This window comes from Cryptomeria japonica, chromosome 2, assembly GCF_030272615.1.
Source record: "Cryptomeria japonica chromosome 2, Sugi_1.0, whole genome shotgun sequence".
Lineage (NCBI taxonomy): Eukaryota > Viridiplantae > Streptophyta > Pinopsida > Cupressales > Cupressaceae > Cryptomeria > Cryptomeria japonica.
This window is the reverse complement of record NC_081406.1, coordinates 502,867,793-502,939,881: the sequence shown is the minus strand read 5'-3', so window position 1 is coordinate 502,939,881 and position 72,089 is coordinate 502,867,793. Positions and strand designations below refer to the sequence as shown.

The window sequence follows — 72,089 nt, the reverse complement described above, 5'->3', positions numbered from 1 at the left end:
AACCAGTCTTTTAAGTTTCAGCTTATGTGGCTCAGGGATGAGTCTCTTCATGACTTAGTTCTTGGATGGTGGAGTTTTGGGAAGCCGACTCATGGGACTGCTATGTACTCCTTCTCGAAGCAACTCCACTTTGTGAAGTATAAGTTGAAGCGTTGGAATAGGCAGCACTTTGGTAATCTCTTCCAAGAAAAGAAAAATGCTCAGTCTCAGTTGGATTCAATTACCTGGCAGATTCGGGACCAAGGTTTCATGGAGGAGCTTGGTGTGCTTGAAGCGGCTGCGGTGAAGGTTGTGGAAGAATGGAACTTAAGGGAGGAGATCTTTTGGAAACAGAAATCTAGAACTGAGTGGCTCCAAGCTGGAGACAGGAATACTTCCTTCTTCCACAACTCTGTGAAGGACAAAAAGCAAGGTAATGTTATCTCCTCTTTAGTGTCGGAGAATGGTGAGACTTTTTCGTCTTCCACTTCTATTTCTGCTGAGTCTTCCCGTTTCTTCTCTGTGTTGCTGTCTGAGGATTCCCCTCCTGCGGAGGTGGATGAAGCTTTGATCCTGGGTAGCATACCGAATTTGGTTACTAGAGAAATGAATGAATCTTTGCTTCGTCCTATCCCTTTATCTGAGCTTGAGGCAGTTGTTTTTCAGATGAAAAGAGGAAAAGCCCTAGGGCCTGACGGGTTTCCGGCTGAATTCTTCCAGGAGTTTTGGGAAGTGATTAAATTGGACCTTCTGGCGGTTGTTCAAGAATCTCTTTTGAACAAACAAATGTTGAGATCTATGAATGCTACTTTTTTGACCCTCATACCAAAGAAGGTGGGAGCTAATACTTTGGATAATTTTAGGCCCATTGCTTTGTGTAATGTGGTGTATAAAATTATCACAAAGCTGATTGTTGAGCGGCTGAAACCTTGGTTAGGTAGACTAATCTCAGAAGAACAAGGGGGTTTTGTTGCTGGTAGACAAATTTTAGATGGTGTCATTATTGCTGCCGAGACCATTCATTCTATGGTAGGCTCTAAAGAGAAAGCCATGTTCATCAAGTTGGACATGGCTAAAGCTTACGATCGTGTTAAATGGGCCTTCTTGTTCAAGCTTCTGGAAGCTTTTGGTTTTGCTGGTGATTGGATTGAGTGGGTCAGGAGTTGTGTCACTTCTTCTTCCTTCTCTGTGTTGGTTAATGGTGAACCCTTTGAGTTGTTCAAGGCTTCTAGGGGGCTTAGACAAGGAGATCCCTTGTCTCCCTTTTTGTTTATTTTGCTTGCGGAAGGCCTTGGGAGGTTTATAAGATCTCGCGTGGAGTGTGGCTTGATACAGGGGTGGAGCTGGGGAAATAACATTCCCTCTCAGTCTCATCTACAGTTTGTAGATGATACTGCTCTCATGGGCCGTGCCAAGATTGAGGAAGCTGTTAGATGGCGTAGCACTCTAGACTGTTACTTGGCTGCTTCAGGTCAACGAATCAATGAAGGGAAGTCCTTTATTTATTTCTTTAATACTCCGAAGATTATTCAAAGGAGGATCGCTGGTATTCTCCATTTCCAGATTGGTACTCTTCCTTTTGTTTATCTTGGCATCCCGCTTGCAGTTCGCTCGCTTCCTAAATTGTTTTGGAAGGGGATTTTAGACAAGTTTCGCAATCTGGTCAGTCATTGGACTTGCAGGTGGCTCTCTTCTGCTGGTAGAGTGACTCTGTTAAAGTCTGTGGTTCAAGCTCTTCCTATATACAGATGCTTTGTCCTCTCGGCACCATCTAGTTTTATCAAAGATTTTGAAAAATTGTCTAGGCAATTCCTTTGGACAGGCAACCTTCTTCATAGAAAGTGGAGCTTGGTTAAATGGGATGTCATCTGTAGACCGAAGCAGGAAGGCGGGTTGGGGCTTCGTAGGACTGACTTAAATGGGCAAGCTTTAGCTGCGAAACTTTATTGGCGGTGGTGCTCTCAGCAAAACCAGTTGTGGGCAAGAATCCTTACCTCAAAGTATCTTGGTGAGGTCGAGAGTGCTGATGTGGCCCGCTTTAGCTTAGAAGGGAAGGGTTCTATGATTTGGTGCACTCTTAAAAGGGGTGCCAAGTTGGTCAAGCAGGGGTTGTTCTGGATTTGTAATGAGGGTAAGGAAGCTCTTTTTTGGCATTATTCTTGGGATGGATATCCTCCCATTTTGGCTTCTCATCCTCATTTGCAAAATTTGTGTCAACTCTTCACTGATGCTGGTTTTTGTCACGTGGCTGATTTTAAATCTCTTCAAACATTGGGGCAGGCTACTGTTTTCAGGTGGAAGGACCCAAGGGAATGGCCTCCTGATGGCACAGTTGAGGACCGTCAAGAGCTTGCTGGGATTTTGTCTAGACGTGCTTGTAGTTCCCTTTCTGGACGTGATGTGTTGGCTTGGGACTCTGATCCAAAAGGAAGATTCTCTGTTGCTTCAGGTTATGCAGTCCTTGATAAGCAGTTGTTTGGGAGTACTGAGATCTCTTGGTGGAAGAAGGTTTGGAATAAGTTTGCATGGCCTAAGTGCAATTTCTTCTCTTGGTTAGTGGTGCAAGGAAAATGTCTTACCTGGGAGAATCTCTGTAAGCGTGGCTTCCAGGGACCTTCTATGTGTGTTATGTGTGCTGGACATGAAGAGTGTATTTCTCATCTTTTCTTTCAGTGCTCCTTTGCGAAAGCCATTTGGCACTTTTGGTGGAATCTGTGGCATATGCCGTGTAGACATGTTTTTTCTTTGAAGGAATTCTAGGAAAGTCAAGGGTCTCCTTCGGTTAGGACTTCTTTTCTTTTAATTGCTTGGGTTATTGGCCCTAGTCTGATAATTTGGCATATTTGGTTGGAACGCAATCGAAGAATCTTTTTGGATAGAAAGCTGCAGATTGGTCAGTTATGGTTGAGAATTTTGGGGGGTCTTCAGGAAACTTTGACAACTAAGTGCGATTTGTCTGTTCCTGTGGATCCTGGTGATTTTGGAGTTGCTAGTGCGTTGGGGCTATCCCTAGGGGGAAAAGGAATTGTGAGGACTATTCACCATAGGCACGGGAGGGAGAAGGTTAGTCGGGCTGGTCACTAGTGTCCCCCTGCTCTGGGAGAGTTGAAAATTAATACTGATGGCTCTTCTAGAGGAAATCCTGGGCATGCTGGTGTTGGTGGCATTGGTAGAGATGGCTCTGGAGTGGTGGTGTTTTTTTTCTCTATTTATAGAGGTTAGCATACTAATAACCTCATGGAGGCCACTGCCATTCTTCTGGCTTTGGAATGGGCTTGTGCTCTGGGATGGAGAAGGATTGTTTGTGAATCGGATTCTCAGGTTGTTATTGACCTTTTAAATAGGAGGCGGTTTGAGGAGGTGAATTGGCAGTTGGCGGTGGTGGTCAAGCAAATTGTTGCTTTGGGCACTATCTTAGAATCTGTTGTCTTTTGTCATGTCCCTCGGGAGTGGAATATGGTGGCTGATGGCTTGGCTAGGTGGGCTTCTGAGCAGATGGGGACTTGGAATGTGGCGGAGTGGGACAATCTCCCTGAAGATTTCGCTGTGGTTCTTGAAGATTTGGTTATGGAAGATATGAGGTGCTTCTTAGGTGTATCTTAATTTGGGGTTGCTTTGTTGCTTTTGTTGGGAGTTTTCTTCCCCTTTGTAATGCTTTGCTGATTCAATAAATTTTTACCGTCTTCTTATTTAAAAAAAAAATATCGATATAATAGAATTTGATAGATAAACCTTTTATTGATACAATAGTGACTAATATACTTTGATGGGAATGTATTATTCAAATATTTTAATCGTTTCGATGATTATTTCATTGATGTGATTATTAGAAAAAACTAGAGTTTTGCACTTAAATACAATCCCTATATATTAAAAACTCTCAATATTCTAAACCATACAAAAGTAGACAGCTTTTGTGAACTTTCCCTTCACAAGCCTTTAAATGGCGTACTGGGTAAAACTTCAACAGGAATTTGACTAAAAATGATATGATGTGAAAAAGAGATTGAAATTGCATAAAATGTCAAAGAAAGCGGAGGTAAGCGCAGACAGCATTTAATTTGACTGACGACCGAAAAGCAATTTGTCAAATGGACGGCCGTAAAGCGATTTGTGAGAGCATGCGCCAATTCCTTCAATTGTCTCCATCTCCTACAAATTGATTTCTAAGGACGTGCATCTTAGAAATTGTGGCAGACCTTATCTATTATGAAATTTGCATTTTTTGTATTTAATAAAATTCATTTTTTTTAAGTAGTTTTGTTTAGAATCATTCAATTTAGTCAATAAATTAAGGTGGTTTTGTATTTAATAAAATTCAATTTTTTTAGCTTCCCTCTCATCATTTAAAATAAAGAGATTCCTTCACAGTTCCAAAATAAATCCATAGCTAAATATATTTCCCCTTTATTTTAAAATAAATTCATCCCCATTTCTTCCATTCATTCTGAATAAGTTAAATTTGGAGCATTCATCTTCTCTTAAATCTAAGGAAAATGTTTTCAACTAATCTCTGTCATATATCTAATCTTTGAATATCAACCATATATTGTGCCATCTAAATAAATTATAAATTATTTTTTATTTTCCATTAAAAAATCAATACATGAATTCATAGGTATATGATGCTAGTATTTTGAAGTTCCGAGGAGTTGTTACATGGTATTATTTGCATTCGTTTGTTGAACGCATTCATTCCACCATAGAATTCATATTTGATTATGTATGGCTAAGTGTTGTTGTTTGTATAATATTATAACTTTTTTATTGATCAAAGTTGAATTACACGAAATATTAGTAGTCCAAAGAAGAAGGAATGCAAGAAGTTAAAAAAAAATATAACATTAACTACTTAAGGAAGACAAGAAGTCAACTCTCTAATTGATAAACAAGAACATAGTCTAGACAATGAAATCTAAAAAGTTACATTTGGAATTTAAAGAACTTTTGAAGCTGTTATGAACATTTGGAATTTCTTTCATGTAAGTGTAGAAGATGGTACTTGATTTCATCTAATCTCTTGTTGTACATGGCATCCTTCTTCAATTGAAAATACAAAGAGGCCATTGTAGCATAACATCATAATAAAATTGTAGCATTTCAACTTCTTAATGCATAATGTGATTAGAAGACATAGTAAAACATCTACTTTTCCAAATTTGCATAGGAATTGTTTGTCTTGTAGAATCACCAATGGCATTCTTTTGTAAACCAAACCCTAAAACAACTTCTCCCTCGAATCTCCATTTGTACGAGATTTTACAGTTGCCCACACTTATTTCAAGTGTCCCTCTATGTCACATGTTATGTACAATTACAGATTAATGAATTCAAGGGATAAAAAGAAAGTGTTATGGTAGCTAAAATTTCCTGTCAAATATGTCATACATAAGGATGTACATGCATCCAAGTGTGTGCAATGAATCTCCACCTTACACGTTTGATAATTTGAGTCATTATAGGAATCTCAACAAAGCACATCTTACGAATATCAGTATATATTAATTCTTTCATCAAGACAATCTTTCAACCTAAATTATGATAAGAAAAATAGCAAGAACTAATCAAATATAGCCCTCCATTTCATTTTAGCCCAAAAGCAGCCCCAAAAGGTATGTTTTATGTTTTCAGTATGCTAACAAAAATGACACTTAATTGATTGGACCTTAAATATTGCAATGTATCCCTAATAGATAATTTGCACTGCAAGATCGTCCATGCTAGGATTAATTTGAGGTTTCCACGAGTTTATAATAGGAAGCTATTTGCTTTACATTTCTTGTTTTATTTCACACACACACACACAGATATATATATATATATATATATATATATATATATATATATATATATATATATATATATATATATATATATATATATATATATATATAATGACAATCATGATGTGACTAACCCCCTTCAATTATTATATATTTTTTTTCACTACTATTCTTAGACCTTAGACCCTACAGGGGGATTAATGTTTTCAACTCATTTTGTTCAAATTAATAGTCACCTTGAAAACTGTGCCAAAAAAATTATATATATAAAATGACAATCATGATGTGACTAACCCCCTTCAATTATTATATATTTTTTTTCACTACTATTCTTAGACCTTAGACCCTACAGGGGGATTAATGTTTTCAATTCATTTTGTTCAAATTAATAGTCACCTTGAAAACTGTGCCAAAAAAATTAAGGATAGACTATAGTTTACAGTGATTTATTTTTTACATTTATTTTTTAATGATTTTTTGTTTTTTTCTGATTGGCTGGTGATAATTTTTGTCAAGGTTTAAAAAAAAATTAATTATTTTTATTGTTTGGCCAATCAAAAAATAATTTATATGAAATATTTCATTAGCCAATGTATAAAACAAACCTGGCGAAAAGTGAAAAAAAAAACTTGGCAAAATGTCACTTGGGATTCACGTGAACAACTGTCCTACCACATTTCTAGAAGTCTCTCACGCAAAAATAATGTCGAAGAGTTGCCTAAGATTTTTTATTACTTTTTTTCTTTTGTGTCGGATTGAGCTTAAAGATTGGGTGTATTTGTAGTTAAACAATATTAAAAAAAAGTGAGATAATTGATGTTGATATGTTTTTAATTTCAATTGTTTGATCCTAGAGTGGTTAAAATTAGTTCTTTTTTAAATTTCATTATTGAAATTGTTTGATTCTAGAATAAGTTAAAATTAGTTTTTTTTTTTAATTTCATTATTACACTTTTATTCATGATTATTTTTACTACAAACATTTTGATGCATATGATTTTTCCAATGATTTTGAATTAATAAAAATAATTAAAAATGTTATCAAATGATTGATAAATATAGATATTTTTTATTTATTTGATCAAACAATGTACATTTGCTTTTTGTAGCATTATATGTATTATTTGATTGAAATAATCTTAATTATTTACATGTGTTGACCAATTGCTAATATTTTTAAATATCTTTCATAAATAAAAATAAATTTAAATTTTAAAAAAATTGATAATATTGATTATTATATTAAAAAAGTAAAATATAAAATAGCAATCATTAATCTCCCACACATTTTTTAGCAATTCATGTAAAGAACAAATGGTGACGGGTATTTTATGCATATGGTTGTTAGTTGTTTGAGAGGTTGTTTGTGTTTTTTTTTCAATTTTTTTTTTTAACAATTTTCAAATGGATTTCTTAAATTAATATTATATCTTTAATTCTCATGAATAATTTTTATTTTTTTAAATATTTATTTAACATTTCATGTATTATTGTTTAATTTTAATTTTATTTTATAAATAATTCTAAAGGAATAAATATTTAATCTTTTTTAATTAAATTTTTTATAAAATATCTATAAATTATCTTTTAAAAACAAATAATAAATACTGTACAATTATTTAAAAAATTTAAACTATATAATATTTCTTCTCATTTTTTGTTCTACACGATTTTTTTTGTTCTATACAATTATTTTATGCTCAACCTTACAATATTTGAATTATCTTACTACTTTTATTTTTAATAAATGATAATTTAAAATAATTTAGATTATTATCTTCTTGCTATAAACTTGAAATTTAGTTTAAAAAATTAAATATTATAAATAATTGCAATTCTAAAAAATATTAATAATAGTTGTAATTCTAATCTAATGATTCTAATTTTTAATTTTGATTTAATTATGTTTAATAAGATATTTTTCATTATATTATATTATTTGTTGTCATTTTGGAAAACTTTATATTTATATGTTATGTTCAATAATATTATATTTAAAAAAAAAAATCAAATGATTTTAAAAATACTTTGCAATAAAATTTGATTAGAAAATTTATTAGACTATATTATAGTAATATGTGGATTACCCTTTTTTTTTGGATTGAAGGACTATCTTCAATCTAATCTAAATATTAAATAATACATACCAAAATTAATTAATGTGTACCATCTTTCAATTGTAGTTAAGGTTAGGATTATGGTTAGCTTAACATTGAGTTTACGAATCAGTTAAAATTAAGATTTCATTTGAAGATAAAAGCTTAGGGTAAGGTTAGGGTTAGTATTAGGGTTCAATCAAGGTTAGAGTTAGTGCCATTTAAATTTTAATTAATTATTATAATAAAAATATAAAAATATTTTCATTTAGATATGTTCTCATGAACTTCACTAAAATAAAAACAACAAAATTATTTTTCATCAAATTGTTCTAGCATCATGTTCAATTTGCTTAATGTTTAGACTTTGTGTAGAGTTTTCCATATGTATAGACTTAGAATTGTCCTTTCCTGTATCCAATAACTTATCTATCTCAATGTCACTGTGCCTTTTTTTAATTACTATTATCAACCATCGAGCCCAGAGGCACTCTTTCAGTATACCAACAGATATTAAAGTGGCTAGTGGTTTATGTGCACAAAGATTTATTCCTCATAAGATAGTGGTTACATTTTCTCATTGCTTATATAAGTGCATATTATTTAGTCTATGCCTGACATTACCTATTGTAATTTGGGTCTGCATCCCAACTAGACAATGTGAGGCTTTGTGTTAGTAAAATTGTTAGGTCATTATAGTTTGTTTTCTTGTTGCACATGGATTGGAGCTAAGCATAGATGATAAATGTCCACTTCCAATGTTGCATTTATAGTTCAATTGAGCCTGGACAACAAGCTTATTCTTTAACCTTTGCCTATATAGAAGTTGGTCCTTTGCTCCAACATTGCTACAAATCTCCAATTTCTAGCAAATGACAGGGACTCGAGTTGTATCACAACTCTTGTTCCTTGTTGTATCTTCCCATTCCCAATCTACAAAAAGTTTATTTTTAAATTTTAGGCTCAAAACCCAATATTATGAGGTTGATAATATTTTTAGATAAAAACATTAGTAAGGGTATTTTTTATTAGCAAAGATTTGATTTGTAGCATAAGTTTGAAGTGCAATTTTACTTATTTTTGGTGTACTTCTTTTAAGTTACATATTTTGTTGAATCAACAAAAGAATAAATATTAATTTTAAAGGGTTGTTATATAACAGTTAAATGAATTTTCTACAAGCATTAATAAGATATTTATATTCAAGACAAATATATTTTTTTTTCTAAAATGATACGAGTCTTCTATTTAATTAAGATTCATTATATTTTAAGTTAAAATTAAATTTGCATTCTTAAATATTTACAGTTTTTTATCGCTTACTTTCCTTTCTTTTGAAGAAATTCTAACACATTATTTAACTCTTCATCAACCATTTTTAACTCTTCTTCAATCATTTTTGAAATGGATGGATAGATATTGAGCCTACATTCTTCATCACACAGAGATCTCCCAAAACAACTCTTCCAAAAATAGAAATTTACACAATTATTCAAATAAAAAAGAAAACCATCACACACATAAAAGCTTAAAAAAATAGCATAACAAACAAAATTTTTCCTTATTTATAAATTGCAAACATTAAAAGAGATAAATATGTTTTTATTTTCTTATTTATTTTTCTTTTATGTTTTGATATAATCATATAATTGCTTAATATCTAATCACTTTCAATCTAGCTTAGAAATTCTGAGTATAAATGTAATAAAAATGATTTGTGGCCAGATCTCTAGTGTCTTTTATAAGGGCCATAATAAGTAATAGAGCCATAAATTACTTGGAGGTTCACAATTTCATCAACCAAAATACATGCCAAAGCTTGTGATCAACGTATACGAACTATTTTGAATTTACATTGATAAATCACCCCTTTCTACTTTTGTATAAACTTTGAAAGCTCATTAATTTGTATATGTCTTTATTAATTTAAAATAAATCATGAAGCTTTCAACTCAAGTTGTCATTTGGTTTTCCTCATGATACATTTTAATGTGAGAAAACATAATCATGATGATGTGATTATTAATTATTATTTAAAACTTTTAAGGGTTTTTTTAAACTTAATTTTCTATAAGTGTAACTATTAATGTGTTTGTGGAATTGATTAAATTACTATTAGTTGGTGTGTAGGTCCATTTGTCAAAGATTAAATTCTAAAATCAATGTTACTTTTTTTAATCTCAAGGGAACTTCATCGTGTTTTCATTTATTTGATTGAATCGTGTATGGTCTTCTCTTGTGACAGTGGTGATCTTGAGAACCAAAAAACGCTCAATCTCTTTCATATGTTTATGCGATTGGTGTTGAGTATTTTCTCAGATTGCACTTCATGCAACCTTGAGAACTAAAAAAATTAATCTTTTGTGTGTGCTTGCATGGTTAATTTTTTTATTCTCTACTCTTACATGCTTGTGTGATCTTGAGAATTGAAATTAGTATCATCCAAGGCATAACATTGTGTGTGTTATTTATTGTCACTTTTTGATGGAATTAAAAATTAATAGTTATTTTACTTTATTAGGGTAGAGTGACTTGTATTTCATTACCAAGCATTAGCCAAAGTTTATGTTCCGATGGGATATTTAAATTCCAAGGAGGAGCTACCATTTCAATCTAAGATAACATCCCCTTTATAATTTACCAAGTGAAAGAGGAGAATAGGTTATCCTCACTTCATGCAACCTTAAGAACTAAAAAAATAAATCTTTTGTGTGTGCTTGCATGGTTGATTTTTTTATTCTCTACTCTTGCATGCTTGTGTGATCTTCAAAATTGAAATTAGTGTCACCCAAGGCATAACATTGTGTGTGTTATTTATTGTCACTTTTTGATGGAATTGAAAATTAATAGTTATTTTACTTTATTAGGGTAGAGTGACTTGTATTTCATTACCAAGCATTAGCCAAAGTTTATGTTCCAATGGGATATTTAAATTCCAAGGAGGAGCTACCATTTCAAGATAAGCTAGCATCCCCTTTATAATTTACCAAGTGAAAGAGGAGAATAGGTCATCCTCTTCAAGCCATACCATTAGAAATTACCCATGTTTCATGAACTTAGGCCACATTTACCCTTTGGCTATATAAAGGAGTCTTTTAGTTGAACCTTATGTTAGCCTAGATTACGAAAGTCATAATTTTTGTATAACTTGTGATGCACCTATAAGTCTTTAACCCCAAGAAGTTGCTCATTGCATAATTTTTTAAGGTATGGTCCTAATTCTCCATAGTTAGCACTCCAAGATATTAAGATGATAATATTTATTACCAAGTCAAGTATATTGGTGGCCTCGCAAACCAAACACACCTACTTGATTCATATAGGTTGTCATTGTATTTTCTTTATTTCACTCATTATGTTAATCCTATGTTTAACCAAATAATCCAAAATTAAATGTCTAAAAAAGTTGAATCAAAAAATAAAAGCAAGAGTCAAAAGTCAAAAGTCCCAAAATAACAGCCAACGTATGTTTTCATGTCACCTACCATAATAAATAAACAAAATCATAACATGAAATTCCATGAAGAGAACCTTGCCATTCTATAACATGCATGAATCCAAATTCCTTACCATGTTGGAGAAATCTCTTATCAAATTTCACATGAAAACCAAATGGATAGCGATAGTAATATTGCCAATCTCTCTAATCAAAGTGATTATTCCCATGACTATTTGGATTTCTCACATATGAAACATCCAAATAGACCAATTCATACATTAAAATATGCATTGAAAAAAATATAAATTTTATGGAAATAAGAGTCAAATTACCTCCTTAGTTATAATTTGGATAACCTTAATAAAATCATAAACCAAGAACCATCCAACCAAAATCCTACCAATACTAATTAATGTTTATCAAACTAATGTTGGCCAAGACAATGTTCATCCAAAAGTACCCATTATTAATCTAAAGAAAAAATCACAATGTAACCCCAACACCAAATAAAATAAATAGCTCATCACTCAACTTTCTATGGTAAACCATCCATTATACTAATGATATTGTAATAATAAAAAAACTCAACAAAATTAAGTCGATCGATCTAATCAAAACAACCAATAAAATAATCAAAACAATAAACAAACTAGTCAAAACAATCAACACAATCCAACCAATTAAATAATTTGCAAATTCAATCCAATAAAAGTTATCATGTAATATTCAAATATGTATCACAACATTGTTTTTAAATTTATAGATTAGTAAAATATGAAGTATAGCATTATTTTAACATCTATTAATCAAATATGTATCACCTTCACTTTTTTCAAGATACAATATATGGAAAAATTCATGTTTACCAACAAAGTAGTCATGCAGAGAATATGCTTAAATTAAACTTACCCTAATCTCCATGTAGAAAAATATGAGTGGTAGATTTTCAATTAGGCCAAAATATCCACAAATAACTTTAAAATTAAACGAGTTATAAATGACAATGTCAAAGAAAAATTTGTGCAATTAATCCATGAACATAGCTAAACATAACACTCAATGTTGAAACTAGCAATTGCACCTTGATGTGCAATGGGAAGAGATGTGGAAGGTCAATTGGGGAAAAATCTGGTCTATTTTTTGCATGAATTTGTGTAGTACATGAGGTCAATTGGCAGACACTTAGAAAATGATGTCATTTGTGCAATAAAGGTTTCAACAGAGAAGTGATAGATTCAAGTAAAATATGCATCCACTTACAAGGATCTACTCATAATTGAAACAAAACCTTTAAATCAAGAAGATACTCATGTTCTATTACCAACATGATCATGCTATGTTTTAAATAGGGTGAGAGGGAGAGAGAGGTAGAGATATCAATTGAAAGAGAGAGGGGGAGGGAGGGGAGAGTGAGCGAGGGAGAGGAGTATAGAGATAGACATAGAGAAAAAGATAGAGATAGAGATGAAGAAAGTGGAGAGCACGATGGGGAGGATAGAGATATGAAGAGATAAAGATAGAAAAAGATGAGAGAGAAATAGATAGAATTGGAAGAGAAAAATAAATAGAGAGATAGAGAGATAAATTGGTAAAGATAAAGGGATAAATGTAAGAAGAAAAATGGAATATATATGTGAGAGAGAGAGAGAGAGAGATGATGGAGGCAATCAGTGAGTTGGCATGGTGATGATGTGTGGTTTGATACAATTTGTGTGGAGCAATCATGTCATGTGATGGTGGTGTCTTTTTTAAGGCCTTGAATTTTGGTTCCCTGGCGTTTTGTAGTTGCTGGTTTTTGGTGTTGGTTGTGTGTGCAGGTTTTGGTGAAGAGGCGAGACAAGATGGAGGCAAAATTTTCCTTGACAACGGACGGTTAAATGCCAACATTTTGTGGCTTGATCTCGAGCAATAGGCTGATGAATGTCTTCAGGGTGGATGGGGAGGAATTTTGGAAGGTAGTGCGGTTGATTTTTGGTGAGGAATTTTTGGTTTTTGATTGCCGGCCTCGAACTAACCTTGACATTTCGTTGCTGTTCGTTGCTCTGGCATTATCGGTGGGAAAGTCGACGGAGGAGGTGCAACGAGTGCATCTTTGGTGTTGCGACCCAAATGGGCGGGATGTTTGAATGAAGTGGTGGCTGGTGCTGCTATTGGCAAAGGGCTGAAGATGACGGAAGAGCTGTGGCAGAGGATTGGCGTAGAAATGGGGGAGCTGCAACCATTCGTAATTCGGTTGGCATCTCGACCTGTTGAAATTCAGTTTGAGAACGTAAGGAAGGGATGGAGGGAGATTGTGTAGTATGTGTGAGAGTTGGGGTTGACTGAGCGAGTGAAGATTTGTGGGAAGTTGACCCCAATTCGATCTGAAGCTCCTCTAGACGAGGATGGGAGGCCTATGATTCGCCATCAGATTCCACAGAAGCACGCGAAGGTGGTGGAGCGTGGTTCAATGCGTGGTGGCAAGTCGAGAATAGTGCTAGGTGGAGGGAGTGAGAGGCATGATGCAGGGCCCAGCCGGGGTATTCCAAACTTCTCAAGGGAAGAGCCCTTGAGATGGTTTCGATAGACAGGTCCTTTGGGACTGTCGGGTTTTTTTGGGGCATGTGTATGTATGGTTGGTTTTTTTGTTGTGGCTGGTCCTGTAGGTCTGTGTCTTTTTCAGGTTTTTTTGGGTTCTGTTGGTTTTGTAGGGGCAAGACCCCATATAGTGGCAGGCTATTTATCAGCATTTTGGATGTAAATCTTTCCTATTTAATGCAATATATTATCTTGGTTATCGATAAAAAAAAAGAATACATAAATAATTAAAATAAATTTTAAATTTAATGAAAAATTAATTCTTAAAGAAAAAGAAAAATAAAGAAAATTATTTTTTAATAATTTTGTAAACTTGAGAGAAAGATAGAAATCCTAATAAATGAAGACAATATTAAAAGACATTTTTATCAAAAGAAGATAATATTAAAAGATATATTTTTTTCTTTTATACACATTTTTTTAATTAATAATATTAAAATATGTTTTTTAAATATTTTTTTAAACTAATCTAAATGTAAGTACACGATTGAGATTAATTCTATGGTCTTGCATCCTTCTCCTCAATTCTAAACCATTGATTTCAAAAAGTAAGTTGTTAATTTCATATAAGGAATGCCTTCAACATAATTAGAGGGAAAACACAAAAAAATCCAAATGATGTGTTGTGTCATTTTTAAATGATATATTAAGAAAATAATTTTAGTGACAATTGTACCTAAATTTGGTATTCTCATTAATAAAACAAAATATTTTAAAAAGACTTAACTATCACCTTCATGATATTAATGTAGAGAAATATATGTTTAAAAAGAAAAAAAAAAAAATTTTTATATTCACTATCGTGGAATCTGGAGGTGTCCTTGCCGAAGCAAGACTAATCCCCCAGTGTGTACAACCCACTCACAAGGTAGCAACACACACAGTGTTAACATAGCCGGGGACTCGAACTCAAGACCATGGGGAGCATACCCACGCCTTAAGTTGCGATCCACGACCGGGTGAGCTAGGGCCGAAGCCCTAAAAAAAAAAAAAAAAAAAGAAAAAAGAAAAAAAATAAAAATCATCATTAATATTAATAAATTAAAGTAGTTTCAAAGTTGCTTCTTTCTTAAAAAATAATTAAATATATTTTATATTTTTGTTTTTTGCTATTCAATACGAAATCTTGAGCTTATGCTTATATCTTTTCGTCTAAGAGTCAAGCATTAATAGCTACCCATTGTACCAAATTAGTCTAAGACACGTTCTTATATCTTTTTATTCAAGAATCAAGCATTAATGACTACCCATTGTATCAAATTAGTTTGAGACATGTTCTTATATCTTTTCATCTAAGGCTTAAACATTAATGGCTACGTATTGTATCGAATTAGTCTAGGACACGTTCTTAACCTCATCCCTTATATATTTTACTTCCAATAGTTTGAATCTAGGTGGATGTCATAATTAAAAAATATATGATCATCTTTATCAATTATACTCAATCTTATGTAATCTTTTTACAATATTTCAATACAAAAAAATCATACTCGATAAATTTACTACTTTTTGATAATCTCACAAATCATAACATTCAAACAATTCTTTAAAAACTAATAAAAACATTTTAAAATAATATCAATAATCAATAAAACTAAACAACAATTAAATAATATCTTTAGTTACACCGAATAATATCATCATCATTGACAACCATTCAAAGTTGACGAGGATAAGAGAGAGAGTCGTGTAGGTTTGAGATAGCTAAAGAAAGAATGATGTAACCAGCCAAACTCGTCATCTATATTCTCATCTCTGTGACGTTATATGCCTTACGAGGGATTCCACTTATTATTATTATTATTATTATTATTATTATTATTATTATTATTATTATTATTATTTACGCCCAACTACGAGAATATATAGACCATATTTACACTTCAAATGATTTATTTGCTTTTTTAAGAAATTTCTCCCATCATAACTATTTATAAGCACTAATAATGGTTTCTTTTTATTTTACTTTATTGGAATGGGCCAAGCATGTTGCAGCATTTACTATGGAAGACAAGTTAGAATCTAATTGGTATAGATATTTTAAGATTTTTTTTTTTTTTTTGGTTGTTGGTAAAAAACAAAATTGTGTTATTTATTATTTAATTATATAAATTTTATTTTATTTAAGAAATAGTTTATTTTATTTAAAGAATTGTTCATTTGAAAAAAAAAATTATATTTAATATTTTAAAAATTGTTTTGTTCTATTTTTATTATAAAATGTATCATACATATTATATATTTATATGTTGCTTATTAAATTATATTTAATATTTTGTCCAAGGGGTTGAGTTTAACTGGCTAAAACACCGGGTTCTCATTGTGGAGACCCAAGTTCAACTCTCAATAGGGACATCTAAAGTGAAATTCTAAGTTGTGACTCTTGGTCTTCCATAGGATGGGGAAGGGTTCATAGCTCCAGTCAAAAGCTATTCAGATTTTGGCCAATTACCAATAAAAAAAATAAAAATTATATTTAATATTTTGATAATTGTTTATTTATTTTTATTTTGAAATGTATTGTAGATATTATATATTTATATGTTACTTATTAAAATTTTGATTTCATAATTTTATTTTTTAATATATGCTGATTTCTTATTTACATGCATAATTATGTAGGGACACACTTTTTTAATTCAATTAAGTTGATTAAAAAACCTAAAACTAATAAGGTAAATTATTATGGTTAAGCATGTCTCATGTATTTATCTTTATTACATCTAGAAATATATAATATTAGGATCAAACAGTAGTCTTGCAAATACCTAATTTTTTCTTATTGATATTAATATTGATGCCATTCTATTCTCACAATGATGTAATAATATATAATTGACCTTGTTCTATATTAATCTTTTCAATATCAAAAATAAAATATATGTTTGTCCTTTTATCAACACTTCAATGTCAAATTCTTATACTCTAATGATTAGTTAAAAAAAAAGTTGATTGAAAACTCAGAATAAATTTAAATTTAAAAATCTAAAGATCCAAACCTAATTAAAATCAAATTTAGATCCAAAATTGACTCAAATTAAAAATAATAATATTTAAATTTAAAGTCTTAAAATGGATGAAATTGAATTCAGTAAGACTCGTCATTTACAAATTTTCACAACAATAATACGGCAGTTAAACTAGTTACTGCAACCAAGAGTTCAAAGCAAAGTGAAGAAGTGCTAATCTAGCCATGTAATTTCCGTGTTACATAGGGGAAAGGATCTAGTAGTTGAGCATGTACCAATTGTTGTGAGGGTTGTTGATACCTTTTGTTCCAAAAATTGAACAAATAAAACTTATTGTTTGAAACAAAAAATATCAATTTTTGTTAGTAAATGCACCAACATTTGTTAGGAAATGTACCAATAGTTGTTAAGAAATGTACTAATATTGTAAAAAGTAACCAATTAGGTGATGCCATGTCAGCGACACAACTATTGGGGTCTCTTTTGCATGCCTATTGGTCTCACTTTTTTTTGGGGCTATTTTGGACACCTTGACAAAAAGCATGCTGATGTGGCATCATATTTGATGATGTGGCCCTGAAACCTTAGTTATATTGGATTTTGAGAAGTGCGAAGTTAGGGTGTACAACTACTGAGTCCTTTCCCCTAGTTATTATCAATCAATTATGAGATCAAGAAATTAACTTTTCGTAGCTATGAAGGTTTACTATTATTAAATGATCAATTGCTAGGAGAAAACTTAGAGAATCGTGTTACTCAGTCATTGTTTTGAGAGTGAGACAGACAAATTGTAAAAGTTCACACTATTTAATCCAGTTTCTATTCTCAAGGTAGTGGCTGCTCTGAGAATTTCCAAGAGGAAAATATCTTTCCCGGGGCTTCGGCCAAGGAAAATGAGATATTTTTCATAAAAAGATAACATACTTGTGAGACAGGGCAGCTGGGGCTTTTGAGGAAAGTTTGAAAGGTGAGTGCCTGAGAAAACGTGAAGGTTTAGATGATTAAAATCAGAATTTGCTGTGTTTGGTAGGTTAGAATTCTGATCAGAAGATTGCTGGCATACAGGAATTAGGCATACGATTGTAAAATTGTGAAAAATGACGGATTCGGTAGAGTTGCCGGCCAAATTGGCGATTCTGCCATTCCGGAACAGGGTTCTCCTGCCCGGCGCCATTGTTAGAATCCGCTGCACTTCACCTGCGAGGTAATTTAAATGATAAAAGTTTTATACTTAGCTTTGTTGCCGTGAAATTATAAGCCTAATGGTTTTGCATTCTGCTAATAAATTAAGTTGGTTGTTTTTTTAAAATTTTAGGCACATGAACTCAAAAATTGAACCTTATGGGTTTCTAATGCCGTTTTAGTGACGGTATTTCAATGTGATTGATTAGGGTTTGATATGTTTTCAACTCAATTCTGCTTGTGTTTATGTCTTGATTATGTTTTTAATCTCAGTGTGAAGTTAGTGGAGCAAGAATTGTGGCAAAAGGAGGAGAAAGGTTTGATTGGGGTTCTTCCTGTTAGAGATACACAGGTTGCAGAGGGTATCCCAGCTTTGCCTGCCTTATCACCAGGTAAATACTTTATTTTTATGTACTAGTACGAGTAGGTACGGTATTGAGTTTTCTACTTTTGTTGTTGATAATGTTGACAATTGTACCATGGTAAGGTCACATTACAGATATGGGGGAGAGAAATGGGAAAGGATATTTGAGTACTTCGTCTGATGGTATCAAGTCTCCACAAGACCATCTCCAGTGGCATAAGAGGTTTGTTTCACATTCTTTATTGAAGAAAGAAATGAATCATATTGGTGTCTGCAAATCATAAAAACAGTTAAATGGGACTTAACAAGTAAGATGAATTAGAATAGTTATGTGGTTTAGTTAACGAGTCTAGGCTTATGGTCAATTATTGTCTAATTTAACAGTGCTCTATAAATGACGGAGGAAAAGGGCCTTTATTAAAATGTGATTGATTTGACGCAATGAACATTTTGTAAGAGACGAATAAATAGGGAATGCAAACACACTGCTTTGGTACAGAAACCGAAGTTTGTAGGCAGCATGGAGTGTGCATGCTACCGATCCATGTAGTCTTTATGTAGATAAGTAACTGTTCAATACATTTATTTTCAGACTTCTCAGTTTTACTTTGTGAAGTGAATATGACATTCTTATTTATCTCAAGCAAAATGAACAACCTTGCCTCCTAAGGGAAATTAGTCAATTGGAGGGATGTGTACAATTAACAGGTTCTTGAAACGTGCATAAGTCAAACCTCTGTGGTACCTTTGATCTTTTGCAACACAGGGCAAGAAACAATGTTTTGAAACCTCTTTCAAGACAGCTATATTTGATCATAATGATGCACAATGCGTACCTTAAAATGACTCCATGAAAAGAAATGAAGTGGTACTATGTTGGTATGTTTGCTGTTGCGCCAAAAGCTTGAGCTGTCATCAAACGTCACAAACACGAGATTTACCCAGATCCACGGGAGGCGGTTAAGCCATGTCGTGAACCCCGAAGGAGGTGCTGACCACCAAGTAAACAATCTCCCCCTCAGCACTGATTGAGGGTTCCGCACCGATGGAATGAAGGAGACATCCCGGGATTCGAACCCGTGACCCAAGGCTCTGATACCAATTGTTGTTATGTTTGCCATTGTGCCAAAAGCTCGAGCTGTCAACGAACGTCACAAACACCAGACTTACCCAGATCCACGGGAGGTGGTTAAGCCATGTCGCAAACCCCGAAGGAGGTGCTGACCACCAAGTCAACAGTACTAGACAAGAATTAGCTATCTATTTATTGCAGCATTTTCAACGATTGAATTATTTGTCTTTTTTTTAAAGATAATATAATGAGGATCTGATAAGGGTACCCAATCCGAGAGATTAATACCAGTAAAACACCAAGAAACAAAACAACAACTGACGTTACCAACACATGCAGGGGTGTAGCAGGCAGAAGCCAAACAATCAACTAAACCAAACAAGTTCAAAAAAGCAGGAAGAGGAACAAACAGCAAAAATCAAAATATGTAGGGAGGGCTGACAGCCCCCAATAGCCAACACCAGATTCCACATTCCCCTGAACCCACATCCTGATCAGCCACCAGCAGCTAACACCACAGATTTGAGTTTAACAGATCCATTGCTTATAGCATCTTCCATTCCCTTGAACTGGTCACCATGTAAAATTTCAGATCTCATAGCTGGCCTCATCAATTTCACTCTTTTCAATCTGGGGAGTGTGAATGAGTTAGACACTTCTAATTTCCCTTTGTAATGGATGGCCAGCAGATGTTTCACAATAGTTGGAGTGTCCTGACAGAAGGTGGTTGACATAGTGACTTACCTCAACTCTAATTTTATTGCTGCCAGCTCCTCTCCATGTGATCCAGCAACCTTTTCCTCAACCTTGTTCTGATCTGAGCTGTCGGCTTGTCCACTGGCTCATCATCTACAATCGTACCCATCTCCTGCAAGAGAAGAAGCAATTCAGTGCATCCTCTGATCTAATGGGGGAGCTCACATTTAAAAACAAAAAGAGAGTATATTTTTTAAGATAATAGTAGAGGGGATTCTGTAGCACCCCCTGCTCAAGAAAAGTAGATACAGATCCTTGGCTGAAACAAACATACAAATACCTAACCAAAAGGAACATGAACAAAACTGCACAGGGGCAAACGTCAATACATCCAGATCCACACCACAACACAAAAAATACAGCCAACGCACAAACTCAAGGGCCTCTAGAAAGGACTCATTCATCAGCATCATGGGCCTCCACTGGACTACCATGACCTTTGGCCTCAAACTTGGCTCTTCCAGCCCATCATTTTGCAGCCACTGCCACCTGACATGGTGCCGTGGGAACATTGCCAACTTGAGCATCAAGAGCTGGAAACTTAATCCCATAAATAACCAGAAAAAAGAGAAAGTATATTAATGTCAACAAGCATCTGAAACAGGTCTACAATAATCAAAATACAAAGTCAAGTTATAACATTAGAAGGCTTGAGTAACTACAACCTAAGTCACAAGGTTCGAATTCGACAGCCATGAAATTCAGATGAAATTTGGCAAGGGAAAAATTTGAAAAAAAATTCGGATAAAATTCGCCTTCTATAATTTTGTTTATTTTAAAATACATGTATACTTCTAATAAATTATCAGAATAGCGACCCTTGTTGGAGAAAATCCGAGGGCGACCCAGCAGTTGCAGACACTCATGACCCAATAGATACAAAGCATATACAAAGAATATCCACGACCAGCTGAGTTGTGTTTAGAGGCGGATAGCAGTGCTTTATAGAAGAAATTCGATTAACTTTGATTTTTTTTATAGAAGTTTGAAATTCGATTAAATTCGAACCTCATCCATGAAAATCGCCGTATCCTGTGACTTAGACTACATCTGTCAAAGAGTCTGAAAGTAACAAAGGGCAACAAAATAGTTTGCAAAAAGGAAAAAATGTTTTAAGAAGAAGCCAGACATAATTTATAAAACAAAAAGAAGAAGAAACAAATCCCTGTTGCTTAGCAGGAAAACATATCATTGGGATTAATGATCATCCCATGGTCTCCAAGGACATCTCGTAGAATGTCATCTTTGTAGCAGTAATATTAATGTTAACAGTATTTTGTACATTCACCATAGAACAAATATATATATTAGATAAGCAAGGAATACATATTCTACAAATGGCTTGGAATCATTTCATTTAAGTTGTAACAACTTAAATGCTTCACCTTATTTATCACAGGGGGGTTGCTGCTAGAGCTTTACATTTGTCTCGTGGAATGGAGAAGCCGAGTGGAAGAGTCACCTATACGGTAGTGCTTGAAGGATTGTGCAGATTCAAAGTGCTTGAGTTGAATGCAAAGGGTGCTTACCATATTGCACGAGTTTCAGGACTTGATATGACAAGGACAGGTAAAATTTAAATCTTGGTATATTTCCATTTACGGTCAATACTTCTGAATGCATTGAATACTTTTGTTCATTTTTTGGAGCACATTTCTTGTAATTTACTGTTCACATTAGCAATATATCTTTAGAGAAATAAGCAAACAATTGCGTACATTTTATTTAGATGTGTTGCAGTAGATAGTGCATGATTAAACATAAATAAATTAAACACAAGAAAGTGTATAAAGCATAACTTTTGACTCACAATATGATGGTAAAATTGCATTTAAATGCATAAATTAACTCTTCACATGACTCTTACATGTTGCTCTTTTACATTTGTTTCATGTATCTTTACATTATCCACCTATGTGGATTGTCTTTTGTTACACAATTTTTTTATAATCAAAATTTAGACCTTTGATCATCACTCTCAGCACTCTCTATTAATGATTAAAGTCATAAGCAACTGACTGTGAAATTGATACCACCACTGCAGATGTCTCTTTTTACTTTGTGATCCATGTCCATGCTTAGTGCTTAAGAAATCCCAGTCAAAATTTTTAACAGTCTTCAAAACCTCCGCACTCACTGTGACAGTCAATGTTCTAGAGACGGGCCTTGTCATATGGTGTCTTGCCAAACAATCAAAAATTAAAATAGATTTTTTTCAGTTGGAGATGCCTCTAGACTTGGATCATCTGAATTACACTCGTCTTTGGATGTCTGAATTTCCTTCACCCCTTCTTTGATTCTCAATATTAAGATTATCTAGATTCAACAGTGAACAGATCAAACAGACTTGACAAGTCATTTCATAGTATATAGAGTTGTATTCCCTTGAACTAGACTTAACCATGCATGAATTTTTATTTCTATCATTTTATCAACACTTTTAAAGCATCTCTTCTTTGTCTTCATTATTTTTTTGACTGTATGAATATCTGATATGAGTTTGTCATATACAGGCTTTGATGCCATAAGCTTCAATACCACTTTTGATTCAACTTTGTTGTCCAACTTAATTCAAGACTTTGAATTTCAGCTTTTAAATACTTAAGCACTGGCAATTTAAGTTCTAAATTATGACAGATTTCTTATTTTAACCATAATGCATTCCTTTGGTCAAAGCTATAAACTTTCCTCCATAGGCTTGATTCTACTAGCTTAACTAAAAGTCTCCTTTAACACTAGCTGCTAGTGTTACACAATGCTACATTTTTGGGGGCGGAAGTGTGTGGAAAAGGGACAACTGTACAAAAATAATACATTTAAAAAATGTCAATGCAAATTAAACTTTATCTGTAACTACCAAATTTTGATTAATTATTGATTTGTAGACAAAATGTTGAAATGGAAATAGATTTATATAAATTACTACCTTGCAAATTTAAAAAAAAAAAATATATGCCAAGATAGACTCAAATGGGTTTTTCTCTGCACTCTGACTCTAGATGATCCAACAAGTCATTGGCCTCTATCAATGTCGCCATACACAAAGTTCAGACTATCAAATTAAACAAAACTGTGTACTTGTTTACCCGTTTTCCCATCTTTGTAATTAATTTATATAGCATTCCCTAGATGTGTAGACAATTGTGTTACTGGTCCTTTTAGCTATTCTGGAGTCTTTGAAGTTTGGAGCTGAAAACTCCTTTGGAAAACAACCAGTTTTTCTCTTCCACCATGGCATTGGTCATACAAATTGTTGACCTGCCCTTAGCCAGTTGAATATGCTTTCCCACTGGTTGTCAGTCTCAACTGACAACCATTTCTGCATGGTGACACAGTTTTTTAGACTGACAACCATTTCTGCATGGTGACACAGTTTTTTATTTACTATGATAACTGTAGGTGGTACAATTGTCTGTTTAGAGGCTCGAGCGACCCCTTGTCTGTTTCTTTGAGAGGTTTTCACCCTGAGACAGAGACCTTAGAGAAGATCTTTAGTGATACCCTTCTTTCAGCCATACAGACATTGAGATATTGATTGTCCCTTGGATACATCTGATCACACACAGATGAAGTTAAATCAGTGAGAAAATGGTTTTGAAGATGTTTCCTGCTAATGAGCTAAAATGAATATTTGGTAAATATTCTTATTTGCATAACTAGGTTGCCCCTTTTATTATGGGGGCATAATTGGTAAAAAATTATTGTTGTATTTACGAATGATCATGAAGATCATTATAAAGAATTACAAAGAAATACAAAATAGAAAGTTTCTAATAAGAAACTAAAATTACAATATATTACATTATTGAGTATTAATAACTTAGGAAACTATAATATTAATACCCTCCCTTAATGCTCAATCTATCAACTACACCAATAGACCCCTTGAATTTTACAAACTTATCTGTACTGAGGGGCTTGGTGGGAATATTGGCTTGCTGCTCCGCTATAGGAACATACAGCAACTGAATGGATCCGTCTTCAACCAATTGTCGAATGTAATGACAATGAAGCTCTACATGTTTGGTTCTTTCATGGAAGACTGGATTCTTGACAAGTTTGAGAACTCCCTGATTGTCAGAGAACAAGGGAGTCGGACCTGCTTGAGATATTTGCATATCTGCAAGCATCCAGCGAAGCCAAATTGCCTCACAAGCTGCCTTAATTGCTCTTCGATATTCTGCTTCTGTCGAGGAGAGAGCCACTGCTTGCTGCTTCTTACTAGTCCAAGTGACTGCACCGGATCCCAAACTGAACACATATCCAGAGGTTGACTTCCTGTCATCAACCGAACCTGCCCAATTTGAATCTGTGAACCCACTGAGTCTAGGATCATTACTCCTAGTGTAAAGAAGTCCATAATTAGAGGTGCCTTTCACATAACGCAACACACGCTTCCCTGCTACCCAATGATCAGCCTTGGGGGCTGTCATGAAGCGTGAAATGTAGCTCACTGCAAAACTGAGATGAGGTCTAGTAGCAGTAAGATAAATGAGACTGCCCACTAGTTGCCTGAATTGTGTTTCATCTACAGGAGGAGAATCAGACTTGGCAGACAACTTCAAGCCAGTCTCCATAGGTGTGGAAGCAGGTTTGCAATCCTGTATTTGAAACCTATCAAGCAAGTTCTTGGCATACTTAGACTGAGAAATAAAAATGCTACCATTAGTTTGCCAAACCTCAACACCTAAACAATAATGGAGAAGCCTCAAATATGTCATTAAAATCCTTGCACAGATCCTATTTGATTTCTGCAATCAAATGTGCTGAACTGCCAGTAATGATCAAGTCATTCACATAGACAACAAGAAAGAGAATATCATCACCAGAGTGTTTGATATACAAATTATTGTTAGAAGGGCAACGCTGAAAACCATGAGCAACCAAGTACCGATCGATCTTAATGTACCACGCTCGAGGAGCCTATTTAAGCCCACAGAGTGCTTTAACGAGTCTACATACTTGATGTTCTTTGCCGACGACCTTGAAACCAGGAGGCTGTGTCATGTAGACTTCTTCCTGCAACTGACCATTGAGGAAGACACTCTTAACATCCATCTGATGGACTTTCCATCGAAACTGAGCTGCAATAGCGAGAAGAAGACGAATGGTACTCATCTTGGCAGTAGGAGCAATCCTCATAATAAATGCCCTCCTGTTGTGTGAATCCTCGAGCAACTAATCTGGCCTTGTATTTATCCAAGGTACCATCTGCATGATACTTGACCTTATAGACCCATTTGCAGCTAATGGGTTTCTTCCCTGGAGGAAGATCAGACAGAACCCTGGTGTTGTTCTTTAGAAGGCTTTGGTATTCTGCATCCATTGCCTGTTCCCACTCTGGAATCCCTTTTGCTTCGGTATAAGTCTGAGGCTCATAAATGCTATGAATGTTGGCCATGAGAGCAAAGTTAACTGTATTTTGCTGCTTGCCCTTATTTCTGGAAGATCTACCTGTTGACGTGTTTTTTATGACTACGTCTAACACAGAATAAAGTTGCCTAATGGTCACTTCACTCTCTCTTGATCAAAGCACGATTGCATGCTAAGATTGCAGAAAGTTCAAACAATCGACTCCAAGGTTCCTTTATGCTACGGACGTGACTCAGTTGGCTGATGTGTTTGCTGGTAATCCAAGGGGCCTTACGTTTGCATCATTCTTTCACTTCTTTGTTGTGGCTGGAACTCCATCATCAGATATGGCAATTCTGTGATGCTGCTGCTTCGAACGGACTAAAATGAACTGAAAGTAAAAGGGAAAGGGTTTAGAAGGATCTAAATCTACTCCTAAGGGCAGTGATAACAATGAATAGTGCTTTGGTGGACAAATTCCAAATAAACCAAGCTCTGCTTTGCCAAGATCAACTACAACTCCGCAAGAACCGGTGCAATCTTCTGGGGATGCTAGAGGATTTTCAAATTGAGAAAGTACATTTGAATACCCAAAAACAACGCAATCCAAACGACTATCCACAATTGAACTCAACACAAATTTAGTGGGCTCAGACTAACTTTACACTGCAACTTACAATCAACAAGATGCAAAACGTATGAACCATGGAAATTCATCAGACACCATTACATTCTCCATTGAAATCAAAGCACTTTGCTACTTCTACTCTAAGTGAGGAAGGTGAAACCATGCAAGCTTTGAAAAAATAACTTAAGTGGACACCATCAAAGAACAATGTTTCACCGTTATTATCTCAAAACTTATCGCAACAATTTCATACAAGGCTCCCTCCTTTACAAATGAGGGGGGTCACCCCTTTATATAGGCCTCAAGCCATGATTACATGCAAAACCCTAATTAGGGTTTTCCCTAAAAGATTCTCCACTCAAGATGCAGCAAGGTGGGAATTTCCAATTAATAACCCATCATGCCCATATACAATTAATTCAAAAGTACCCAAAATAGCATCCATTGCGCATTAAATGCACCACCTCCTTCAAATTCGCCCAACATGTGTTGAATATTCATCCATGCAAAAATCACCCCATTATGCCATAAATGCACCATCATCTCTTGAACGTGATAGATGCATGCAGAAGGAATCTACCATAAATTCAACATGCCATGATCGGGTCGCCATTTGGTCAAATATTCCGGTAATAAATATGCCACTCTACTACCACGTGTTCAATAGATCCTTGCCATGCAAGTGGACCTCGCCTTGCAAGTGGACCTCGCCATCATATATCTGCTCGTGCATATCTGGAATTGTTGGGGAGGGAAAATTCGATTCAGGAAGAATTTTCTTGAAGTCTCCTCATCTTTCCTTGCTTGAAGAAGGTTTTCCATCAATTTTCACCACCTCCTATTTTTTAGGAACTTTGCACAAATTAGGGTTTCAAGTCCAGGATGAAGAGAATTCTTTCACGTATCCATATCTTCAAAAATTTCTAAATTTGGAGGTCATTTGAGCCCTGAAAATGGATTTTTCAAATTTTTCCCTGGGGGGAAATTTCTTGTTTAGTTCATCCCTGATTCCTTCCTTGCCTTAGAAATTTTATCTTCAATTCATCCTTGGGTGTGATTTCTTGTTGTGGAGGAATTCTCCTTTGGAAAGGAATTTGTTCCTTACCCTTTCCTGGAATTTTGTCCCGAAGGAAGGAATTTTCGACACTTAGCCAATTTTTTCACTTTATTGGAATTTCTTCTTCTTGGGCGCAATTTTGACTTGGTGGAGGATTTAGTGAATTTTGTGAATCCTCCATGCCTCCTTGGTTTTGGTGCCTATCCTTCATCTTGGGCGGAATTTTGACTTGGTGGAGGATTCAATGAAATTTGTGAATCCTCCATGCCTCCTTCATTTTGGCGCCTGTCCTTCATCTTGGACAAAATTTTGACTTGGTGGAGGATTCAGTGAATTTGTGAATCCTCCATGCCTCCTTGGTTTTGGCACCTGTCCTTCATCTTGGGCAGAATTTTGACTTGGTGGAGGATTCAGTGAATTTTGTGAATCCTCCATGCTTCCTTGGTTTTGGTGCCTGTCCTTCATCTTGGGCGGAATTTTGACTTGGTGGAGGATTCAATTAAATTTGTGAATCCTCCATGCCTCCTTCATTTTGGCGCCCGTCCTTCGTCTTGGGGGGAATTTTGACTTGGTGGAGGATTCAGTGAATCCTCCATGCCTCCTTCATTTTGGCGCCTGTCCTTCATCTTGGGCGGAATTTTGACTTGGTGGAGGATATTTATTCTTTCCTGTTCTCCATGGATACCTTTGCTATAATCACTATGCAATGGATTTCTTCATTTTTTATGAATTCCTTGAGGACCTCATTTCAGCGCCTTATTCATGCCTTGGGCGTTAATCTCTTTTAGGCGTGGAATTCTAAACTTTCTCCATTCTCCTTGAGCACTCCACTTTGGCGCCCTCCCTTGGAGTTGGGCGGAATTTTTACTAAGTAGAGGAATTCACAACTTTTTGTGAATCCTTGAGACCTTCTTTTTAGCGCCCAAGTCCACAGTTGGGCGAAATTTCACCACTAGAGGATTCATGAATTTCCAAACATTTCCTGACCTGCCTCATCTAGCGCCCAATCATTTCCTTGGGCGGAATTCTTCATGCATGGAGGATTTTGATGTTTTTCACAAGTTCCAGGCTCTTCGTCAGGATATATATATGAAATATAACATTTAAGTAAATGCAATTTCTAGATTTTGGAAGATCTTTCAAGTTTTCAGACTTAGTCAAATTTCAGGCCATTTTCGGATCAGGATGACATTGGTGGATTGATGTGAATTTCTGGACTTGGATGATTTTGCATGCTTTCCTCTTTCGGAATAGGAGTTCCAAACTTAACCATTTTTTGATCCAACTTGTCTACCTTTTGACTCTTCCAGATTTAGAAATGGTCTTCAGGAACGTTCAGTCTTCAGCGTCTTCAAAGATATTCAGCTTTCAATGTTTTCTTGTGAAGATCCTACCAAAAATAGATTTTCCCAAATAGTAAGTGTTTCAAAATGTCAAGGTTTGGGCAAAATAGGTCAGAAAAGCACTTACTAAAAATAGAAACTTCCTAAAAATAGAACTTACTAAAAATAGTAAGTTTGATTTTTGGCAAAATGACGACATTCCGGGACTCAGAAAAATCCTAAAAATACGGACTTTCTAAAAATAGAAAGTTGCTCTGTTTTGGCTCAAATTGTATTGGGAGGCTCCTTGCAGGGTCCTAATTCCATTCGTATGTTTAGTTTCTTCAAAACCCTAACAGAAACCCCTAAAATCTAGGACAAAAGGCAGTACCCTTAGAAAAGACAAAACAAGCCCTAGACTTCATTAAATTTGCTCAAACGAAAAGTAGATTTAATCAATATGACCCCCAAACACTTGCAAAGTAGAGAGACTAACGAGACTACTGCGAAAAGACCCCAAAAACGCAAGCCAAAAGACCGAGAGGGCCTAAAAAGTAGGGGGTCCCCATTTGGAATGGGGCGATGTGTGAAAACGTCACAACACTACCCTCAATGAGCTCATCAGGACGAAGATCATTGATGGTCTTAGCCCACCACTTAGGTCGGAGAGTAGATGTGCCAACATCAGATGGAGGAGGAATAACTGGAACTGGAGGTGGAAGAGGATCTGGAACAGGTGGGAGATTAGCATCATCCAGAGGAAATTCAGGTAGTGCATCATCAAATACAGAATCTGCATCATCCCTCCCATCAAGTGAACCAAATGGAAGACGAACACCTAAATCATAAGCCTTCAAAGGTGGATCCTCAGAATTCTGCTTAGAGGAGGAAAGCTGAAATGGTCCTTGATCTTCATCAAAGACAACATCGCGACTGGAGATGAGATGATCAGTGTCTACATCAATCAGCCGGTAGGCCTTATGGTTGTCACTGTATCCTGTAAACATAAGCTTCTGACTCTTGGAATTCAACTTAGAGTGCTTCACATCTAGAATCCAAACATATGCAAGAGAGCCAAAAACTTTCAAATGACTGATCTTGGGTTTGCGACCAGTCCAGGCTTCTTTAGGAGTCTTCCCTTTAACAACATGAGTGGGAGACCTATTAAGGAGATAGACTACAGTAAACATTGCTTATGCCCAATACTTATTAGGAACATTTCTGTGTTCTAGCATAGACCTAGCCATTTCTGTAATGGTGCGGTTACGACGTTCTACAACGCCGTTCTGCTGAGGGGTGTATGGTGTGGTTAACTGACGTTTTATGCCATGTGTATCACAGAAAGTGGAGAAAGCAGTAGAACAAAACTCCCCCCCATTATTAGACCTAAGAGTAATAATAGAACAATTAGACTCTTTTTCTACCAAGGCCTTAAATTTCTGAAATACAGGAAACACATCTGATTTCTGTCTAAGAAAGTACACCCACATCTTATGATTGTAATCATCAACAAAAAGTAAGAAATACCTGCACCCAATAACAAAAGTAGTATTCATTGGACCACATACATCAGCGTGGACCAACTGCAGTACCTTAGATGCCCGCCATGAGTCACCATCCTTGAACGGTGTCGTGTGTTGCTTCCTAGCCTGACAAGCTTCACAAGCTCGCTGATTCTGAGTTTGAATTTCAGGTAGGCCATGTACTAAGTCTTCCCGAACAAGTTGAGCAAGATAGTGAATGTTCAGGTGACCATATCTCTAATGCCATAGACGGGAAATAGAGGAGGATTTTGCTGCGAAGGCATGCTCAAGATTATCACCTGTATCCACAAGTCTATAAAGACTATGATCCTCAATACCAACAACAACTGTAGTGCGTGTACCAACAACAACTGTAGTGCGTGTCGCACGATCAATAATAGAACACTTATGTGCACTGAAGATGACATCAAGCTGAGGAGAACGCCACATAATCTGACTCACAGAGAGAAGATTCAGTTCCATGCCAAGAACGTAGTACACATTGAGGAATACATGAGATTCCTCCCACCAGACTGTATCTGAACGTTGCCCTTGCCGACAACTGTATACTACTCAACTCCTCCAAAAATAACTGAATCAGTATAGGGAGTGAATTTTGTAAACCAATCACGCCTTTGAGTGAAATGCCGAGAAGCACTAGAATCAATGTACCACGCAGAAGATTTCACATGGTCTGCAGGTCTTTTAGCCATGAAGGCATAAAAGGCAGATTCTTTCTGCTCTGTGTTCTCAACGAAATTGGCCTTAGGCTGAGACCCTCCCTGCTTTCGCTGTTCGGAAGCTATCCAATTGCGACAATCCTTAATCAGATGGCCATATTTGTGACAATAATTGCGTTGAACCTTTTTCTTTTTCGAGCCTTCCTGTGACTGACTAAAGCCCTTCGACTGAGAGAACTGAGATGACTGAAATTTGCCTTTATCCTTGTGAAAGGATTTGGCTGCAAATGCTTGCTCAGAGGAGGATGAAGTGGCACCGCTACCAAACTGTTGTTTCCAACGATCCTGCTGCAAAACTTTGGTGCATAACTCTGGGAATTTCAGATCAATATTCGTAGACGTAATGTTGAGAGTCTCTATGAAGTGCTTGTAGAATTTTGGTAGACTTTTGAGGGTTATGACTACCATATTCTCTTCCTCCATTTTCCGACCAATAGCTTCGAGCTGATCTCGAATGTCCTTTATCTTTGTGAGATGCTCCTATAAGGACATGCGTTCATCCATCATGATGGAGAACAATCGGTTCTTTAGAAAGAACGCTCGACTTTTGTCGAATGTCTCATGCAACTCCTTCAGATGCTTCCAAATTTCTGAGGCTGATTGACCAGAAGGAATCTGAGGTAGCTGGTCATCTGTGACAGAGAGCTTGAGAAGCATGACAACTTCCCTATTGCGGTCATCAAATTTGTCTTGATCGACTCCGATTGTAGAAGGATGAGATTCTTTTCCCAAGACAAGATCATCTAGGCGGCGATATTTGAAGATTGTCAGCATGCCTTGCTTCCAATTGTTATAATTGTTGCCGTTGAATTGCTGACTGTCTTCCAACATCAAGTTGGTCAATGACGCCATCTTGCACGTTTCCCAATGCACGGAAAACAAAAAATCAAAGAAGAGGCGATAGCACGGAATACAAAGCACAAATCCCAATGCAAAAAACAGAGGCAAATACAGGTACAGACTTCAAAAAATAGATGAAGTACGACTGACACAAATTTCGAAATTTTTTTACGGCTGACCTAGAAAAATCCGAAGACAACCCAGAAATCCTTGCGAAAAACCCAAAAAGAAGCTGAAATCAGAATTGAAATCCGTTGGCACGAAATTCAAGGCACAAAAAACGATGCACCCGCAAAATTCTAAAAATAACCCAGTTGAGCTCTCGAAAAACCCACCAAGAATCTGCAATCAGAAAAAAATTTCGACTTGTTCTAAAGGGTAAAAACCCTAATCGAAAATGCAGATTTCCATCCAAAAATGGTAGAAAAACAAATTTGCAGGTGGAAAAAATCGCGTCACGCGCAGAGGATTAATGGCGTCGCAGGATGAAGGTCTGGTTAAAAAGAAATCCGCCACAGAAAACACGAAGAACATTAGAAAAAACCGCCTGGAAGAAAACCCTTTAGAAAAAAAAAATGAATTTCGAATTCTGGAAAAATTTTAGGCTGAATTTGTTTTTTCACTGATGAAATTTTTTTAGAAAAAACAAATTTTTTCTTTCTGCTCTGATACCATATTATGGGGACATAATTGGTAAAAAATTATTGTTGTATTTACGAATGATCATGAAGATCATTATAAAGAATTACAAAGAAATACAAAATAGAAAGTTTTTAATAAGAAAGTAAAATTACAATATATTACATTATTGAGTATTAATAACTTAGGAAACTATAATATTAATACCTTTACCAAATTGAGGTGAGGCAGCATATACTAAGTTACTAACCTTAGTCCAGGCTTATCCAATCAGCCTGTGGAAGATGCATGGGGATAAAGTTCAGAGTTCAGGATGTCGAAATCATTCTGCAGTAAACATTTACTATATTATTTATGATGTGCTGTAACTTCAGAAGAAATGTTTTAATTGGCCAGCTGCATAGACATTGAAAACGATGTCATAGATAATCTCTCTCTCTCACCATATTTACATCTTATCTTTGTGAAATGATAATTTTCAAGCTTGAAAACATTTTATATACACAACATTTTCATGCTTTGCCTTCTCTATCTCTAGTTTTTGTGTACTAGTTTTTTAAATATTCATCATTTTGTGTTTTTGGCATTTAATATGTTCTTATTTGGCAAAAGCTCAAAGTTATGGCAAGTGACCTAACCCTTATTGCCATGTCAAAATTGCACTGCTCTCACTTGACAGGCCAGACTGAAAATGTAATTGTGTGTTGTAGAAACATATACAAATATCTTTCTGCCTAAATTTCCCTTGTTTGTTCAACCAGATCTATTTTTAAATTCCCTTGACCATGTTAAGTTGGATCTATTGTCATGTGTTTACTACATGCAAATATTGAATAATCGATTGCTCAAAATAATCGAATGAATTAATTGAACTATATACAAACGTATATATAGAGGTTACAAGATGATGTTCTATAAAAATAACAGATCGTTAAAGTGAACTACTAAAAAGCTAAACGCTAAATTAAGCTTAAAAGCTAATTAAATAAAAAGCTAATGACCATTAAACAAGGAACTAAAAATAGGTGACTAAAAATATAATTAAATATTCTAATACCCTCCCTTAATGGTCATTTTGGTGACTAACTACCCTACAGAAGACACTGTAGGTCTTTTGATCACAAATGGAAAGAACACTCTGCTGTGGTGGAGACCCTCCCTGGATGTGCAACCTGATGTTGGGTAACCAAATTGAAACTTGAAACCACGATTTTGAGGAAAAATCGGCAAACCCTCCAAAACTGAAGATACAAATCATCATTTTTGTGGAAAAAATGGTAAAAAACCCTGAAACTTCGCATGGCAAGACTCAAAACATCACGTGGTAAGACACCAAACATCACGCGGGAAAATGCTAGACAATATCACGTGGTAAAATCCTTATTTTTGAGGAAAAAATCAAGCAAAACCCTCCCATGATTTTTTATGGTGAAAAAGCTGAAAACCCACAAACAATTTTTAAGGAAAAAATTATAAACCCCAGAAATAATTTTTAAGGAAAAAAAATTATTAAAACCTGCGGAATAATTTTTTTTAAAGGACAAAAATTATTAAAAACCCGTCCATGATTTTTTTTGGAAAAAATCAATAAAACCCAAAATAATTTTTTTAAGGCAAAAAAATATTAAAAACCCCCCCAAATTTTTTTTTTTTTTTTCAGGGACAATTTTTAAAACCCAAAAAATATATATTTTTTTGTTAGAAAAAAAAATACCAAAAAAAACAAATTGTGACAACCTTACCCGCGATCAGATTGTCGTAGAACATAGAAGAGGCATCACGAAAAAACTGCCCATCGCAGCTATAACAGGTTCCAGAGAAAACAAGACCACACACGCGGGTTCAGGAAAATAAAAAATTGCTGCCGGAAAAGCGTGAAAATCACGCCAAAAAGCAGTGAAAATCGCCGCTGGAACCCACGGAAGCAGGTTGCGTGCAGAAAACGAAAAGAACCCACTGTGCTAGAAAAAAGGCGTCGGAAAAATGCGACTTGCAGAATGAAGAAGATCGCAAAAAAACCACGGAAATGTGACTTCAGACTCGATTTGCAAAAGTACTGCCACGAACTCCTTCAGAAATCCGACCCAAAAAAGCACCATACGCGGAAAAAAATCGCGAGATACAGAGAACACGGGAAGAACAAAAATCGGGTGTGGTTCTCACGGAAAACACCTGTGAAACCCTAGCTCGCGATTTTAGAAACTATGGCATGAATTTTTCAAAAACCCTAGTTTGTGATTTCATGAAAAAGATCTGCGATTTTGGAAAAATTTTCACTAAAAATCTCAAAAGAATTTTTAGAATTATAAAATTTTCCAGAAAAATATACTCTTTCACCAAGCCCGAAAAAATCTCCGTCTGCTGCCCTGCAAAAAAAATCCCAAAAGTTCACACGCAAAAGCGAAGTACTAAACCCTCCCAAAATCTTGAGCACTCCCGTGAGGGAGTCAAACCTAGACCGGCTCCCGCTCTGATACCGTTTAAAAATGATTGTTCAAAATAGTCGAATGAATTAATTGAACGATATACAAATGTATGTATAGAGGTTACAAGACGATGTTCTATAAAAAGAATAGATCATTAAAGTGAACTACTAAAATGCTAAACGCTAAATTAAGCTTAAAGGCTAATTAAATAAAAAGCTAAATGACCATTAAACAAGGAACTAAATATAGGTGACTCAAAATATAATTAAATATTCTAATAAATATAAAATTGAATATTCTTTTATTGGTCAGGACAAGTGTACTAAGTTGACATTGGATGATTGAAATGACATTTCATATTGTGTCTTATCATTGAAATCATAGATCTCGATGCATATCTTAATTAATCTATGTTCATACAGATCCAGAATTTGTTTTTTATAAATTTGAATTCAAGCTTTGAAATGGATATTTTTTTTTTGAGAGTAGTTGTCATTAATTTTTGCTAAGAGGTTAGGAGTAACGTTGTTATGTTGTTTTCTTTGGTAGAAATGGACCAGGCAGAACAAGACTCTGAATTGCTTGTACTTTCTCGCCAATTTAAGGCCATTGCGAGCGAATTGATCTCTATCCTTGAACAGGTCATTGGAACACCAGGATCTTTAGATATATCTCTCTTTATAATGCAGCATTCCTGTTCTTAAACTTATCAGTTTTTAATTATTTTATGCTTTATAATATAAAAGAGTAAACACAAAAAAATGTGGTCTTATGCCTATCCTTATTCTTATTGCAGTGGTATGTGTCTTGCTTGCATTATCATGCTCTGTCTATTTTTTTGATGTATTATAACAGGGTATATGGAAGATATAGGAGCCTAGAAAATCTTGAAAACTACAGTAACAAACCAACAATTTTTCATCAAAATTACACAGGAAAGTTCTTTAGATGTGCATTAATTATTAAAACTATTGCTTGCAATACATTGGAGGACTGATCAAGAGTGGTTTGGTGCATTTCCAATCAAATAGTGATGAATTGTACATCTGTCAGTCAGTATAAAACCATCCTGAATTTTTCATTAGAGCAATGTTCTCTGAGAACCTTTCCAAGAACTTTTTTTGCCTTTGCAAGATTTCCTTTTTTGTCTTCTTGAGTACAGTTGTTTTCTCCATTCTATGAGCTGCCATGCTGGCATTGCAAAAATGTTGGGGGGGGTTGGGAGTGGGGGTGTTTTAATGAGAGCAGCAAAAGGATTATTCTATTTACAAAGCACCGCATATAAGATCAACTCTGTTGAGAACTGGAAAATTATGGAAACATGCCAGTTTTTTTCTTCCAATAGTTACAGAATTCTCCAAATAAAGGTGGGGCTCATCTCACCTAACTGATCCCTTAGTTTCCTACTAATGACAAAAGTTCGATCTTCGAAACAGATAAATCAGTTAATTATATATCATAATTAGTATTAAAACTAACATTCTTGATTTCGTTATCCAATCTCAAGGATTACAGAAGGTAAGATTATTGACCATAATTATAATCATTGCGGGAGTCTTGATTTTCTTAAATATGATGTAGGTGTACATCATATTTATATCTGCTGACCAATTATTTCAACTAAAATAAAAAAGTATTCCCATTCCATTAAATACCTCTCTACAACATTTTATCATATGTAAACCTTCATAAATGAAGAATATCCAGTACATTGAATACTTTATATTCAAGATACAGAAGTCATTTTGAAGCTACATGATTACTATGAATAAGTGGAGTTACAATGATTACAATCTTTGCCAAGTGTAGTTAGTTATCATGAATGTGTTCTGCTGTACCCTTACACTTGAGGATTCTCAAGATCCAATGAAGTTGATCTGAAGCTGCCAGAAAGGGCATCAACTGAATGCTTTACCACCCACCCAATGTGGCTTTCCGAACTCTTGAACTATGTTTCTAGTTTGGTACAAGGTCGGGTCCATGTACAGGGTTCTGGTATGCTGGCAAGAATTTTTTTTTTCTTGGGTATGGTAGTATATGCAAAAAATTAAAAAAAATATAGAATTGAAAATACATCTGATATATCATATGATAATAATGAATTTTGATTTTTCAATAGTATGATACTTCATCATTGATCAATAATAGTGCTAAAGATAATATTAATTGTCAATTAATAGCTCAAAATTTTAATATTATGTCATATATCATTTATGTCTAGGACTCTAGAGTCAAGATTCAAATGAAAATCATTACAATTACAAAATTTGAAAATAATTCCATTAAAAAACTGTATCTTGTTCTTTGATCTTAATCAAAAGCATCTAGATTGAAGTCATCGCTTTGGTTCAACAGCATTTGAACCACGAGCAAATGGAGTGCCACTCCCTCTAGGTACTTCATGTGTAAGAGCCTTGTCATCATCTACATTGACTTTGGCAAGCTCTACGATAGATACATCCAAGTTGGTACACTAAGGGGTTATATCCCAATTCTTTGTTGCCCTTTCCCTATAGTTGCTTTCCTTATGTGATAGGAGATGCAAGTTGGAATGGATATAGACTTGTTGTGACGTATTCACACATCGCCCCATTACAAATGGGGACCCCTACTTTTTTTGCTTTTTGGGGTTTGCTTTCTAGGTGTTTAGGGTTTGTCTATTAGCCTTTGCATTTTGAGTGTCGCCAGGGGATCAATAGGATGGTAGGCTTTGCTTGAGCCAGGGGAGTCAGCAGGTGCCCTAGAATTAGGGTTTCTTTGAGAGTCTTCCTTAGGGTTTGGTTTTGCTCTCGTTGCTAATTGTGTCTTGCTTTGTGAGTGGGTATCATTCTCGAGGGTTTGAGTTAGGTCGAGTTGGTGAGTGATGAAGTCTGGAATGTCATCCTGATCTTCAAATGCCCTGAAATTTGGCTAAGTCTGGAATGCCCTAATCCTGAAATTTGGCTAAGTCTGGAATGTCCTGACCCTGAAATTTGACTAAGTCTGGAAAACTGAAGAATCCTCCAAAAACTAGATTTTGCAATATAACTCCTGGAGGTCCGAAACCACTCTCAAACATCCTGAAAGTATATATGGAATATAACTTTTCTTATACTTAAATGTTATATTCTATAAAATGATCCTGACGGAGAGTCCAAAATGTCAAATTTCGCTCCTGACCCTTCCAAAGGGTCCAAAGCGAATTTCGCTCCTGACCCTTCTAAAGGGTCCAGAGCGAAATTCTCCATAAGACATTCGACTTTGACCAAAACCTAGAACTAATGCATTCCTAGGCTTGAATGAAGGTAAAAACGCTTGTTTGAATGAAGAAATGTGAAAATGAAGTTAGGATCTTGGCCAAGATTAGGAATTTCACTCCTGACCCTTCCAAAGGGTCCAAAGCGAAATTCATCATAAACTTCATTTGCTACCTTGTTTGACCTTGAAACCTTCTTCCTCAGGTGGAAAATGATCTAAGTTTGCTTCTTGAAGTGGTTCGAAGTTTGAAAAGTGAGTAATCTAGCCTAGAATGAGATTTTCGCTCCTGACCCTTCCAAAGAGTCCAGAGCGAAAATCTTCTTAAAGCTCATTTCCTCCTAAGTTTGACTAATTTTTGATTTGCAGGGTATCTTGGAAGGAAGGATGGACATTCTTGTTGTCTTTGAAGTGTTTGAAAGTGTTGAGAAATGAAGGATTTTGGACCAAAATTGGAATTTCGCTCTTGACCCTTCCAAAGGGTCTAGAGCGAAATTCCTAAAAGCTCTTATTTTTGCAATGAAGAAGATCAGGTTTTGATTTGTTATGACGTGGATGGAAGATAAATAACTTGTCTTTGCCTCTTGAGGTCGTTTTGAAAGGGAGAAATGAAGAATCTAGCCCAAGTTAAGATTTTCGCTCCTGACCCTTCCAAAGGGTCCAAAGCGAAAATCTCTCTAAGAGGCATTTCTTTCCTTATTTAGCCAAATCTTGATGACCAAGACATGATGAGAAGAAGAATGAGCATGATTTAGCCTTTGAGAATGTTTGGAAGTTATGAAAATGAAGGATTCTAGCCAGGAAAGTGAATTTCGCTCTTGACCCTTCCAAAGGGTCCAGAGCGAAATTCCTTATTAGCCTACTTTTTTGACCTTTCTTGGACATGAAACCTTGTTCCTAGGGCAATGAAAGATGAAATCCTACCTTGCAAAGAAGTTTCAAGTTGAAAAAATAATGATTTTTGGTCAAGAATGAAAATTTCGCTCCTGACCCTTCCAAAGGGTCCAGAGCGAATTTTCTGAAAACTTCTTTTTGCTATCAAGTTTTTGCTAGGTCAAGTGTGGGATAAGGCAAAATCAAGAGGAAGTTTCCCTTAAGAGTGACTTTAAGTTGCTAGAGACCATAAAAGATGAAGGAATTGAGCCTAAAAGAGATTTTCGCTCCTGACCCTTCCAAAGGGTCCAGAGCGAAAATCCTTAAAATCATCTTTTCTTCCAAATTTTGAACAAAGCCAAGCTTGGACAAGCATGAGAGAGGTCATTTGGATTGCTTTGGAGTGGATTTTGGTCACCAAGAATGCAAATTTTGAAGCCAAATGAGATTTTCGCTCCTGACCCTTCCAAAGGGTCCAGAGCGAAATTCTTAAGATCACCCTTTTTTCCTTGCAAATCAAGTCAAGATTTTGGTTTTTATACCCTGGAGAGGAGTGAGGCAAGATGTTCTAAGTCTTGGAGCTAATTTGAAGTTGAAAGGATGGCCAAATAGCCCTAAAACAAGATTTTCGCTCCTGACCCTTCCAAAGGGTCCACAGCGAAAAACCTAAAATCTACCTATTCCTTTCAAATTTATGCTAAGCTATGCCTAGACCAAGGTGAAAGATGCCCTTAAGATTGACCTTGAGTTGATTGTTGTCTCCAGGAATGATGATTTTAGGCTAGAGGAGGAAATTCGCTCCTAACCCTTCCAAAGGGTCCAAGGCGAAAATCCTTCAATCACCTATTTTGCCTTGCAAAATCAAGTTAAACTTGGGTTGGACGTGAGAGGAGAAGTGTTTTCTAGCCTTTTGAGGTGAGTGCAACTTGAAATGATGGAGGAATAAGCCTAAATTAAGAAATTCGCTCCTGACCCTTCCAAAGGGTCCATAGCAAATTTTCTGTAAATCACCTTTTTCCCAAATTTGTGCCAAGCCAAGTGTTGACTAGGGCGAGTTTTGAGGGGAGAGGTCCTCAGGAATGACTTTGACTTAACAATGATTATCAAACTTGAAGGAATTGAGCCAAAAAGTGATTTTCGCTCCTGACCCTTCCAGAGGGTCCAGGGCAAAATCCTTTGAAATTGCTATTTTTCACCTTGTTGGGGCCAGGCGAGGAGCTAATTGTGAGGTAACGTTGAAAGGAGGTCTAAATGAGCCAGGAATGCAAAATTCGCTCTTGACCCGTCCAGAGGGTCCAGGGCGAAATTCTTATAGGGCCTGTCCCTGGAAAGAGTCTTGAACTAACTTCATGTTAATATCTTTTTGTTGATGATTTAAGTTGAAAATGCTATGTTGAAATGAATTTATCATGTGTCCTTAATCATCTTTTGGTTTGTTTTGGCAGATGAAAGAAGACCAGGCCAGGACAAGGACGACCTTCTCCAGCCCAGCATCAACAAGGACGACCTTCTCCAGCCCAGCCTCATCAAGGACGACCTCTTCCAGTCCAACATTTGAAGGAAAGACAAGGTGGCATCCCAGTCATCACTCCTCCAGTCGGGTTGGTCCACTTCAGCATGTCCAGATTCAATGTACCTAACTCATGGGAGATGGCACAAACTTCGATGTACCTACCCCGATTCTCCATTGGTCGAATATTCCATAGAAGACATGTGTCCAAATAATGCAATTATTTCATTGGCCAGAATTGAGTTTGTTGTAACAAACCCTAATTAGGGTTTTCATTGTAAAATCTCGACCATTGATCTCAAATTGATTTGAGCCATCAAATTGTATTGAGGGCGCTATATAAGCCCTGGCTCCTCATTTGTAAAGGCTAATAGTTAGTCATTAATAGTTAGAAGGTGAATAGTTAGTTCATAGAGGTTAGAATAGCTAATGATTAATAGCAAATAGAATAGTAGTTAGAGTAGAATAGGAGGACAAGGCAAGAAATTGTTGCCATTGATTGTAAATAAGCTCCATTTTCATTGAAGTTATGGTGAAGTGTGTCGTTTCTTGCAATATGCATGGTTTCTTGTTGAATCTTCAATTCTAGATGGTAGATGATTAGATTGAATGAAGAAAATTGTTGAATGCACCTGTGTGGAATCTGTCTAATCCAAACCACTAGCCTCTTGCTGATGGTAAGTGCGTCTTGCGTGGTCAACTGGAATAAAATGAGCTTAATCTTAAGTCGTTACACGTCTGTTGTTTCATGCATTTTCTTGAATGGTGATCAGTGTCTGATGGTGTACGATTTGAACATATTGGAAGCACCCCTTAGAAGATCGCATTGAGTTGGTGTCGAATTGTTCAAGCCTGATGGTGATACCCAGCCCAGTAGGACTCCACCTAGTCATTCATCCATCTTCTCGCATTCTAGGTAGTAGAGTAGACTTTCTGAACCCTGCATCTTTTGCCATTTGTTTGTCTTCCAGTTAGTAAATAGGACTTGTGATTCCAGCAAATCAGACGTTTAGTCATCAAGTGTAAGTCCCCTTGTGATTCCAGCAAAATCACATCATACCACAAAGAGCTTATCCACGAGTAGAGAACCTACATACAAGAACCTTGGAGTTGCCTCGACTGATCCTTCGGCGAGATCTTTAGCAGTCGGGAAACTTTGCTCAAGAGAGGATAAGGTACCTTTAGGTATTTTATTCTGTGTTCGCATGTGCATGAAAAACACATCAACAAGACTAAGTCTTTTGCTTTTTTGCAGCCAATTGGTTATGCTTCACTGAGTGGATAAAGGAGTATGCACTCCAATTCCGTTTAGCCTAAGAACTTGCAACTTGTTAAAATTGGAGAGAAAGTCAATACAACTCAAAAATAAAAAATGTAAAAGAATGGTAAGTACTAAAAATGTTAAAAAATAAAATAGAATTTTGATTGCAAGAGGCTAGAGGAACAAATAATTTTGCTCTTGGAGGTACCACCCTGTACGAGCATCTTCTTTGTATTGGTCTCAAAGAGCACAAATACTATGATACGATCTTGAGATGAACTTGAAAATGCCACCATGTTCGAGTATCTTCCTTGTATTAGTCTCAAAGAGCACAAATATTATGATCTGATCTTGAGATGAACTTACCAAAGTCTTTTCTAACATTATCCACCACCTAAAGATTTGAGAAGATCCTTTGGAATGCCAACTTGTACCAAGTAGCAACTTCATTATCTCTATATGGTGCAATTCTCTATGGCAAAGAAAGTATCTTTGTGCTATAATATTTGGGGGATAATGCATATGCAAGGAGATGCAAGGGTGTGTTGGATATTAGAGTTGTTGGAATGTGTTGTCATTGATGTCAACATATTCCTGTATTCTTGTACTTCAGTGTTGCAGAGAGTTGGTTTGGTCGGGATATTGCAGATATGTTGATGCGGATTTAAGGATTCAGAGATTAGTATCTTTAGTTGATTCGGCATGAGTTTCAGTGCTGCGGAAGGTGATTTGATCAAGTTATGTGGTCTGCTGTGATGATTGGTTTTTCTGTTGGTTCTGTATTGCAGAGTTGTGATTTTTGGTTCATATTGCTCCAAAATTGATTCATTATGCTGAGTGGATTTTGGAGAGTGTTTGGGACGTTCATGTGTGTCCTCAGTTCGAGTGGCTCATGATTTGAAACTTCACAAGCATATCTTTCAATTTGTCAGTAAGTTATGTTGGTGTTCTTGAGCTCCGAGAGGGAGATGACGACGATTCTAGTAATCTGAGTTGTTGCTTGTTGATGTTTTTTGATTGTGTTCTATGCGTATTGGTGGTCCGTATTAATCGTTGTGCGCATTATTAAAGATTTAATTGGTCCGGTGGTATTCTTCATGTTATACAACCTTCTAGCCGACTCGATGATTCTTGCGTGTGCGAATGATCTTGGCGAGATATTTGGTGGTGTTGTGTGTTCGAGGTTTTGATTTAGGTCCATGCCATGTCCTTGTCGACATTGTATTGGTCCGCATATTGATTTATGTATCGTGTGATGTAATTTTGTAATTAGGTCTTATGAGTTGAGCCGACCTTGAAATTAAGGTTGATGATTCGTATAAATAAGAGTAATAATCATGTAAGATGTGTGTTTGCATTCTTTGAGAGTGTTGTATGTGCGAACAAGTGAATTGATCTTTTGAAAGTGTGAAGAAGAGCAAAGAAGTGTTGCAGAGCAGATAGTGTGCTTAACCGGAACTGTGATCAGGCATTTGGAGATGCTATTCTTTTAGTTCATGTAATCCGGATTGTTGTCCGATCTTTGTAAGGCAGTGTGCCTTCCCAGGGTTGTAGCTCTTTGTTGTTTTTGAGTAGTGAGCTCTAGGCAATGTGCCTAAATGCATGTGCATTCCCCATTGTAATATTTCACATACTACTTGCAGAGTATTATCATATTGTGGGTAGGTTCCCACCGTGGTTTTTCCCTTGATCGGGTTTTCCACGTCAAAAATCTGTGTTGTGTGTTGTTGATGTGATGTTTATCTTTATTATTTCTATTCTTGATTAGATCTTAAGTTGAGGTTAATTTGTTTAAGTTTGTTGAAAACTGATTCACCCCCCCTCTCAGTTTTCCTACATTGTTGTTGCTAGCAAGGTGTATCCATCTTGTTTTAGAAATGATGAATGATTTTTTCCACACTCCGGAAAAATGTTTCTTTAGGGTCATTTGCTTGTGCCATTATGACATATATTTTTGTCAGTGAGTCAATGTCATCATAGATTTCGCCCAAACATGGCCACTTTATATTAACACGCTCATTGAAATTCAAGACATGGTCCACATGAGCTCATCAATCATCATCTAGTATCAATGACTTGATCTTTTGGGCTCCCTTTGAATTTGATTGCTTTCAAGTACTCCATTGGTGGTTAATTACATGGTGGCTAACGCCTCTTCCCGCCTTACAAGTTGTCCCAAAATGATTGTGAAGCGAATTGAGCCTTAGCAACATAATGTTGTGTAAAAAATAATTTAACAAATTAATAATACATTAAAAAGTGAGTAAATATGGCATAAATTAAATATACCTTCAACAACTCCAAACATGAGAAAGTCCTTGTGAATATGATAGTTTGTCTCAAGCATTTGAATCTCCTCACCCTTAGTGTATACATTTTTAACCCACTCTATTTGAGTACCTATTGCTTGCAACACCAAGTTAAATGAATTTATGGTCCATGGTGTCTTAAATGTGCTCGTACCTTTCCACAACCAAAGCACTTGATGTCTTTTGCATTGCTTGTAATGACTTAGATAACGTTAGTATGATCCACCATCTCTATAGACTGAATGAGGATTTTGGAAATGAAATTTGCATCTTCGATTTGCCCCTCACAATTCATTGCACAGCCTTCAAAAATATTGCTACTTGAATTTTGCAATCTTTCCATCCATCCGAAATAGGGGACACTCTTGTTTCAATCCATGAATCCTTAATTGCTTTGAGTGATGTCTCCACATTTTTATTGCTTTTTGAGGTGTTGCACACTTATTCATACCTTAGACTTGTATAACTAGAGGGTGCATTATTGATTGCCACAACCTTTGCCATTATGGTGATCTCACCAAGTTGAAAGGAAGACCATTGCCGTAAATACAACATGCAATTTTTTCATACGCAATGTCTCTTGCCCCATTTTGAAATGTTTTAAGTTTTAACCAATGGGCCTCTTCTTTGGGAATGAGAGGGATTTTCTTGGATAGACTTCTCTAAGAAAGGATGTTTGGAGGCCATTATTGAAGGAGAATCTTTAGGTGGCTTCATTGATGTTTTCTTAGTTAAAGGGTGAGATTTTCATTGTTCTCTCTTATTCATACCATCAATTTTTTCTTGTTCTCTAATGAATGCCATAATTTGTTCTTTTGGAAACCCCTTCTTGTTTTGCCCTTCACATAATTTAATTCCATGACCGCTCATAGCACATAAGTGAGCTTGCATTTTACTATATGAGCTCTTAAATTGACCCTATTGATTACAATTCCAAACAAAGCCCCACCTCCTTAAAGTTGTTCAAGCATTTTAACATATTTCCATAGAGGAGATGCTTGATCGTATTTAAATTGTTTATTTGCCTTGAGGCTTACTGAAATTGAACTAGTAGCCATTCCAAAGAGATCATTGTTATAATAAATTACAAAAATTTAAATAACAAAAAACAAAAATGCAACCCTACAATATATATATTTATATATATAAACTAATAAAAGTTCAAAACAAACACCAAAAAACACTTTTAAAAATCCTAAAGCTTGGCTTTTTTGGAGAAAAAATGAATTTAGAAAAAAGAAGAAAATTATAAAAAAAATTTAAAGAATTTGTTAAACTACTCACTTAGATCAATATATGTCCTTTGTGCAAAGCTAAATTCAGCCATCTAGCACTTTTCAATATTTCCCTTGAAAAATACGAGTAGTCTTCCAAAATGCAAAAATGTCAAAAAAAGAATAAGTTTGTGTGAAAATAGGTTTGTTTTTGTCAAAGAACAAACACAATGGATGTTTTAGGGTTTTAGGCGCTTTTAAAGTTTTTATTTTTTTAAAATTTAAGCCTATAGTTTGTGGGAGTGTTTGGGAGTGCCTAGGAGTTCCTGAGAGCAGCTAGGGTGTGTCCTTGCCGCCTCGAGTTCCATATCGGTACAGTTGTGGGCAACAAGGACACATACTAACTACTCTTAATACCTAGATTTGTTGGGTAGGAGACTAAGACCCTTAGTGGAAGAAATTGGCGACTTAGCTCTTGCACGTGTGTCCTTCTTTGGAGTTGTCTTACCCTTGACAAGGTGACATATAAAGAGGGCAAGTCAAGGCAAGGGAGAACTATGTGCATCATGAATCACTAGCAACATGAATTCACATGCAAACACGTAAAGCAATAGACATCATACATAATGAACAAAAACCAATGATTTCAAACAATAATGCTTCTTGGCCAAGGATTAGACTCATTAGAATGAGTTATGCAGCTAATTTCCAAGATTTTCAAGCCCACAATGTGTGAAACTAAGTAAAGCGCGGAATAATGCTTCCAAATGCTAAATCTCACATGAGAGTGAATGCAAAATTTTCTTACAAATCCATTAACTGTTACAGATTAGATAAACACATACAAATTCAGATTTAAACAAATAACACCATAACACTAGATTTACATGGGAAAACCCTTTCAGGAAAAAACCCACGCTTCAAAAGCTAGAGCTCAATTGTATTCTTAGCAACAACCAATAGTTATTTTACAATGCACAAAGCCAATGCTCTTCAAGAGTAATTACAACAATAGAGAACTATGGAGAAAATCTCGGCACACCATGACTTCTTAGAAGATATTCAACCGTCTCATCGTACAAAATACACTAAGAAGCCACATATTTATAGAGCTCAATACAAGTGGAAAGTGCCCATGGTTTCTTAAACCAACTCATACACTCAAAAGATAAGTGGTATTAAAACAAGTTGCCATTTCCATGACATGTTGCACATAGCAACTTTCTAAAGCACTAACTCATGACTCACTTATAACCTATGTTATTGGGTTTGCCAGTTTTGGTCCATGCACCTGAACCGGGTTCGCCAGGTACGGACCTAGGTACAAACTTGAGCATATCCAAAGGCGCTGAGCACCAAAACATAACAAAAATAGACTTTTTGACCTTGTTCTGCATCCAAAAACCCAAAAATGTCCCTAAAAGCACCCCTTCTATCATTGGGTTTTCCTCATGCATTGATCAATGATGAAGTAGCATACTATCAAATGTATCTAATTTTATAATTTTGTATATTTCTTTAAATTCTTGCATATATATGTGCATGTGTATATATATGTATATATAACATATACATATATGTATATGTATATATAACATATACATATATGTATATGTACATATTTATACACACACACACATATATACATGTATAGATGAACTCAACCCACAAACCCAAAGGGCAAAATCGTTTTTACCCGAACCCACGAATTGGGCTTGCGAAACCCGAACTCGAGCTCGAACCTAGACCTATAACTTAGCTTATAAGAGTCATCTTGCCATATACGGTACCTACCTCACACCACTTGTCAGAAGTGAACTTCACCATAAAAACTAGCTATCAAAAAGTAACTCCTCATGACTCTTCTGCTGTACTAGTTATCGTCATAGTAAATGAAAGAATCTGTCATAGTCCCAACGTAGCAACCTATGACACCAGTCCCCTAAATTTTTAGGACTTCCAAAGTGGGTGCAATAAATAATTAAATAAACATGTTTAGACTCAAGGTCCAGACACTTTAATCCCAACATTGTCCCACTTGTTGAAGACCTCTCAAGCGTCAAAACTTTGTCATTTGCTCAAGGTCTAGAGGCCCATAGAACCGGTACACCATTTGAACTTCTCTGTGCTCATTGGTTTCGTCAGTGCATTTGCAACATTTGCCAAAGTATCAACTTTTTCCATCTTCCCTTTCCATCTTCCACCATATCACAAACAAAGTGAAAATGTACATCAACGTGCTTTTTTCTAGCATGGAAAGTAGGATTCTTTGCTAAAAAAATAGCACTTTGGCTGTCGCAATAGTTAGTAATCTGTCCTGCATTAAAACCAATATTAGAACACAATCACTCAAGCCAAATGGCTTCCTTACAAGCATGAGTATCTGCCATGTACTCTTCTTTTGTAGTAGAGAAAGCGACTACAACCTACCGCCTACTCATCAAATTGATAGCGCCACTAAACGTCATGAGAACATATCCACTAGTGGATCTTCTACTGCCAATGTCACTTGTCTAATCTGAATCCACATATCCATGAATGCAAAGGAAATGTCGAGGTCTAGTAGGATAACCATGAAGACAAAAGGAATACTCAGCTCAAAAGTACCCCTCAATTACTTGAACACTCCCTTAATCTGATCCCAGTGCACCCTTTCAGGATTTGCCATAAACCGACTAAGGACTCCCATTGCTGGGGTAATGTTTGGCCTAGTATAGATCATAACATACATCAAACTGCCAACAACACTCGCGTAAGGTACTCTAGACATGTCCTAAGGACAATTTCTGGCCTAGTATAGACTACAACATACATCAAGTTGCCAATAACACTCGCATAAGGTACTCTAGACATGTCCTCCATCTCAGTAGAAGATTTTGGACAATCCTCCACAAAAAGTTTCGTTCCTTATAACAATGGAACAATTGACTGTCTGCAAGCTGTCATGCTGAATCTCTCCAACACAGAGTTAACATACTTACTCTGTCTCATCCAAAGCTTTCGGCTTGCTCTATTTCTAATGATCTCAATCTCGAGAATATATCTTCCTGCACCTAGATCTTTCATTTCAAACTATGTTGCTAATCGAGACTTTAAATCTGAAATCATTCTTTTTACCATTCCCAATAAACAACATATCATCCACATATAGGACTTTGATGAGAATGTGACCATTTCCAGATTTATAATATGCACAATGGTCAAATTTAGATTTCAGAAATCCTAATACAACACATAGGTGTCAAACTTTTGATACCACATTCTAGGAGATTGTTTCAAACCTTACAAGAGATTTCTTCAACTTACAAACAAGGTTCTCTTTACCTTTTTTCAAATGAAATGCTCTAGTTTTGACGTGTAAATTTCCTCCTCCAAATCACCGCGAAGGAATGCTATGTTCGCATCCATTTGTTTGACTTCCAAGTCATAAGCTGCTGCAAGTGATAGTAGGAATCAAATGAATGTCATCTTAGCTACATGAGAGAATATTTCAACATAATCAATTCCCTCCACTTGAGAATACCCCTTCGTGGCCAACCGTGCTTTATGCTTCTTTACACTGCCATTTGGACCCAGTTTCTTCTTGAACACCCATTTACATCCAACAAGTTTCTGTCCTTTAGGCAATGGTACCAGATTCCATGTAGCATTCTTCTTCAATGTAGCCATCTTTTCATTTATGGTTTCCATCCAAGAATCTGCATCATGCATACCCATAGCCTCTCTAACAGTCCTAGGCTCATCAATGTTATTTATCAAAGCAAATATCCAACAAAGAATAGCCAAACCTTTCTCGTGAATAACCAAATCTATTAGGTTGTTGCCTAAAGTAGACTTACTCAATTGTTGAGGTTGAGGTTCTTGCTCTTCTTCAGAACTTTTAGAGCTGCTTGAGCTTTCCTCATCATTAGGTCCAACAGGTGTGTGTAGTTCATTTTTCATTAGAGTAAGTGGTACTTGAACTACCTCCTTTTTTATGTTTTTCTTCTTTGTCTGGTTGCAAATCAATAGTGGAAGGTTTCAACTCACGGAAAATCACACTTCTACTATACAGCACCTTCTTTGCAACTAGATCTCAAAGCTTGTAACCTTTCACACCGACACCATAGCTGATGAAGATACACTTAACTGCCTTGTTCTCCAATTTTGATCTTTTTTCATTTGGCATGTGCATATGCCTCACAACTAAAGACTTTGAGATGCCTCAACGAGGGCTTTGTACCAGACCACACTTCCATGGGTGTCTTTTCAGCTAACACCGAAGTAGGAGATTTGTTAATCAAATAACATGCAGTGCCAACAGTGTAGTTCTTAGTACTTACCATTCTTTTGGAATGCTAATTTTCTTTATTTGAGGGTTTGAGAAACATAAAACGGTTAGTAATTTAATTATTTTTTAAATATTTCTGATAGTCTACAAATATAACTTAAACATGTGTTTGAGCCAATCAACACAACTGATACAAATATATAACTCCTTAAAGTCAATACAATACTTAACTTCTTTAAGGTCAACAATTTAGAAATTACTGTTAGAAGCCAAACAGTGGGTGACCAAGAATCACAATTTAAAATTCCATCTTAAATGTTACTTTGAGGATTTGAATTTGGGTCTCCACAGCAAGAACCTACCAATGCTTTAAAGTTTAATCATTTGATCTCAATCCCTTGGACAAGTTATTAATTTATTAGAAAATATTTTACTTAATCATGCAATCAGGTTCTTACTTCCTCTTGCTTTTGATGGTTTTTGTTCCTTGTTAGTATGGTTTTCATATGCTAATTCTTTTTTATTTGAGAGTTTCAGAAGCAGAAAACTGTTGGTCGTATAAAAGTTTTACTCGAGACTGTACCTGTACACAAACTGGCAGATATTTTTGTGGCTAGTTTTGAGGTCAGCTTTGATGAGCAGATAGCAATGTTGGATGCTGTTGATCTAAAATTACGTCTGACAAAATCTATAGAGCTTGTCAACAGGCATTTACAGGTTAGACATTTACTTTTTACTCTATGTCTCAATGTTTGCAGGCTATAGAAGTAGATTTGTGGCTTGCTTGTGGTCTGGAGACAAATTGTCTTCACAATGCAGAGCATTTTCATCCCTATGTTCTGGTTCATTGCAGTGGTGTATGTACATGGATTATTGAATGTTGAATGTCTTGCAACGCTAGAACAGTTTATCCACTGTTAATTTTTCTGGAAAAATATGCCCTCTTCAAGAGAAGTGGTTTGTAAAATAATACTTTAAGTGATGTCTGTGTTTCCTGTGTTGAGGGCTTATGTGTCATTTACTGAGTATTCAATGTTATTTGTATGGTTTGGATAAGACCATACGTGTGGCAGAGAAGATATCTCAAAAGGTTGAGGGGCAACTGTCAAAGTCACAAAAAGAGTTTCTTCTTCGACAGCAGGTATGCATTTTAGGTTAACTTTTCCATCCAGTTATTTTCCATGGTTATGTTTTGGTCATAGAGTTATTTATTTTCTACGTTTATGATTATTCTTTGGAACATTCATGTATAATTTGCACTGTGCAAGTACCAAGTCAACTCTATGGATTTTAAATTCCACTTAACAGTACAGTCAGCCAAAGCTTGTGAACTTGGCAAAAGATACATATCTTCAATTCTCTGCTGGGAAACTCAGATTAGAGTTCTCATTCTAAGTTAATTTATGGGCTATAAATTCCATACAGTGGTGTAGCAAGTCAAGGTGTGCGGACTTTGCTAAGTAGTAATGACATGTCTTCACTCCTGTCTGTTGTGATTTTGCCAAGGACATGTCGTCACTAATGAACGTTGTGATAGGAAGTTAGTTTATGAGATATTTGAGTTGACATCATTGTTACATCATTAAATGCACACATATGTATACGGTGTAAAAATATTTGTAAGTTTTCTATAATTCATTTGATGGATGCAATCATTGCAATTGAGAGTTTAAGATGAATTTGCTTTTCTCAATTGACAAAAGCCATAATCTTTTTTTAAGTTGAAAAGTTAGTTCATGAGTTGACAATATGTCTGTAATCAAATTTGATCATCTGAATATTATATAAAGCTTAAAAAATCATGAATGTTTCAAAATCTATGGGTTGTGATGCTACATATTTTGACTGTCAGGCATATCATATGCTATGTTTCCTTCTTAAGCCAAATATGAATTCTATTTAGTTTTGGATCTGTCAATTGCAGTCTTTCTTAAGCTAAAAGTAGCATACTTGTAAACTTGATGATGATGATGACCGTTAACATCCCTTAGACTGTAAAGAGCCCAAAACATCCCATGCAAAATTCAGAAATAAGAGTCAATGTATTCAGAAAAGAATAAAAGATACTAGTGATAACATCTTTACAGAAAAGTGCCAAGGCTATTGGAGATAGTATCTATACAAAGAAAAGATATAGAACTTGTTTCTAGTTTAGTTATTTGCATTTTTAAAAGATTAGGTTCAGTATAGTTTATGCAATTCAACAAATAAAGCCATGCAAAGGTTTTTTATAGATCTACTACAATATTTTTTGGGCTGCTTTGTAACAAATTGAAGATAAGTTATTTTCCTATGTTACCACAAGTTTTCAGGATGAGGACAGTAGGGGACAGGGGATAGCTTTTTTTTGGGCCATTTTTGGGGATGGCAATGGGGAGTGCTATATAAAAAGCAAGAAAAATTTAAAACATATAGGGAAATTTCAAATATTCTTATGATAATATTGAGCATTCATTAATATAAATAATAGATCTATAATGCATAACATTTGTGTTGAATTGAGAGTTCGCATGAGAGTCGAACAAATTAGGAAATGTTAATACTTAATTGCTTTCATAATTCATTGCCAATATGCATGTGATTTTAAAAAATAGTATACAAGATACAACTAAATGCTCAAAGTCTGCAAGTTTCACTTTCAACTACAATATGAAAATACAAAAAACAAAGAAAGTTTCATATTATTAAATTATTTCCTCCTCATTTGGGGCAAGTTGGGGTGTGGGGGTTGTTGGCATGTGAAGTCAATTTTCTTTTTTCATAATTGTTTAAACAGTTGATGGCAAAGAAATTTTTCCTTGGACTTTCTATTTTTTTAAAAACATTACTTTTTTATGGGGATGGCCAGCCATCCCCAACCCCCACCCTCCCCCTTTTTTTCTGGCATGTTCCCAAGTTTCCAGGATGTCCCCTATGTTTTTTCAAAAATTGGTGATGGCTCAGGGACATCCCTTAAGTGCCTCCGTCCTTGGAACATTTTAGAAGTGGGGAAGCCTCAAAAAATGTTGGGGATGCGTCCTTGGGTTTGATACATGGAGATTTGAGTGCTATATTTTGCTTAACATTATCACTTTTACATTTGAGGTGGTGAGATCTCTCCTTTCTATTTTACAAACTGCAAAAATTGAGGCTTGCCTTTCTATAGATAAGCTGATGTAGGAGGTTACGGAGTTTGATTTTTAGGGTGAGGATTGTCTTCAAAATATGCTTTGCCACATGCTAGCCATATTGCATTCTTTCACACGAGTGCTCTTGGCTATTGAGTGGCTTCCAATTGCTTCTCACCATCTTGACATCAATAGTGATCATTGTCGATTCTTGAGCCCCATTGTTTGCTGATATCTCCTTTACGTTGGTCATTGATTGGCCTGGGTTCTTAGTCTCTTCTTGTGTTCTGGTTATAGGGATGTTGTTGATGTTTTATGTCTTGCATATTTTGGTGGCAACATTTCCTCTGATTTTGTCTTTCTTTGGGCAAACTCGTTGGCTAGGCCAGCAACTTTGGGAATTTTGCTGGCATTGCCTGTGCATGATTTGAAATCTAGCCAAAGTTTGATTTTGATTTTATTCTTCACTTCTGCTGCCTCTAGTTCTCCAACAATTACATCGTTTTGGCTCATGGGTGAGGTCTTTGGTTCAAGTACACATGGGATAACCCGACCAGCATATGTTGTGTAGTAGGACATACTGATTTGTTGCCTACACCATTTGGTTTGCTAGGGGGATATAACTATCAGTTTTGTAGAGCTCTGCTTTTGGAGCAAAGTATGGAAAGTATGAATGAGGACTTGATGGAAATGTCCTAGACTGCATCAATTAATGAACAACTTGAACTATTGATCTTTTTCTTCTCATTACTCTTTTAAAAAAAAAACAAAAAACTATGCCTGGTAAACATTTTAACGTGACTGGTGACGCTGGCACGACACATCCTCCGGTTCCACATGAAACGCTTTTGACCTGGAGCTATGAACCGGTGAGGCCACAAATGGGGGACCTCATCCCCACACTTCACTTGATCAAACCCGTGAGCATAATGGCCCAGCGAAGGTACAAGGCCTGTGAGCACAATGGCCCATCAGGGATTTGAACCTTGGTGGCTGTTTCACCAACAAAGTGTTTTAACTGCAAAACTACACATCCGAAGACAAGTTAATGATCTTCTCCGCATTACTCTTCATGTAGTGCTCAATTATTCATATTTTTGCAACACACCCAAAATGGAGCTTCCTTTTGATCAATAATGTCCTTTCTCCACCTTGAAGGATTTTATATGTTGAGACTAATGTCAATGAGAACTTGTTAGTTCATCATGGTTTCCATTGCCCATCACATCAAAACAATGAAAATTATATTTGGACAAAATAGCAAGTTCATCTAACTTGGAGCATCAAATGTAGTCAAAGGGTATATCACAAACAAGATGCTATCCTCGTGCCAAAGTATTCAGTTTCAAAGGAAATTGATATGTTACATGTTGTTTCAAAATTTGAAGTTGAAGCATGAAAAGAAGTACTAATGTTGGGATGAACAATAATCATAGATCAGGTCCAGTTGTCACAACAATCAGGTAATGATGAATGTAAAAGAGAGTCAGTGGAGTAGACCCAAAGGTGAACTTCCCTTTGAGTGGCAATGATATCCTTCATCCAAAATGATTCAAGATGGTCAAGTTAATAATATATTGATGAGAATTTATCAGTTTAACATATCAGTTCATCATGCCTATTGTTCGACGCAATGGAAAGCACAATTTGACAAAAAGAAACAAGATCTTTTCAAAGTTGGGGCATTATATGGATGAGAATTTTTGGAACAAACATCACAACTTTGACATACAGAATCGATAAAACTTAAAGAAATGATATCTTATGAATTATCCATAAATAAAGAATCATAGGTCAAGTCACTTCAAGAAATTTCTTAAGCATGCATGTTGAAGTATGGTGAAATCATAACTTTTTGTGATGCTGTCAAGTCCATTATCATGGCCTATATTAATGTTGACTTATGTTTCACAGTTTGCTGTATTTGAGAACACTCTTTTGAGATTCACGACATGTCTAGGATCATCAAATCATCTCTACCATATACTGTACACACTTTTCAATGGTGTGATATAATCTGGGTAGAGAAAACAAGATGCCATCCAAGTGCTCACTAAAACTTATATAGTCTTCATCCTCTACTTTGTTAGGGATCTGCTAAGGTCTACTGACAATGTATGGTATTACTGAATGTCAAAAATTTTAGCCTTCATCCTGAAAATGGTGGAGATTTTGATAGAAATTGATTGCTGAACACAGTCATGTGGATGAGCAACCATTTCAACTTCCATAGTTTTTCTTTAGTCATAATATCTTTTGCTTCAGATATCATAGAATAAGCATAGTATCTAACTTAAGACATAGCTAGTGGAGGATAATCAATCACGTCTCGCTTGAGGGTGTGCCATGAACACAATGTTTATATTGATAAACTTTTCTGCAGAAGTTGGAATATCTTTCTTTGAATTTTGGTCAGTTTTGATTTATTACTAACATTACTCCTACGCAATCAACATAGTTAGATTACTACAATTTAGTGTTGTACTGCTAGATATTTCCTTGGATTTGGATTGAGGGAAGTGAACCGCAAGAAAATGTAGCACAAATCTATTCAAAGATTATATGTTAAGGACAAGTGCAGCTTTGTGCCAAAGAATTTAGACTCACAACAAGCCAATATGGTACACGTTACAGCTTCGAATTCTGAAGTTGAAGGATCATAAGAAGCGCTAATGGTGGGGGTGAACACAGTGGTAGAGAAAGTGAATTTGCACCAATGATAAAGTAATGATGAATGTAAAAGAACAGAGACAGCTCAACATGAATATAAGCAGCCTAACAAGAAGCATGTAATCAAAGTTAAAATTTTCAGAGTGCAGAGATTTGAGGTGACCACTGGAATAAATCTAATGTATCAGATTCAAACTTCAAATTGATATCCACATAGAAAATAATAAAAGATATGATTAATGATAATAAACATCCATACAGAAAACAATAAATGATAATTAGAGATAATATCAAAAAGAATAAAAAAAATAATGATAGAATTTATTCTAGTTCAGTTAGTTGTATTGCCAAGTTTATTCTAGTTTAGTTACTTGCGTTGTTAAGAGATAAAGTTTAGATTATTTTAGGGGCTTAGAAAAAATCAAACCATACAAAGGTTATCAACAGATTTGTTACAGGTATTTTATATTGCTGTACAATTGTTAGAGAAAAGTGTGGAAGTATTAAACAGTGGCATCCAGCTACATGAAATTATGTTTGATTGTGAAAGTCTAAAACCTTTTAAAAAAAGTAATTATCTTTGGATTGCTTTATGATGAACAAAAGCTTAGTTTTAAATTTCTTTATGGTGAAGCAATGCTTATTTATTTTTAGAGCAGCTTTCATAGTCTGTATATTTTGACACTGCACAAAATGGAATTAGATCTTTGTGATATGTATACAAGAAAGAATCAAATTATATTTGTGTCTAAAAATGGCCAAAATAGGTTACAGGACTAAATTTTTTTCTGCAATTACAATAGGAAAGTCCTAGTGTAAAAAGAACCACATCATACACTAACGGAGCTCCATTTTGTTTAACTTCTCCACCTTACTCACATTCTGTATGCCTTGTTTGTACTTAAATTGGAAAGAGGCAGCTATGAACATGGTCTTACTACTGCTCTTTTCCTCTCGCACACTCTCCAGACCTTATACTGTTATACTCCATGCAACACCAGTGCTGCCCTAAAACTCTCATCGGTATCTTTATATGCTGCCTCCTGTTTAGTACTTCTTTCCCCTTTAATAATAAATGTGCCACTTTACATCAATCTCATCATGTGCATAAAACATTTTTTTACACATTGCAAATGCAAACCCATAATGTCACCTTAATTACAGTAAGAAACATGGTCAATCAACAAGGCTTGCAAATTTCCTTAAATTTTCTTCCAAATTCATATTGCAGATGAGAGCAATAAAGGAAGAGCTGGGTGACAATGATGATGATGAAGATGATGTGGTTGCATTGGAGAGGAAGATGCAAAGTGCAGGCATGCCACCAAATGTTTGGAAGTATGCTCAAAGAGAATTAAGGTGAGCATTCACCACCCTAACATGGCATCCTCTGCTTTACAATATAAAAAAAATTGCATCCATTGTCTCGGTGTACTAGTTGAAAATGTAGGGATTTTTCAATACATCAATTGTGTTGCACTCTGCTTGCATGAGTAATTGTTGGTGCTGCTATTTAATTTTTAGATAAGTTAGAACTATTTTTCCACAAATAAATTAGATGCTGGAAGTTTGATACATGTTATTTTTAATGCCAAAAGATTGATAGATTTCATTCTTCACTGTGTTGTTCCTGTCAATTTTAATGGTAGGCCCATTTTTGGATCAAATTAGACATGAGCTATTTTTGTTGGTGTTTATTAATGACCACCGTATTTATTCATCCCACTGATACTATACATATTCTTGTTTATTCTTGGATAAAGGCGATTGAGGAAGATGCAACCTCAGCAACCTGGCTATAGCAGCTCTAGGGGATATCTTGAACTACTGGCTGATTTGCCATGGCAAATTAGCAGTGAAGAACATGAGCTTGATCTGCGTGCTGCTAAGGAGCGTCTGGATAGTGAGCACTATGGTCTAGGGAAAGTTAAAAAGAGAATTATTGAATATATAGCTGTTCGAAAGGTTAGATTAGTGAATTTTGCCACAATTTTTTATATTTATGTTTGAGATGTCTACTTCCTGTCCATAATTTCTGCACAAGAGAAGAGTATAACTCATGGAAATTGGAATAATGAATGTCACAGCTAAAGCCAGATGCAAGAGGTCCTGTTCTGTGCTTTGTTGGTCCCCCCGGGGTCGGCAAGACTTCATTGGCATCGTCAATTGCGGGGGCTTTGGATAGGAAATTTGTCCGAATTTCCCTTGGTGGTGTCAAAGATGAAGCTGATATAAGAGGACATAGAAGAACATACATAGGTAGCATGCCTGGTCGTCTCATTGAGGGCTTAAAGGTTAATTCCTCATCTATCTTTAAAGACATTTTCCATGTAATGAGTTTAAACAATGCCTACATCACTAGCATGAATGCATGGCTGAAGATTTCTGTATTTGGATGATCAAAAAGCTTGATACAAGCTGAAATTTTTTTTCCCCAGAAACTAATTGTTAGTGCACTTTTAGGATGTCAATTCGTTAGGTTTCCTTGATTGCCAGTATGTGAATAGTTTTTCCCACTTATGTTGTTGATAAATTTTTATTTATAGTATACTATAGGTATTCAATTATTTTCCAATGTTATATACACATTTAAGCAGTTTGCTGGTCCCGATTTAGTGAAATCAATTGAAATGCCCTGGATACTGCCTACGGGAAGCATTTTCAGTATGACACTTATTTTATTGGATTTTCATAATGATTAATTTTTATGCCATGTTAGAAATTCATATTGTCAAGGTTTGTTCCATTATTAGTATTCCATTTTCTGAGGTTGAAAAGCGGAAAAGACTGGCAAAATGTGGGAGACTAAAAAATGATGTCATATTCATAAAAATAGAAAATAAGTGATTTTGTTATTTATGTCAAATATTTTATGTAGAGATAAAAATAAACATAAATATATAAAAAATGTGTATAACATAGAAAAAATATTATTTTTACCTGAAATTTATTATGTAAAAACAAAGGGCTGGCCCTAAAATAGCAGGCCATGGCTTTATGGTCTATAGCCTATAATTCATGGGGCAGCCATTCGCTTTTATCTTAATATTCGTTATTGTATTATTAAAAATTTCCATTATGGCTTTAATTATTTTTTTCAACGTTTAATTTAAAAAATTAGAACATTCTTACTCTAATCAGGAGACAAAACGGTAGATATGTATTTCAAAATATGTGTATAAAAAGGAGTCAAAAAGGTAGATATGTATATAAAAATTTCAAAATCACTTTGTGAAAAATTACTAATAGGGAATACTCAGGAGACAACACAGCAAACACTTTGGGTCACAATTACCTGTATTTATTTGTGAAATTTTCATAAGTAATTCTACCGTGGTTGGTTCTTTTGACTCATTTTTTCTGACAATATTCTTTTTGGAATATGTGATATGCTTTGTTATTGTATACATGACTGCCATGAATGCTTGATTACGTTATTAGTTGAACTTGAGACTTTATCTAAGCATGCTCATGCAAACAACTGCCTTGTCATTTTATATTTGTTTTCTGGTGTGCAATGTTACATCTTTTTCAGTTTTCTCTCTTTTTAATAAAGTGGTTAGCAAGAACTAAAAATTAATTTCAGTAGAGGAAACAAAGTTACTTGCATCAGCTCTCATGCTTATATTGGATTGTTTTTGCAGAGAGTGGGAGTGAATAATCCTGTAATGCTACTAGATGAAGTTGATAAGACAGGTTCAGATGTTCGAGGAGATCCTGCTTCTGCACTCTTAGAAGTCCTTGATCCTGAACAGAATAAGGCCTTCAATGATCAGTATCCTCAAATATCATGATGCTTCAAAGCATATTTTCCAATGTGTTTTTGTTTTGCATTGTCTATTCATTGTATTTGTAATTGCTGCTTAGAGACTTTGATTTTCATCCTCAAGTTGGTTCTATTGGTAAATTTTCGTATGAACTGACATGTTCTTATTTTGAAAATATTTCAAGTATCAACAAATCATTGTCTCTTCTATTCTGGTTTTTTAAAGTTTTTTTGATAGGTAAGATAATTTGTAGAAAACCATGGGATCAAAGAAGTTTCTTTATATCTTTTCTTTTTGCTGTGCGATGATTTCAACATGACCTGACACATGAACACCAATTAATTTGCTTGTAAAATACTATGGCTGGATTATCTGTTTTTGCCTTTCCAGGTAGAGGTTTCAAGAAGAAAGTTTTTATTTGGAAGTCCAGTAAATGATAGTTGGGGCCCTCACCTGCAACTGTTTACAGCATTGTGAAATAATAATTAATGATGCAGCATCGTGTTTTTTTCCCTTTTTATCTTTGAGGACTATCTTTTCAGTTGGTTTTTTTTGCTTTCCCAAGGTCATCATATAATTGGAGTGGAAATAAGATTAATGGTAGTCGTTTTTTCTGTTGAAACTGAAAAGGTAAATGCAAATTGTTAATTAAAAAAATCTTAATGGACTGATCTGCAATTATTTGTTTGCTTTCTTAATTTCCCCCTTCAGCTACTTAAATGTTCCATTTGACCTTTCCAAGGTCATATTTGTGGCAACAGCAAATAGAGTACAGCCAATTCCTCCTCCACTATTGGACCGCATGGAAGTGATTGAATTGCCTGGATATACTCGAGAAGAAAAACTTAAAATAGCCATGCGCCATTTAATACCTCGAGTTCTTGATCAACATGGTCTTACATCACAGTATCTTCAAATTTCAGAGGTAAACAATTCAAATTCTCTAATTCTCTTCTGCTTAATTGTTTGATAATGAATAATGTATGTTATCACCAATGTTAGCGATAGGACCTTGGAACCTGCCAATTGTCCAAAATATGCTGGGATGATCCTACAACCGACATTTCCTATATATCTTCTGATAGTGTAATATCACTATTGTTGTGAGTTGTAATTTTGAGTCATATTGACCTCTTTTGGCTATTTTATAACAATGTTTTAGTTTATTTATTTATTGCTTTGATTAGCTCCCATACCAGATTTGAAATTAGTTCTGAATATCTGATCGTTGGCAGAGTTGCCTTGGAAATGATCCCATGGATTTCCCCAAGCACGGGGTCCTGCTTGGGCAGGGATTGAGTTCACCAGTGACAAACTCAGGGTACACTGGGTTAGGGGGTGAATTATTAATTAAATGTCCATAAAAATTAACAGAAACACTTAAACATAAAATGGCACCAAGTGGCGGAACCAGAAAGGGAAAAGATCAAAATTCCCTCATTTGATTTAAAAAATTGACATCTGATATTTTATTATCTATTACTGGCTAAGTCACAGAATACGGCGATTTTCATGGATGAGGTTCGAATTTAATCGAATTTCAAACTTTTGTGAAAAAACTGTTCAAATTTGGCCATAAATTCGGGGCCATAAAAAAATTCTGCTAAAAAGTGGGCAGACGGTCTTCTGTAAACACACAACTCACTCCCGTGGCTGCCATCGCTGCCGTTGCAATCGCTCCCGTGTTCAGTTAGGCGCCCGAGCCCTCAAATTTGATTAGTTATTTTGACATCGCTTCCGTGTTGTAATCAATATTGAGCAATGGTAATGTATTCGATGTAGTGAATTTTATTAGTTATTAGTTAATTACAAGCAATAGTAATTAGGTATTCGATATTGTCTGATGTAGTTTTATTTTTTTATTGTAATAAATTAGTAATTAGGTAAAAGGTATATCGAATGCATTAAAAAATATACAGTAATAAGTTATTATGTATATTTTTGAATGCCTTTGATATACATTATTAGTTATATTTTTTAATGAATTAAATATATTAGTTACATAAGTTATAATTTATTAGAAGTATTACATATATTTAAAAATAAACAAAATTATATAAGGCGAATTTAATCCGATTTTTTTTTTTGATTTTTTCCCTTGTCAAATTTCATCTGAATTTCATGACTGTCAAATTCGAATTTGAATTCGAACCTTGTGACTTAGATTACTGGTAGTGTTTTATGGTAAATTTTGTTTATTTGCCTACAATGTTTTAGTTTTAATTTTGTATGGATGTACACTAGCTGTACTGAGTATGGGTCCGCCAAAAGGCGCAACCTTCATACCAGAATCCTGTATACATATCCGAATAGTATAATCCATGCTCAAACCAGCAACTCGGGACTGTACATAACAATTAAGGAGGCTTTGCATCTCAGTTCAGCTGCATTTAGCCCGTTTCCAATTTTATTGCACCTGCAAATTGCATCTATTTAGTTGCTATACAACTGCTTTTGCAAGTTGCGTCTATTTAGTTGCTATACAACTGCTTTTGCAAGTTGCATCTATTTAGTTGCTATACAACTACATCTGCAAATCGCTCTTCTATGTTTATGGTGCCGAAGTCACATAAATCTTCCATCCACTAGACCTTATTAATTTTCCTCAGTGCAGATTTACCTTACAATCCCAGCTTAAATTTTAACTTTAAGACATATTTATTGTCAAGAAGAAACAGAAATTCCTGCATGTTATCAAGAAGAAATTGCCATGTATTATCATGAAGAAACAGAATAAGAACTTGTGTTAGCTATGTCTTCTCAATATCATTTCAAAAATTATGATTGATGGCTCATTGGAAGTAGCATGCAGTTTACTTTCCATCCAACACAATATCTCATATCGATCACACACCTCAATAGAAAGTCATTCCCTTTGCAATGCAAGGTGCTCTTTCTTTACTGTAATCTGAAACCCTCTATATAACCATTTCTAGTGAGCATTTACACAAATAGGCAGCAGTACATCAATTGATTAAGAATGGGGATGCTATGAATATGGATAGCAGTACATTAATTAAATAAGGATGGGGGTGCTGTGAATAAGGATGCGGGCATTGCATACCTTAGAAATAGATTGCAGTAAAATGTGAGTAGCGTCCGAACACAAGTTTGCTACATAACAATTTTACAAGATACGAAGGACCCCCTACCATTGACTACTTGAGTAATCCCTTTAGTTTAGGTACTCCGCCATGTCATGATGGCTTGACCTTTATTGGCTATTGCATTAGAACGAGCACCTTACATAACATATGAGCCTAAGTTTATTTATATGTTACAAAGGCTTGCAACACATTTGTACTATATATGGTGGTTAGATTGTTGAGGTGATTAGACATTTTTCAGAAGTAGAATACTGCCGTCATTTTGAGGCAAAGTGATGCGTAAGTGTTTCACCGAGTAATGAGGCCTTTAGCATTGCACCTTTGTTGGGCATGGGATCCAGTTTTCACTACTATCACTACTAACTAGTTTATGACATCAACCAAGTTAAGGATATTAATAGACACTTCATGTTGTTATAATTCATCCAAAATGAGTTACTACATTTCAAAGGAAAGGGAAAATGGAACATCTTTAACTTAAACTCCTCAATATTGGATTCACAAGTTTATAAGTCCAGGAATTGGGCCCATGATCTATAATAAGCTGTTGAAATCTGGGAAGCATGATGAAAACAGCAACAGAGGGTGTCTACCAGCCTGCAATGTCATTAAATCAGCCAATTACTTCTAATAGACTATTCCTGTGGCAGTGTGGTGAACTCATTTATTTACATTTTGCACCTTCTGATAATCCAAACACCTCTAGGGAATTTTGATGATTCTTGCATTTGGATTAGGCTATTTCAACCTCATGGCAGACACTTGGGGTTTCCTATTAAAAGTTTTGTTCCTTCTAGCTGTTTGTAGGCCGTTAGAAGGGATATGGACCTTGTTTTGCATTTCTGAAAACAATGCACTGGAGACCTTGATTGATTTCAAACTTCATTTCATGTCCACAAGGCTTTGCCAAGATCTTAAAACAAAAAGATAACTAGTCATCTCACAGTTTTTTTTTTTCAATTGAGGGACTGACTTATAACCAGTGTTTAGCTGAGTTTCCAGGATGGGGGATGTGGGGACAAGGTTCTGGGGATGGCAAAATTTTTCCTGAATTTTGGGATTGGTGGGAGTGTGACTATTCAAATAACTTAAACAAATTAAAAGAAGCTGTTATTCAATACACAGCATTTGCAATGATGATCCTCTCTGTTTTCGTTTTCTACATAGTTCCATGAAGTTTCCTGACTGGAGGATGGGTTTGGGGATTGGGGGACCAAGGGCCTATGTTTGGGGGAGTGGGGAAGGTTGTGGAGGGGTGGATATAGTACTTGAAAAATTAGTTATACAAAGATGTATAAGGAATAAGTATAAGAATTGCAAATGAAACTTTGGCATGCTATGTAAAGTTTAAATTAATAAACATTATGGACATGACAATGATTACACTGAAATGTGAACATTAACGATGGTGGGCATAGTTTTGGAATTTTGGGTGCAAACCAAGAATAAGTATAAGAATTGCAAATGAAACTTTGGCATACCAAGTGAAGTTAAAACTAATAAACATAAAAAACATGGCAATGATTGCATTAACAATAACAATGGTGGGTGGAGGTTTGGGGTCAAGGGGCAATGTCTTGGTGGAGGTGGTGGGGGGACATTTCCCCGCATCTTGGAAATGTAGGGTTTGGGGGGGATGCGTCCCTGTGGTTCAACGGTTTTTTAGGGGTCTTAAACATTTTTTCCTTACGAAGCTACCCTTTATATTTTTATGCACCAAAGGGAGAAGCCTTTCTAGTCTTGAAAAAAGGGATCCTCTCTAGTCTTGGAATCCCTGGGACTTGGGGGATGTCATCCAAATTGCCCCCTTGGGGACAAGTTGCCATGGAACACTGCTTATAACCTTGCTCATATGTGAAATTCTTTTTGAATAATTTAGCATTGTTTCCTTGGTTGAGTTGATTTTGCATGGATCTTATATGTTATATTTTTTAAATATTTGCTAGGTCAAAATTGTATAAAAACATTAGGGCATTATGTTGTTGGATGTTATGTAATTTGGCATGTCTACATTTGTGTGGTCATGAATTGATTTACAATGCATCAAATGTCTTTTGATTATTTGTCTCCGGTATGTTTGTGAGATCTCAAGGTTATATACTGGAATTGATCTTAAGATCATTATTGAGTGCAAGATATCATGAGAGGATTGGGTAGGTGGTATTGAGAGACATTTTAATGATTTTGTAATTTAGTTTGGTTTTGTGAAGCTTATGAATTTGAAATGTTAATCTTATAAAAGGTTGAATTTCAAATCTTGAACCCACAAAAGACTGAATTCGGAGGTACTAAGTTCAAATCCCAGCCACAGTCCGTTTTGGCCAAGCAAGAAACATCATTATTCCAACACACACACATATACACATATTGGTTATTATTTTTTATATTTGAAGGGTAGGCTCTTTTGCATTGGAAACATTAATTGACGGACATGTTAGTAGTTGGAGATATAATCATAACTTGCATTGGGCCACTGATGGTGGTAGTGATAATGTTGTTGGTTCTTCTGGACCAAGCCTTGCTATAATCATATGCAATGTTTATTACCAAGCGCAGTCTCATGCTTTTATCTTCATTATCTCGGTGCTTCATTAAGTAGTTCTCTTACATTTAAGCTTTTTGTGTAATTCATATGTATTACGTAGCAAACAGCCTCTCTAACATTTGCCCAAGTTTTGGGGCATGCACCTGTACTCAGCGTGTCTGTGCACTTTCAAAATTCAAACCATGTGACCTTGATATATGTGCATATTTCTTTTGTGTGCTTTCATTTCCAATTCTTTTAGAAATTAGTCATTTCAAAACATACACCTTTTTGAGAAACTATTTCTGCTTTCCAAAATTGAAAAGGTGTACAGAAAACTTTATCATTTTACAGTTTTAGATGGCATAGATTCGAAGGAATATCTTTGTAGTCCAAGGGTTGTTGGAAAAAGATGAATTTAATCAAGTGGATACTCATCAAAGTACTGATTAACATGAATTATTTAAATGGTCATATTTATAAACAGGATTGTAGTCTTTTAGAGTTAAGCAATGTTCATCTTGTAATGTTAAATATATTCTTGATGTATGAGAGTTGAGACATCTATAAATCTGAAATTTCATAATTCATGTCAATAACACTGCTAATTCAATGTTGATTATTTTTTTTAATATTATATTATTACTGAAGGATATCCTCCCTTATTAGCAGGGAAGGGAGAAAAAACCCACTATCATACGTTAGTATCATATAGTCTTTACAGTTTTTCGTAGTAATACTATCCTAATATTTTCAGTGTTCCTTTTTCTTAATACTGTATTTGAGTGTTCTTTCTATTTTCTTTCAACGCAGGGATGATTGGGCCCCTGCAGGGTTCATACTGGTGACCTCACTCTCACTGGGGCAGTTTGTTACTGCTGCATACCAGTGCTGAAGCCGAAATGGTCATTATCATTGCTATAATTGTTTCAAATGTACCTTGTGTAATCATACACATACACATGCTCATGCATTACGTATGATACACTGCATTATCTACAAGTCTGCGTACCTAAGTTTGGGACTGTTTATCACAAATTTTCTGTCCATAGCCTGTGTATCCTGACACACTCAAATTCATGTAACCTTTAATGTTTGCCCAGCAGTGTTATTTATGTGGTGTGTGGGTGTATTTTTGGAAAAAGTCAAATTTACAAAACTTGTACCCATTTTGGAAATGGTTATCCATTTGAAAATTTCGAGTACAGCTATCTGAGAGCCATTCATATATCCTGGTTTCAGATGTCATAACAGAAAAGGGATATTTAAATATTTTAGTTTTAAGATTGCTCAGAGGTATAGTTTTAGAGACAATGAATTTTTTCAGGTAGCTGCTTGTCAAAGTCCCAAGCAACGAAAATCTAGCACAAGTATCACTGCTCTAGCTAAGGGTAGACACTAAGGCAGGCACACACTCACCCAAAAGACCTTTGATTGCCCTAAAATGATTTATTCCAATATTCCAATCCATTGGCAAACAATCTTATCCAAACTCATATTCCAATGCTGCTTCAAGAGCCTTTCTCAATTCAGAAACTATGGGTCTGCCTGAAATATCCATACTAATTCACCTTTGCATGCAAAAACAGTTTAATATAATCTATTGTGTGAAGCACATCTTTGATATCGCCTCTGACATTCCAGATGTTATTTTCTACTCCTTTAACATCTTCATAGAAGGCCACAATCACATCAAATGTCAAATCAATGCCTGATTTTTAAGATTCCATGGGTCATTAAATGGCAACAGCATCAATTCTAATTTCTGGTATAGCTGCTTTCTGCAAACATTAGATAATTTTGCAATGCATTAGCTCTCTAACATTGACAATACCTAGATACTCTATTGGTTTATTTTGTGGATGGATTTACTGTATGTCTAGACACATATTTGTCAAAGTTGGTATGGAAGGAGCTCTGCCATTCTGATTGCTTTGCTATACTGAGCACAGAATAGTGAATACATTTAATTTGCACTAATGCTATCAAAGTAACACTTCTATATGGCCTACTGTGGCAAAGCTTGTTATAGCTAGCTCTCAGATGGCATCTAAAATGATATAATTTACTTTAAAGTTCTCACATGTTAGTAATATGGAGACTAGAAACCAGATAATGGTATGGCAATATTCTGTCAAAGAAATGTAGTCTACAACAAAGACTCTGTATAATGATTTCCTTTTGCCATTTTTGCATCATTTCCTTTTTGTTTCCTCCTTTAATTGATTGATGTGAAATTTCTCTGAGCTATAGATTGCATAGCATGTGATTTCATATTTACTTTACTTTAAAGGTCTCGCATGTTATTAATATAGAAACTAGAAACCAGATTATGGTATGGCAATATTCTGTCAAAGAAATATAGTCTACAACAAAGATTATGTATAATGCTTTTTCTTTGCTTTTTTGCATTGTTTCCTTTTTGCTTCATCCTTTTAATTGATTAATGTGAAATTTCTGAGCTATAGATTGCATAGCATGTGATTTCATGTTTACATTACAATAAGTTTTGCTTTTGCACTTAGCTCTTAGAGGTAAGTTGTATGTCTGGTTGTGCTGCCAAGTCTGTGAGAGAAGTCAAAATCCACCTCCCACCATTTCTCCGATAAATAAAGCTCATTTTTCAGTCTGTCTTTGTAATCAATGTTAGCATTGATCATTGATAAATCATTATCTGATATATTGATTATTTTCTTTGTGGTATCTGGTGGCACATTACTTCAGTCAATGGCAGAGCTCATGATTCAAAGATACACTCGAGAAGCTGGTGTGCGTAATTTAGAACGCCATTTGGCAGCCTTGGCTCGTGCAGCAGCTGTGAAAGTTGCTGAACGAGAACAATCCCTAAGGTTGACTAAGGAAATACATCCTCAGACAACTTCCTTGCTAGAAGGAAGTAGCCTTGCAGATGGTGGAGAAATCGAAATGGAAGTTGTACCAATGGGTGTGAATGGCCGTGAAATATCTAGTGCTTTGGAGTCCACTGAAATTCTGGTTGTTGATGAATCAATGATTGAAAAAGTACTTGGAGTAAGTTTCTCCTTTTGCTTATTATTTCTCTTTCATGCATTATTCCATCTATACATAGCAGAGACTATACTTACATGTGTTCATTGCCTTGCTTTTTATGCTCTTGAAGTCTCAGATCATAATCTACAGGATAAAGTATAGTAGTAAATTATTAGAAACTGTGAGCCTTCATTCTTTCTTCAATGAAATGTTGGTAGAACATTTGTTACAATCATAAGTATAATTCTAATTAATCTGGCATGCAGCCTCCTAAATTTGATGATGGGGAAGCTGCAGAACGTGTTGCAAGTCCAGGAGTTGCTGTGGGTCTTGTGTGGACTGCATTTGGTGGTGAAGTTCAGTTTGTTGAAGCAACTGCAATGGTAGGAAAGGGTGAGATACATCTTACAGGGCAACTGGGAGATGTTATAAAGGAATCGGCCCAAATAGCATTAACCTGGGTAGGTTCTATACAATAGTCAATATCTCAAATATCTATCTATAAGGATGCATTTCTTCATTGCCAAAAATGCTGCATATTGAACTTCTAATGATAGAATGTTGTTGCAACATTTTCATTATTCCTGTTGCCAATGACTTGATCATAAGATAAATGCTTTAATTTAAGTTGATTAATATTATCTGAGATTGAAAATAGTGCAGGATTTAGTCTTATTTAGATGTGTAAAGGATAGATGTTGTAGTGTCCTTTATTAATTAGATTAACTTGATAAATAGTACCACAGAATACATGGTCACATAACCGACTTTGTTGTAATTTTTGAGGTAATCAACCTACTCTCTTCATTCGTTGAACTAATATACTTTCTTTCCTCGTCTTGTTCTTGCTAATAGTGTGAAATATTATCCAGCAATGGATCATAAGTACTAGGGTTCGATCTTCTTTGTATAAGTGTGACTGGATCCCCTTAGCTGCTCACTCATGTTATAAGTGCTGTGAATCTGCTTTGTTCTTCTGTTGAGTGCCTTCTAGCTCCTCTTGCCTACCACCTGGTTCATGATTGCAGGCACACATTACTAGAATTTTTTCTACCACCAGCAATCCATTGGTCTGGGTGTGAGGAGAGATTTTAACCGAAGTACCCCTGCTTTCTACTAGGATTGTCCAGTCTGAACTCCTTATCCTTGGAATTCCCCCATGGGTGATCTTAGATTCCGCATTGGCCCTCTTGCGGTGTTGGATCATGATGCCATTTATTTTTGTGGTGTGAGCCTTGCCATAGATATGTGACATTTAATCTTGGCTTTCCATTTTGATATTCTTTGGCTTGGTGTTTCATTGAGGGATCCTCCCTCACATGGCTATATGCAACTTAAATCAAATGATATTGGGTTTTAAAGCTATAGGTTTACCTCCCCTATTCAATATTAGATTTGATTTAGTGTTTAATTCAATAATAGATTGATTTAGTGCTTACTTCTTAGAACCTAGGGTCTCCTTTACCGTTGTAATTTCTTATGTAACTGGCTTTACCTTTTGGCCTACTTTGGCAATTTGTTGATATTAATGTAATTGCTTTCATGCATTACATTTCTTCCAGTTTCTCATCTTTTGTATAAATGGAACAGGTAAGAGCAAGAGCAACTGAGTTGAGTCTTGCTACAGGTTTAGAAGCCAACTTGATGGAAAGCCGTGACATTCATATTCATTTTCCAGCAGGAGCTGTGCCAAAGGATGGTCCATCTGCTGGAGTGACACTAGCGACTGCTTTGGTCTCGTTGTTTGGTAGGAGGAATGTCAGAGCAGATACTGCAATGACTGGTGAATTGACACTAAGGGGTCTTGTTCTGCCAGTTGGTGGGATCAAAGATAAGGTATGACACTGCCTTAGATGTGTCTAGTAGTCCATGTGCCATTTCTCCTTCTAATCGTAATTCAAGTTTAATCATTGATCTTGAATGTAGTATGTTTGTGAAATTCAAGCATCTGTGGAAAATGATGAACATCACAAATTTTTTCGTTCAACATTTCTTAGATATTGGCTGCACATCGGTGTGGTATCAAGAGAGTTATATTGCCAGAAAGGAATTTGAAGGATCTAGCAGAAGTTCCAGCGGCTGTCCTCAGGAATGTTGAGGTATCTTTTGAAATCACCTTTGAATATGCATTGAACTACAATATATTTTTTGATGATAAACCCATTTATAACTCAGATTGAAGATATTTTATATTATTACAGTAGGTGTATTAATCTGTTGGTCGTTGTTATTAATCTGTAGGTTCTTAATGTTGCATAGGCTGGTAGTGATGTGTAAAATGGTTATCTAAGATAATTTATTTCTCTTTATTTTGTAGTGTTCATCTCTCTTCTAGATTTATGAATCATCTGCTCACAAGGTCTTGTCATTTGGTACTTTTTAGCATCTTTTGAAGCAAATGATTCCAAGCTTAAATAATTCAATTGTGTAATGTTTTGGATTTATTTCTAAAATAAAGAAAACATGGTTTACTAGGAAGGTTGTTGCCACTAATATATGCTCCATGAAATTCAGTGAAGTGGAATTTTTTTTGCCAAGTACAAACTTTTTTAATGGTCTTAAGATATTCAAAATCTCTCAGATTACATTTTGCTTTTCTGACATAATTGGGATGGTTTTAAGAGTCACAAGGATTTAAAATGTGAGAAGAATGACAATGTAGAACAATGTTCTGCACATCAGTGAAATACCTATATGGTTAGTGAATGGAAAAAAGGATTCGCTGGAAGATTTATATGACAAATTTGAAAGTGCTTTGCATACATTATTTTCATGTATTACATTTGTTTCATTGATTTTAATCTCACAAAATTCCGCACAAGAAGTTGAGATATTTAGACTTGGTTCACATTCCTTTGTACCTGTGAAATTTGAATTTTGAACTTTTGAGAAGTGTTTGAGATTTAACCAATTCATATTTTTTTCAGTTTTGTGAGTTGTGTACTAGTTCTTGCATCCTTAATTTTTGAATTATCTCTTAACCAAACTTCTTGTTGCAAATGTTTTTCATGACCAATGAAGTTGAAACTTGCTTTGTATATTTCCTTTACCCCATAAGTCATTCATGCATATCATTTGAATAGCTTGTTTTGTGTATTCATTGGTAATTCATGCCTGTACTGACACCATCTAGAAACTTTACCAATTTTCCTATTCATCAGATGAAATTTATTTGTGACGAGCATTGACATGCATGGCAGTCTATCCTCTAATTGTGGCCTAGTACTACGATACTTCAAAACAATGCATTTAGAATATTAAAGGCGGTGGATCTTAAACTTAATTTCACAACTTATTGTAAAGACCTTTCTGAGACTTGAAAAGGGGACTTGGGATTTTTAGAAACAGTGCCAATTTCTATAAATGGTCTTTTCAATATCCAAGGACAGATTGAAGTCAATTGGGAGTTTCATTCGCCTTAAAATGACTCGAAAAAGTAAAACAGCTTGCATATTAAATATATTTTGATCAGCCACAAATCAATACTGTTAAAGAGCTAGATAGTCTTCCCTGGATTTTCTGGGTAATCTCTAATTTTATATTGTTTTTGCCTTGCAATTATATTTGCATCACAGATACTACTTGCAAAACGAATGGAGGACGTATTAAATGAAGCATTTGAAGGTGGATGCTCCTGGCAACGTATCTCAAAATTATAACGAATGCTATATGGTACAAGTTACTTTGTATCTGATGAAGGTAAAACACCAGGTTTTAAGGGATCTGTTGTAGTTAAGTGGTTTCCAAGTGGCTTGTACTGTAAAATCTCAAAATATGAAGCCTAAGTTAAGATCCGTAATGATACAAAAAGAAAATTGTATATAACAGCTTGTTTATACAATGATCAGAGTTGTTGAGGTTGTTTTAAAGCATAGGACTGTACCAGGTGCAGAATATTGGATATTAGATAATTGATTTACAAATGCTTCTATCATGTAACTTCTTTTTCCCAAAAATTGGCATTGGGATTGTCCTGTATTCTGTATCAGGTGCTTGCACTTAATGTTGGGTTTGTAGTTTCCCATTGAGTTGTGTCCAGTATCATGTTGCTGATTGCTTCTTTAATGAAAGCATAAAGGAGCCACCATGTACGTGATCTCTTCAGTAATGCCTACATCTGTGACCTCTTTTATAGGCCTGGTGTTAGAAATTCATCACAAGCTTTTAAAAAATAACGTCGTCTGCTTATTTTGCTTGAATATATATTTATTACAGATTCTGAACAATCACTCATCAACATGCACTTTTGAAAGAAAAAACAATATTTTTATTTGTCAAATTTATGCAGTCTACTTATGTTTTTGTGAAAAGCGAAGCACTCATAAAGAAATGTAATTGTAAAAATATATATGTAATAGCTATCATCTAGCAGATGGCAAGCACTCGCTCTTTAAATTTCAGTAGTGCAACTTTTAGCTCTGACCTTATTCAACATGTATCATGGCATTACCCTTTATGGTTGTAATTATCATGCAAAGAAATTTGAGGGG

At 35.4% G+C, this 72,089-nt stretch overlaps 1 protein-coding gene across 2 annotated transcripts; it reads left to right on the top strand.

Moving 5' to 3' along the window:
* The first annotated feature begins 17,556 nt into the window (after positions 1-17,556).
* On the top strand, positions 17,557-71,733 carry LOC131078914 (lon protease homolog 2, peroxisomal). Of its 2 annotated transcripts, none has more exons than XM_058016750.2 (18): positions 17,557-17,810; positions 17,909-18,047; positions 18,299-18,417; positions 18,513-18,612; positions 21,617-21,786; positions 35,294-35,385; positions 49,953-50,132; positions 50,473-50,556; positions 56,424-56,551; positions 56,956-57,157; positions 57,280-57,486; positions 58,837-58,967; positions 59,671-59,884; positions 67,315-67,620; positions 67,866-68,060; positions 69,190-69,435; positions 69,597-69,698; positions 71,175-71,733. In XM_058016750.2, the coding sequence occupies exons 2-18, from the start codon at positions 17,941-17,943 to the stop codon at positions 71,256-71,258; spliced, it is 2,667 nt and encodes an 888-aa protein (XP_057872733.2). In that variant the 5' UTR covers positions 17,557-17,810; positions 17,909-17,940; the 3' UTR covers positions 71,259-71,733. The 2 variants fall into 2 exon arrangements, with proteins under 2 accessions (XP_057872733.2, XP_057872734.2); XM_058016751.2 differs by having other exon boundaries at positions 17,591-17,810; positions 18,525-18,612.
* The last annotated feature ends 356 nt before the right edge of the window (positions 71,734-72,089 follow it).

Coding starts and splice junctions, on each gene's coding strand:
- LOC131078914 (XM_058016750.2), top strand. CDS start 17,941: ATGACGGATTCGGTAGAGTTGCCGGCCAAATTGGCGATTCTGCCATTC. Junction 50,557..56,423: donor AGTTTCTTCTTCGACAGCAG/GTATGCATTTTA, acceptor TTCATATTGCAG/ATGAGAGCAATAAAGGAAGA. Junction 56,552..56,955: donor TATGCTCAAAGAGAATTAAG/GTGAGCATTCAC, acceptor TCTTGGATAAAG/GCGATTGAGGAAGATGCAAC.